The sequence below is a fragment of the Castor canadensis genome, chromosome 12 (genome assembly GCF_047511655.1).
Source record: "Castor canadensis chromosome 12, mCasCan1.hap1v2, whole genome shotgun sequence".
NCBI lineage: Eukaryota > Metazoa > Chordata > Mammalia > Rodentia > Castoridae > Castor > Castor canadensis.
In genome coordinates, this window is record NC_133397.1 from 49830767 (window position 1) to 49902855 (window position 72089).

The window sequence follows — 72089 nt, forward strand, 5'->3', positions numbered from 1 at the left end:
AGTCAATGCAGATATTGAATGGCGAGCCCCAGGTGGACTATACTGGATATGTGGGAAAACAACCTAAGTTGTACTTCTCCAAACTAGTCAGAATCTTATGTGTTGGCATCAATCTGTCCATCCTTCTTCCTGCTCCCACTTGCTAGGAGGGAACTCTTAGGAGTTCCAGTATACAAAAGCTGAGAAGCCCAGAGAAAACTGTGTGCCTTACTAATTGGCAACTGGAAGGATGATGAGTGGCCCTCTGAGCATATAATCCATTATTATGGCCCAACCACTTGGGCATAGGATGGGTCTTGAGGGACTGTACACCCATCTATATGTTGAACTGTATCATCAGGTTACAGGCTGTTGTTGAAATTATAACTAATGAGACTGCAAGTGCCCTCAATCTAACTGGTTAAGCAAAGTACTAAAATGAGTAATGCCATCTATAAGAACCACTTTGCCTTAGACTTTGCTTGCTTCTGAGGGAGGAGTTTGTGGAAAACAACCTAAGCAACTGTTGCTTACAGATAGATGATGAAGGAAAGGTCATAGAAGAAATCACAGACTTAATGAGAAAAATTGCTGACGTCCCAGTCCAGACTTGGAAAGGTTGGAACCCTGGAGAATTATTTGGAGAATGGTTTTCAACTTTGGGGGGATTCAAAACCCTCAAAAGTATTATGCTTTTTATTTCAGGGGGTTTCCTGGTTTTGACCTGCCTCACCCCCCTGATTGTAAGGTCTGTCTCCAGCCTCACCGAGGCCACAGTTGAAAGAAAAACAGCCTCCCATGTAATGATGCTAAGGAAATATAAATCCCTAAGTCAAGATGGTGCTCTTTGACCCTAGGTGGGTCTGAGCATTAAAGGGGGAATAATGTAACAGGGAGGAGGACAAGAAGTGAAACAAACAGGCCTGTGTTCTGATAAAGTAGCAGGGGGGAAAGGGATTGCATAGGAGAGGATAAAACCTAAAGAATCCAAATGTGAGGAAGGTCATATATCACTAGGGGTAGAGAGGCATTTAGCACTAGGGTGAACTAGCCTATGGAATTGAATATAACCATACATAGATTAAACCTTGTTTTTCTTAAATTTTATTGCCTCTGTAACCTGCTTACAAGGGTACATAAGTGAGACCCCTTTGTTCATGGGGGCTCAGCCTTTGGATACAAGTCCACTGAGTCTGTGCCAGCACAATAAAATGTTGCTTCCTTGCCCTAGAGTCCCATGTATCTGTTCAAGTTTCCCATAACAATGTCTTAAAGAGCATTCTGAAATTGCAAATCTCAGGGATTCTGATTCCCTCTCCTATCTGCCATCTTAGATCCTCCTCCCTTAAATTTTGTGAGTCTACTAAAAATCTTACAGGAATCCAGGATATAAGACAAAAGCCTCACCCATAAATCATTCTATGATAAACCCTTGATTAGCTTGGGATTCCATAAACTTACTATAACCCCTATTGTTTAAGTGAATTATTCTCTGAAGAGTTATATTTGATCTATCTGAAGTGTCAAGAAAGGATTTTACAGACACATTCTTAGCTTCACATTTAGGTCACATTTTCTGAGAAGTACCCTAGATTTGATATTTGCCTGAAATCCATTTCTTAATTTTAGGAATGTTTGCAGACAGGAGAAACTGGAGCTTTCTGAAAGCATCAATTCCTGGATCTTTTCTTTACCTTACTTATCTCCTCTCAGATCTTAGTATAAGTAACAGGAAAACAGAAAATAACAACACTGAAACATTGTCTGGAAATCTACTTAGCCAGATTATCAAGTCTATCCAGTACATTTTCTATTTTGTACATCATCACAGATGACAGTGTTACTAGACTTTCTGCCACTATCTAACAAAGATGCTCTCATTTCAGGTTCTGATAGAATTTTTATGACTCTCCAAGGCCATTGTACTTCTACTAAGAATCTGTTTAAGGCATTTTAGGTTTTCAATTCTATCCTCAAAGTCATTCCAAATTCTGCCTGCTCATCTGATACAAAGGCTTTCTCACTTTGTTAGATATTTATTTGGAAGTATTCCTACTTTGAGGTATAAATATATTACTAGTTATCTGTAGCTGTGCTACAAATTATCTGAAAATTTAGCAGGCTAAAATAAAAATAGACATTTATTATCTTACACCAATTCATGGTAACAGGAATTGACAGCAGTTAAGCTGGGTCTTCTTGACTTGGCTGTGTCCCATGAGGTTGCAGTTAAAATGTCATCCAGGTGTTCTCCTATCACCTGAAAAACTGATTGGTACTTGATACACTGCCAAATGACTGGCAAATTGTCCCTGGCTGTTGACAAGGGGCCTCAATTTCTTGCCTGAGAGATTTTTGCATAGTGCCCTTTGAGTGTCCTTTTGATATGGATGCTGTCTTTCCTCAGGAAAAAAATATTCAGGAGAGTAAGGTAGAAGCAATGCTGTCTTTTACCACCCATCATTAACCCCTTGTCATTTCTATAATATCTCACTGGTAACATCACTCAGGACTAGTTAATGTGGGAGGTGCCCAACACAAACACATAAGAAGAATAGGAAGTTTTTTTTTACTTAGCTTGGTTATAAGCTGACTTCAAATTTTCTGAATGTAGCAAATACCTGGACCCAACTCTTTCTATCAGAAGATACTTCAGTAAGGCCGGGCATCACTGGCTCATACCTGTAATCCTAGCTACTCAGAAGGCAGAGATTAGGAAGTTTTGAAGCCAGTCCTAGGGAAATAGTTCATGAGACCCTATCTCAAAACACACCATCACAAAAATGGGCTGATAGAGTGGCTCAAAGTGTAGGTCCTGAGTTCAAACACTTGTGCTACAAAAAAAAAAAAAAAAGAAGAAGAAAAAGAAGATACTTTGGTGACTTATTTGGATAGCCAACTGCTAGCCAACTCCCTAATCATAAAGGATCTTTAGCTCTTTATTTACTTCTGGATGCGTCTCTATTCTGAAAGGTCAGTTCCTGTATAACTCCAAGTACTCTAGCCATATTTTCATAATTTACCTGTTGAAGATTTTTCTCCCTTGCAGATAGCCTTTTTCTAAAAGAAATGAGTCTCCACTGCTGCTTTTTTGTACTCCCTACCCAAATTTGGCCCAGATAAACTCTTTAAATTTAGGTCAATCCCATCACAGCTTCCTTTCCTTTGAAAGTCTGTTAATATCTAACCAATCCAAGTCTTTCCCTTTAGCTTTCTCAGGTAAGATTGAGATGCCAATTTATAGTGTTTACTTAGCCACAGGAGTGAGCCATCAAACTGGCAGTCCTGATGAAAGTTGTCTCTTGTGAATGAGAAAAATAAAAAGGCTTCATCTCTCTCCCTTGGGAGAAATAACACTTTCATTGGAGAATCTGAATAACCATTAGATGGCCTATAGAATCAGAATCAGGATGTATATCCCAAGCACATTTTTATTTTCAAGACCTATTTTCTGTTGTTTTTCAAACATTTACATTTTGCCAATTAAAATTATGACTCAATGGTTTATTTAAAGGTAATATAAAACATAAATTTTTTCTATTCTAACTTAAGATATTTTAAAATGTAAATATCTCATTTAAATATATCTTCCTTTTGATATTTGCAAATCTGTTGCTTGTTACTCTTCCCACATAACACTTTTATTGCTAATTTTAAAGACCTATTCATTCATAATTCTGTTAGTGTCTTTCAAGTTGTAAGAAACAGAGAAATACCTTGGTTATATTAAGCCACATAAAAGCACATAGAAATATTTAAAAAATGTATGCCACAAACTGGTGCACAAAGCATTACAAAGCTGGAATAATGATGGCTTCTTATTATGGCACAATAGTCACTCTCTTGATGTAAGAGCAGAGCTGAAGATCTGGCCAGCATACCACTCAACAAGATGTCAGTATTTGATGTTGGCCATATTACTCCTGTAATTCTCCCCTCTTTTTTTGCCTCTCTCTCCCTCCTTCTGGGTATATATAGCACTTTACTTCTTCCATTGCAGATTTTTCCTCTATTCATGGCTCTAAAATTCTCTTTGTGCCTCTATGTATTTGTGCACATATGTGTGAGTATATGTGTATTTATAACATTACCTTTAAATTCCCCCAAAGACAGATTACTCTTACTGAGAGATTTAAAATAAGGTCACCACTCTTAGCCTCCTAGTGTTAGTCGTATAGATATTAGGTGATTCTTTTACCTAGTGGAACAATCTTGTGCTCAGGCAAATAGGTAGGCATGACCCAAATAGGGTTTCATTCCTGCATTGCATCTGACACATTCCTGTGCCAATCTATGGCTACACTTAAGCTAAAATTGCAGCATTTTAAATATTGAATATACCTCAAGTCTGATATCATAAGCTTGGAATAAGAGTTCTTTTGTGTGTGTGTGTGTGTGTGTGTGCATGTGTGTGTGGTACCGGGGCTTGAACTCAGGGCCTACACCTTGAGCCACTCTACCAGCCCTTTTTGTGAAGGGTTTTTTCAAGATAGGGTCTTGTGAACTATTTGCCTGAGCTGACTTCAACCTGCAATCTCCCTGATCTCTGCCTCCTGAGTAGCTAGCATTACAGGCGTGAGTCACTGGCGCCTGGCTTGGAATAGAGTTCTTAATATCCACAGGAGATTGGTTCCAGTACCCATTGCAGATACCAAATTCCTCACATCCTCAAGTTCCTTATATAAAGTAGCTATTTGTATATAACCCACACATCTTCCCAGATTCTTTAAATCATCTCTAGAGTACCTATAATATTTCATAAAATGTAAATGCGTTGTAACTAGATGTTATAATGTATGTTTTAGCCCAGAAATTTTACAGTTTCAGGTCTAACATTTAAGGCTTTAACCTATTTTTGGTTGATTTTTATATGGCATGAAATAAAGGCTCGATATCATCCTTCTGCATATGGATATGCAGTTTACCCAAGACCTTTTTTTGAAGAGCCTGTCCTCACCATAGGCTTGAAACTTTTGTTAAAAAAATCAACTTATTATAAATGCAGAAGTTCTTAGGTTCTCTGTTTGTTTCATTGGTAGATTGGTCATTTTTATGGCAGTACATTACTATTTTAATTAATACAGCTTTGTTATATAATTTGAAGTAGATAATGTTATACTTCTGGATTTGCTTTTAGCTCAAAATCGCTTTGGCTGTTAAGGTCTTTTGTGGTACTATTTAAATACATTTTTTTATTTCTATGAAAAAACGAACCTATAACTGGCTTGGGGTGATGTGGCTATTATAACAATATTAATCCTTCCAAACCATAATCATGGAATGTCCTTCATTTATTTGTGTCTTCTTCACTTTCTTTTATCAAAGTTTGGTAATTTGAAATGTACAAATCTTTTACCTCCTTTGCTAAACTTATTCTAAATATTTTATTTTTTGTAGCAATTACAAATGTGATTGTTTTCCTCATTTCTTTTTCAATAGTTTGTCAGTGTATAGAAACAGTATTTACTTTTTATGCTGATTTTCTGTCCTGCAATTTTATTGTGGTTGTTTACTTGTTCTAACAGTTTTCAGTGGAGCTTTTGTAGGATTTTCTATGTATAAGATCATACAGTAAATGTTGAAAATTTCATATCTTCCTTTCCTATGTGGATACCTTTCTATTTTATCTTTTGCTTATTTTGCCTTTAATTGCCCTGAAAAGGACTTCTACTACTATATGAAAATACTGAATTATATCAGAAGTGGTGACAACATTTAGGCAACAAAAATAAAAATAGACAAGTGGGATTACATCAAACTGAAAAGCATTGGCACAGCAAAGGAAATAATTAATGAATAATTAATAAAGAGACAACTGACAGAATGGGAGAAAATATTTGCAAGTCATACATCCGATGAGTGGCTAATGTCAAAAAATATATAAGGTACTCAATTGACTCCATAGCAAGAAAACAATTCATATGAGCAAATAACTTAAATACACATGTCTCAAAAGAAGACATATGGATGGCTAACAGATCCATGGGAAAATTCTAAATATCACTAGTGTGCAAGGAATATAAATTAAAACCACAATGAGATATAATTTCATACATGTTAGAGTGAGTATTAACAAAAAAATGAAAGACAACAAATATTGGTAACAAGATGGAAAAAGGAAAACCCCACACAATGTTGGTGAGACTTCAAATTAATACACAAATTATGGGGAAAAGTATGGAGATTTCTGCCTCCCTAAAAACAGGAGTGCCATAATATCCAGAAATACTACTTCTGGGTATGGATCCAAAGGATTTAAAATCAGTATATAGGGGATACCTGCACTGCCATGTTTATTGCACCAGTATTCACTAGTCGAGGCATTAAACCAACCTACATGTACATGATGAATACAAGTCATGTAGTGTGTATGCACAACAGAATATTCTTCATCCTTAACAATGAGGAAAATTATTCCATTTGAAAAAACAAATGAACCAGGAGAACACTAAACTAAGTGAAATGAGCCAGATATAGAAGAAAAATACTGCACACTTATATGGGAAATTTAAAAATACCAAACACATAGAAGCAGAGAGCAGAATGGTGGTTATTAGAGGTTGAGAAGTGGAGGGAATGGAGAGATGTGGTTCTAAAGCTACAATGTGTCAGCAAAATAAGAGGAATAAATGATAAATATTGAGGTGGTGGATGTTAGTTGATTTGATTCAATCATTCCACATTGTAAAGGATCTCAGCATCCCTTTGTACCCATGAATATAATTACAACTTGTCAAATTCCCCCAAATTTTACAAAGATGTTTATGAATAGGGTGGAGAAAATTGAATCTACTGTACAAGTAGAGGGTAGCTTTTATAAAGAGTTGAGATTAAATAAAAATAATTTCAAAGACACAAGTTCTCAAGAATGTTATCTCCTTTGCATGCATTCAAAGGAAATTGCTGAAGGATGTACTCCACAAAGATGGGATATAAACTAAGAAAGAGGAAGACATGAGATAAATGGAAACAGGAAATCAAACTTAGGACCATAGTGAAGGGAGTACCTGAATATAAGTGAAGGGAGAGCCCACCATGACAGCCATGCACCAAACGTAGTGGACAACCAGATCACATAAGAAAAGGGACCACTTCAGAAAGATGAAATGGGCAGAATATGTGTAATAAGTAAATGTCATTAGAGAAGATACCAGAAAGTGGAAAGAGCTAGTTACTGGTGAACACATGAAAATTATTAGCTCCCAGGAAGATAAAAAAACTCCAGGAAAAAAAATACAATTATAGTTTATTACCTATAAACAATATAAGCATTATCAAACATGAATAGTCATCTTACAATATTTTCCATCTAAGGATATTGGGAGGATGGGGAATAGGAGAACAAAAGGATCTAATTTCTTGTTCAAAAGGGGAAAGTCAGCTAGTGATCAAGGCTGAAAAATCAAGATGCTAAAATGTAAGCATTTAATTTAGAAATTAAGATCAATAGATAAGAAAGTGCTTGTCTCTGAAGTACAGACAGAGAAGTTTGCTTTCCCCCAGTAACTAGTCCAGAATTATTTTACCCAGTATGTTCATACATAACTGTGGCAAGAAGAAAAGTGAAGAACAGTACACATGGCTCACTTGAAATAAATGGCAAGAAATTCACTGAAGCTAGAGGAAGAATGTGTGAAGTGATGGTTAAGGCAAAAAAGAAGAAAAGTAAGCATTGCAAATGTTGAACTAAGGAATTTTTACTTTATTCACGAGTATTAAAAGAGTCATTGAAAGTAACAAGGTAAAAATTAAATAATATTTGTGCAAGGATGATTCTAATATCAGCATAGATTATAGTTTGATGATTGTAAAATATCAGGCACAGAAATTGTCAAAAATATTGAAATATTTTAAGTAAAAGACAACAGGGTCTGAGGATATCTGTCTCCTTGTTGGCTATGCATATATGTTGCACCCCCATCTCTCTTACCTTTGCCTTTTTCTCTTTTCATCTCTCGTAAAACTCAATAATAGAAATGAAGTGTGTCTGTGTGTTACTATGAGTTATGCACAATAGTTTTTTCCCTAAAAATAAATACATTAATTTAGCTTCTGTTTTATTTAAAAGGTGCATTATAGAAAATCCTGTAATGTAATAAAAAATAAATAAATTGTATTTTACAAGGTGAATGTTTATATTTATCTAAGGGTCAGTGGTCATTTATATAAAATATATTGCCTAACATGTTTTCTAAGACCTAAACTAGGGCTTTAGGGAAAAAAATAAGAAAGATTATTACTGCTTTAAAGATTTGCCTCTGATCCTGTATGCCTACCTTGACAACCTTTAGAGGGGCCTAAAATGGAATAGTTAATACCCAGCCTCTTGTTACTCCTCCAATATAAAATCCAGCTGGAAGAATTAGCCATCTGAATCTGACCAGTCATGAGTAGGGCCATTCCTTTATGCTATTTATCACCACTTGTATGATGCCCCAAGTCTTCCTCTTGGAAATTCTTTCATTAACTGTTCATTTAGTTCTCTCTGCTTCTGACATGATCATTTTTATTCCCTGCATTGCTACTATTCTATTTCCTATTCCTAGTCTCCCCCTCTTCCATCTCTCTCTCTCTCTCCCCTTCTCTCTTTTCTTCTCTTTTTCTAGAAAGCGTCAGTTTCATGTTTCTACACCTCACTAATTTTTCTGTTGTCAATTACATATTCTGGCTTCTATGGATATGGGTCTATGCACCTGTTATCTCTGCCTCCATTTACCTTGTTTTTCTGTTTTCTGCATTTCTTTACTTAAAAAAAAACTGTCTTCTTAATCCTCTTTCTGCCTCAGTAAAGCAAAGCAGATAGTCAAACTGAACACTGATGACAAGCTAAAAAATGTGATTCTATTTCCAGGAGTTATTTGAATTCTGGATTAAGTTGAAGTATTTTTCATTCAGCAAATATTTTAAACCTGCTATAATGTGGAAAGCTACTCTCTTATAAGATCATGTGTTAAAGTAGTAAAAAAAATAAATCATGACTTGGCCAATGTGACTATCTGAACCTGCTTTAACACACAGATACACTGGCCACTGAATGTAAAAGTGGCCACAATGGACATGGCCCAGACTTCCTAGGTGCTCTTGGTAAGTGGATCAAGAGGAGAAGCAATCAGAGCAGAGATTTTTTATATGAGATGAATTTTTTTTTCCTCAAGGAAGGTATAATAGACTGCCCATGAGTGAGAGTAACCAAAGGTTGTAGCAGTAAAGAGCTAGGGTTGAAGCATCAACTCACACAGGATTAATTTTGGTTCTGCTTCTTCATACCTTTGTAAAGGTGATTGAGTTACTGAGACTGCACCCACAAAGTATTAATCACCATTATGGCATATAGCTAGCACTCAGTAAATGTGAGCTGTTAATACCCAATTAATAAATAATATATTCCTTGAAATCTCCAAGAAAATATACGAAAATGTATTTTATATGCCTGTTGATAATGGTATAAGTTTAAACTCAATCTCATATGTAGTCAGGTAAAAAAAATGTAATAAGAATTAAGGAATTGATTATAGAAGAATGAATTGTCCAAAACAAATGGAAAACAGAAAGCAGAAATTGTTCAGGAATTCCTAGGTACCATCTCCCATTTCTCATTCCAGATGAAGATACAGTTATGTTTATTTGACACTATAAACTGGAAAGATCAATATAAAAATGACTTCAAACAGAAGATCATAGCATCTTTGAGTTTTGTTTTTTAATTTCTGTGGAAACAATAAGTATAATGGGGACAAAGAAGAACTGCCTTTCCAAATCTAGGAGGATTCTTGGATCAGTGCCACCAGATGTTTGAATCCCTTTTGAAATAAAAGGGTAAGCAAAAACAATTCTGAGATACTAAAGATCTGCTCCTGCTTTTAAATAAATGAGTGAAAGTTCACATTGTTCATCTGATGTGAAATTAATGCAAGTCCACTAAAGCAATTTAAATATGGGTGGGCAGAGAATCAAGAAATTGAAGAGAAAAACCCTGAAGTAAAGACAGTTAAGGGAAGACTGAATAACTTCAGAGCATGAAAATATTTGGTAGTTTCTCCTAATGAGAAAACCACACTGCAGTGGTTTGAATGTGCATCCTCCAAAATTTAGATATTCCCAATGTGATAGTGTTAAGAAGTAATACTTTTGGAAGGCAATCAGGTCATGAGGGTGCTTCTCCTCATGAATGGGACTAAATTCCTTATAAAAAAAGGCTTCATGTAGTGTTCCACTCACTTGGCCTTCATCAATCCTTCATGTGAAGAAATAGCATTCCTATTTAATGGAGGATGCAGCTGTCAACAGACAAGTAGATTTCACAAAGACTTAATCATGGATTTCTAGCTTCCGGAAATGTGGGAAAATAAAGTTCTATTCTTAATTACATAGTCTTAAGTATTCTGTTATCACATCATAAGCAGACTAACATCAATAAATAATAACCATCAGTAATGTAAAAAATAAATTTAAATTAAAAAAACAGACTAAGACACATGCCAAAGGGCTTCATCTCTGAAAGTTCAACCCAATGGACTATTGGAACTAGGTCAATCCAAATTTTTATAACCTGGATTTTCCTACCTGAGTTAGCTAAGACAAAGCTAACTGAGAATCTTGAAAGGCAGTTGAAAATACAAGAAATTAGAAGAGGCACTGAGAACTTCCTCAAAGCTCCTTTAGTCTGTCAAGAGGTAACTTTTGGCAGAACTTGAATGGGTATAGAAATATGAAAGCAGAGTGCTGACATGTTGCTGGAAAAAGACTGGAGGAGATGAGAGAGGGTTGGTAGGGAACTATAAAACAAGAAAATTGAAATATATACTAAGGTTTTTAGCTTCTCTTAAAGAGTGGTCCAAGAGAAGACTTTCCAACATAAAATAGTTATTAGTTGCACTCTCCCAATAAACATTGGCCTAAGCTTTCTTCTAGAAGAAAATTTTTTTCTTAATATATTCCAATTTATACAAATATATTGGTAACAAAACTTACTGTTCAAAGAGTTCATATTTTGATTGAATTTTTATTGATAAAAACACATACACACCTTTTAAATTTTCTTCTTGAAGCAACAATATGAATAAGAATTTGTCCAAAAGTACTTGGCTAAAAGAGTGAATATTCTAAACTCTAAGTTTTATCATTTCAAAAGTGAACCCAAATTATTACATAACTATGAGGCTTTGAACTGGATTCCATTTATCAAAAAAGAATACCCTACTGGCTGAAGCCAAGTGAGATAAAGGGGATAGCAGAGAATATACCTGATTTTTCTAAAGCTACAAACTTAGAAAGCTATTTCTCCCTTCAGTTTGGTTCATTTTAGAGGTTTCTAGAAGGAAATACCAATTTACAGTAGGAGACAATTGGTACAAATACAGGAAATCAAAAATTTTAGTATGATACTGACGTTAAGAAAAGTTGAAAGAGAAAATTGAGGACCAGTCCCTGAGTGAGTGCTCATGTCTTGAAGAACTCTGGCAACACTTAGGACTGGTGTTTAGAAGATGAGTGTGAGTATAGCTCTTTGTACTCATAGATGGAGCCAGGAATTATCAGGGTAAGGAGCATGTCCCTATACTCTTCTCTGAAAGTAATCACAGTGCCCCAGAGTAGGCCTTTCTAATCTGAAAAAGACAACAGCAACAACAAAAAAGGTAGATAGATGGCATTCAAACAAAGCCCTAGCAACAAGTAGATTCTCTCATTTGTTGGAAATTAAATAAGGGCCAGACAGTCAGGAAAGAGATTCTAGGCTTAGATACAGGATGTCTGGAGAATACTGGATCTCTGATGAGGAATGCCTGCTGACTTCTTACCCAAACTGATAGATGGAAGAGTTTGTGTTTCCTGGACTTCTCAACTGAGGAGGTAGTAGGCTTTTAAAGAAAAGACAGCAGCAGAGGCTATTGATGGGATGGTACAAAGGTCCAGTATAATTGAAGCAGTTTAGATCTTTCAGATAGTACTGGCAGGCTCTTCTGGAGACATTATTCAGCTAGCTTAAAAGAATGAATTATTGTCAATTAGAAAAAAGACAACCCATTAGAAAAATTAGCAAAAGATGACAGTAGGCATTTCACAAAGCAGGAAGTATAAATAAGCAAAAATTCATTTGAAAAGCTCACTGGGAGAATGAAAATGAAGACCACAATAAGGTAATGTTTAACTTCTATCTAAGTGTTGAAGATTAAAGTGTAATGCCTAACACTATCAAAGAGGTGGAGTAATGTGTAACCTTCCACAGTGTTTACAAGAATGCAAGCTAGTACAATGTTTTAAAACCAATTTGAAATATTTCTGGTAAATTTTAAAAGAAATATGTCATAAGACCCAGGAATATAGCCTAAGGAAACTTGTATTTTTTGTATCAGAAGTCAAATATTAGATTTTTTTTATTGTGGCAGTGTCATTTGCAAGATAGCAAAATGGGAATTGTCTAAGTGTTCCTTATTTTAACATATAAATTATGATGTATTCAAATAATGATAACATATAATAGTGGTGTTATGGTTTAGATTTTAAATAGCCTCACAAAACTTACTGTGTTAAAACTTTGGTTCGCAATGCAACAGTGTTCAGAGGTGGGGCCCTTGAGACATGATTGGATCATGAGGTATCTGACCTCATGAATGGATTCATTCATTTATGAATTCATCACTTAATGTGTTTTGTAGTAGAAACTTTGTTACAAAAGCAGACTTTCTCATTCTTTTTTGTTTCCTTACCACAAGAAGCTCTACCCTACACTTCCACCATGATGTGCTATCTTGCTACAGGGCTAAAAGCAAATGGTCCAAATGACCATGGACTGAAACCTCTGAAACCAACATGATCAAAAATAAATCCTTCTTCCTTTTAAGTTGTTTTTCCATAGCAGAGACACAAGAAGAATTACTCAATATAAGCACAGAAATCAATATTATGATAACTATTATAATTTTAAAAATTGAGCCATATAAGGACAACACAATATCAATTATCAGAAGGTTAAAACATGAAAAATTACATAATATATTTTTAGAGAAAAGACATTTTAAAGTTATGAGAGAATAAAGACAAGGTAATAACAAGTATGCTAGATCAGTACTGTGGTGAAAGGAGGTAGATACAGATTGGGATAGCTCAAGGAAGCATCAATGACCTGGGTAATGGTTCTTTGTTGAGGTTGTATCCACACAGTTGTTTATGATCTTGATAAATTGTGTATTCTTAAACATAGTTTTATATTCATGAGGTGTTTTGATAAAATATATTTTCAAAAATGGATTCTCAATGGTGTTACTCACTACATAGACCCAAGGAGGAAATTATAACCTGGGTTGCAATTTATATTTTGGTGAAATCACAACATATGTTAGGGAATTATTGTACCTCAAGTAGGCTCAATAGGCACTTTAGACATATATGCTTTAGTATGCTAATACATAATAGTTATATTTAAGTCTTTGTTAAAATAAAAAGTAGAAATTTTAGATGAAAAAGCTCTGATAATAGAGAAAAGTACAGATAAATTTAGTAAAGAAGAAAACTGAAATAAACTTTTTGTGGAATAGGGTATTTTTCTTAATACTTCTGAGATTTAAATTTCCCTTTTTCTGCTGTCACCTTTCTCTACTCCAAATTTCCCTTGAAACACTATAATTTACAACACTAGTTTCAACACAGAATCGAGTTTTTAAAATTAGCCTCCACTATGGAGAATAAGGTTAGTGATACTTTTGGTGTCACTGAGTCCACATTTAGTGGAAGAGAACACAAGATTGTCCCAGAAGAGATTACTGTAGTTGGAAAGCAAGAATAATTTTTAAAGATGTATGAAAAAAAATCCAGGTGTAGTGGCTCATGCCTGTAATCCCAGCATTTGGGCAACTGAGACAGTAGCACTGCAAGTTCAAGACCAGCATAAACTACATAGTGAGAATCTGCCTCAAAATAAACAAAGAAAAAAAGTATGTGAAATGTGCTACAAGAACAAATTTGGAGGGGCTCTTATGGGTAAAACTATGACAATTGGACAATCAAAAGAGAAATAAAGATTGCTTTATAGTAGAAACATTGAATCAATAACAGATCTTAATTTCATCATGTCATCCAAAAGGCATAATTAATACAAAAGATGTTATGCAGCAAAGCAACAACTACCAATGAGTGTCAAAATGTTACCTAAATACAGAAACCATGATCCATAGTGAAGTGCAGATAAATGGACTTGAGACAACCATCCTTGGATTAAATTCAGAGTCAAATCCACCTACATAAATGGGCCTGCAATCAGTGGGGATATGGACTTCAGAGAAATGTTAGACAAAAAATATTTCTTCTTTGCTGACACCAAATTTAGTTCAAAAATGCAAAATCCCTGAGACTTGAAAATCTTTGTCAAATGTAAGGTATATTCTTCTTGACTGATTTATAAGAACATTTAAGAACTGTGAAATTCAATAATTGAGTTTTCTGGATCACAAGAAATCTTTTCTTTCACTGGCAATTTTATCCACAAGTATGGGCCCTTGTCAGGGACTCAGGGCCCAAGAGAACTTCTACCTCACTTTATCCTGCAATCCTTATCACCATTTTATTCATAAAATATTATATCCTTTGAAATTTGAAACATGAACATTAACCTTCAGAATATAAGTGTGTGTGTACATATTCGCATGTATATGTGATTTCCTCTCACTAGTACATAAACCATCCAGAAGTCTGCAAAAAATATAGTCAGCAGAGGACATGACTGTACTTCAGCTGCCCATGCTACAGTGCCCCCATGTTCAGAGGAAATTGAGGTACAGTTGTGAGGCTCTATTACTCACTGAACTGAATCCTTCACCTATGTCTTCTCTCTCACTCTGCCTTTCCATTGCAGTCCAACAAACCAAGCCCCACTTTCTCCTCAGCATATGAACCAAGAGACAGCAATATCTGAAAGCATGTTGTTTGTGGGCTGAGGAAAGCAAAATTTCACAACTTCTAAGCTCAAAATATGGTCCTCTGACCTCTGCCTAAAATGAGGACCAACACAGAACGGTCTAACACAGTTCTCTTGCCCAGAGAGATCTTTCCAGTAGGTATAAGTCCATATGACCCTGTCCAGATATCCATAGCGTGGCTAAAACTCAGTTTATTTATCCATAAAACCAGGTGACGGAGAATAGGCAAATAAACATATTTTAAATGAATTAGTATTCAATCTGGAAAGAGTCATGGTAAGTTTCATGATGCTGAAGAAAAATACTCCTGTCTTTCATACTGTATGAACTGTGAGTATTGATCTCCTTTCAGGAAAGCATACTAAGGCCCAAAATATTAAGGTGATATTCTAACTTAATATGCATATGTTCAGTAGCAAAATCACAGTTTTAATTGTGTTCTAAAACAACAACAAAAATATCCCCAGGGTAACATTCAGCAGAATTCAGAAAGTGTTTAACTTTAGCTGAAGAAATGAAACTTCTTGGAGTGGACACTGTGTTGAGAGAATTTGGAGTCAGTGGACAGTCTTCCGTAACAGCCAGAAATAAATTTACTTCCTAGAGGATTTGCTCTGCTATCCATAAGATTGCTGCTGAATTCTATGCATAGGGTGTGAACATTTTCATTTCATTTACAAACATTTCAGAAAAACTTATAATTTATTATTTTAAAAAATATTTCAGGATTACAAAAATATATACAAAGAGATGTTGGCTAGAAGAGAAAGAATTTAAATATGTGCATGTGATAGTCAGAATAATGCCACACCTGGAACATCTAACATAACAAAGAGGATTTTACAGATGTGATTAAGGATCTTGAGATAGCAAGATTATCCTAGATTATATTAAAGGGTCCAAAATAGTCACAAGAGTCCTTATTTAAAAAAAAGGCAGCAGACTCAGAATCATAAGATGTGAGAATAGAGTAGAAGAGAGGGAGAGAAAAGGAAGGGAGTAGAAATTTGAAGATGCTATCCTCTGGCTTTAAAGATGGAGGAATGGGCCATGAGCCAAGGACCACAGGCAGCTTCTAGAAGCTGGACAAGGGAAAGAAATGGATTCACTCCTACAGACTGCAGAAGAAGCACAACCCTGCTGACACATTCTTTTAGGACTTCTGACTCATAATTTATAAGATTAAAAGTGTGTGCTGTTTTAAGCCACTAAATTTGCTAAATTTGCTAGAGCAGCAATAGGAAATAAATATAATGAATCAAAGGCAAACTTTAAAGAAAAATACCATTCACTTCTCCTAATTGTGAATAATAAAAAGGCAATATTGTTCAGGTTTGAGGCTCTAAGTGTAAACTTGGTCAATCAGAATCTGCTGGCCATGACCGTGCCCAATACAGAAAAATATACATGCAAGATGTATATGTTACATGTATATTAATTTAAAAATTATGGAAAAGATAGCCAGACTGTGGTGGCTCAAGCCTAAAATGTTAGCTACACAGGAGACTGAAATCTAGAGGATTATGGTTTTAGGCCAGCCTGGAAGAGAATCTTTGCTAGTTATTCATCAAACAAGGGACTAATAACAAGAATATACAGGGAGCTCAAAAAACTAAATTCCAAAAAAAGTAAGAACCCAATAAGGAAGTGGTCAACTGAATAGAACAGAACTTTTTCAAAGGAAGAAGTCCAAATGGGTTAAAAACACATGAAAAAATGCTCACCATCCCTGGCCATAAAGAAAATGCAAATCAAAGCCAAACTAAGATTCCATTTCACTTTTGTTAGAATAGCTACCATCAAGAACATCACCAACAACAAATGTTGGCTAGGATATGGTAAAAAGGAACTCTCATACACTGCTGGTGGGAATGTAAGCTAGTACATACACTATGGAAAACAATATGGAGGCTTCTGAAGAAACTAAACATAGATCTGCCATACAATACAGCAATCCCACTCCTAGGGATATACCCAAAAGAATGCGACTCAGGTTATCCCAAAGGCAACTGCACACCCATGTTTATTGCAGCACTATTCACAATAGCCAAGCTATGGACACAACCAAGATCCCCAACCACTGACAAATGGATTAAGAAAATGTGGTATTTATACACAATGGAATTTTACTCAGCCATAAAGAAGAATCAAATTTTGTCATTCGCAGGTAAATATTTGGTTACTGGAGAATATCATTTTAAGTGAAGTTAGTCAGGCTCAGAAGGCCAAAAGTCATATGGTCTCCCTCATTTGTGGATTATAGTCCTCAAACAAATGCAGCAATATTATTGGTCACAGGTCACACTAAGGGGAGGCCATGCATGGGAGGGATAGGGCAAGGGAAAGAAACTTGAAACTTGAATGTGATTGATATGCTGACTGAAACTTGAATGTGATTGATATGCTGACTGTATAGAAACAAATATAGTAACCTTAAACTGGTTGAGGCCACTATGGGAAAGGAACTAGGGAGTAGTAAAGAGGACTGGTGTAGATGAACCAATTGGGATTGTAACACATATATGCATGGAACCAACACAAGTAATCTCCCAATGTAAGCTATCTTTATCTCAAAGTAGCAAAAATGTCATGTTTCTTTTATTATCTTTTATGGTTTTTTCTTCTACAAAATCAGAGAGCAGGAGGACAGAACAGGTTCTGCCCAGAAGGGCAGTGGGTTTGGCACTTGTGGAAGGGGGAGGTAGCACGGGAAAGGGGTAGGAGGATGAATAAGGTGCAAATAATGTATACACATGTCTGTAAATTCAAAAATAAAACTGTTCCAGGAATTGGGGGAGAAGGGATGAAAGAGAGCAGAGGAGTGGTGAATTCAAGTATGATATATATGATACATTGTAAGAGCCTTTGTAAATGCTGCAATGTACACTCGCCCAGCAAAACAATAATAAAAAAGATGTATATGCTGCTTGTATACTAGTTTAAAAATTACGGAAGAATAGCCAGACTGGTGGCTGAAGCCTAAAATGCTAGCTACTTAGAAGGCTGAGATCTAGAGGATTATAGCTTGAGGCCAGCTTGGGTGAAAATTTTGCAAGACCCCAACTTAACCAACAGCTGGGTGCAGTGTTGCATACCTGTCATCCCAGCTGTTGCTGGAATGGTTAAATAGGAGGAGTACAGTCCAGATCAACCCGAGAAAAAAAGTGAGACCTTATCTCCAAAACAACCAAAACAAAAAGGGCTGTAGGTGTAGCTCAGACATTCAAGCTGCAAAGCACCTGCCTGGCCAGCACAAAGCCCTGAGTTCAAACCCTAGTACTGAAAAAAAAATATATATATGGAAGAAAGAATGCAACCATAAAAAATTGTAGTATATATATGGCGTTTAAACAAAGAAAAACGTCACAGCAGAAGCTGTGAGAGAAGATACATTATCAACTCAAAGAATTTGGTGTCCTCTAGATCTGATGGCCTTGCCCAGCATTTTAATGAATAAATCTGCAATTTCTAAAGGTACAGAGAGAAGTAATGCCATGTGATTTTGGATATTTCTATTTCACTTTCCCTTCTGTTTTGCACAAACCAAACATATCCTACTTAGGAACTGCACAAATAGTTGAAGGTGGCATGAAGGTTGTAGCAAACATATTTTCTAGGAGAAATACATTTTTGCATTTGAAATTAGTCATAGCTTAGCAACGCCAGCTTCCAAAACATTTGCACCAGCTGAAGTGCTGCATATGCTGTTGTGCTCGATGTACCAAAACAGCACCAAGCAGGGGCACCCAACAGGGTGGGGAAGAGAGAATCTCAAAACATCGTTATTTTCTTGTTTTTGCTGCTGTTTAAATTTGTTATTTTCAGTTGAGGGCATCACATTTGTATCATTAGTTCAATATTGTAGAAAGCATATGTTCCTTAAGTTTAACTGTGAGATGGTGCCTAAAATTATGGAGATCTTTATTATGGTTGCTAAAGATTGGCTACAAAAATTGAAGAATCAGGAGTTCCATGTTCATGTCCTGACATCAGTGCAACTTATCCTCTAACGTAGTCAGTGCAGACACACATTTTCTCTGTTTCCTTCTTGAATTTTTGGAATGACAGGGCAGAGTTTCAGTCTTCAAGTCAGTTTAGGCAGGGAACACTTTCTGTGCAATCATTTCTCTTCTGGTAATCTAAGAAAAGTATTTAACCTATTTTTGTCCTCCCTTGAGTGCTTTTTGCTGCTGACTTCCAGACATTTTCTTCACCTCACTAGAGATGACTAGGTTTATTAAAAATCATATGCAGGTAAGCTGGGGAAATATTTGGTTTAATTTCCAAACAAATTATAATGAACAAGGGTAGCACCTAACATCCATTGTGGCACAGTCTTATCTGAAAGCCAAAGAATTGCTTTGTCTTCCTACAGAGGGGTCTACACTGCTCTGGAGTCAAAGGTGGAGAACATGACAACATCCCACATGCTTTCATGGGCGCATTTTAATACCTCCTTTCTGCCTTCTCCTGCTGTTCTCCAAGGAGCTTTGAAGGCAAGATAGAGAGCTTGTGGAGAATTAAGAACAGGGACTTTAGAACAAAACACATCTCGGTTCAAATCACTCCTGCTATTTGTTTTTTAGGTGTGACACCTTGGATATAACAGATGCTTTCTCTGAGGACTGCTTTACTGTCAAAGTAACATGACATAGCTTGTATCATTGTTGTAGGGTGACTAAAAGAAACTCCTAAAATCATCTTTCCCATTCCAGAAAGAGTAGTGGATACTAAAATTTACAGATATTTGTATACTTCTGAAGGCTGCATCAGACTTTCAGGCTCTACCTTTACTGTTTAATATTTTCAAAAACTCAGACATTTTCTTTAACTCAGATTAAAAAAAAAAATAGCCTTCTCAGTTACAAAGGATGCTGCTACCAGATCTGATCCATCCAGCACACTGAGCTCTGGTTAGTAGGGGAGGATTTTCTTCTTGTTATATGGAGAAATTTCAAACTTATTAATTTGGAATGGTCATGAAAACAGGTCAGATCACCTGCCTGGCATAAGAAACTGCAGGCCTTGACTGGTAATGCTGGCTTTGGAATGCTGACTTGTCCTCCTACTCCTGCGCTGGAGACCACATTCCACATTTCCCTGATAACCTAACACTGACTCCATTACAAAACCCTGATTTAACTGCTTTGTTTGGCCCAACTCAAGGTGTGGCTGCCCTCTGGTGGCAGCTCCCTTCCCTACACCCAAATGTAACAATTTTTCTACTGTCCCTCTGCAGGATGCAGAGGACGATGACTAGTTAGTTTATTTGCTGTTTCTTAGGCTGCAGCAACCTGTGCAGCCCAATAGTGAGCACCGACTTTGAGCTGATTTTTTTCTTCTTAGTTTTCCATCTTCTGAAACCCTACCAACATTTAAGACATTTGTCATTTTTTTTCCTTTTTTGCGTTATTTTTTCCAGACTAAGGATCTCTCAGGTAAGGCAGAATCAAGGTTCCTCGTCACCTCATTGTCTTCAAGGGGTTTCCATGTCTCTTCTACACAATAACAAAAAGAACTGACTATTCAATCTAGCTGCCATCTAAACAGGGCTAAGCCGTGCTGAGATGCTACTTCCCAGGATCGGGCTTATAACTCACACATATGCATGCCTGAGGAACTTCCCTCCACTGTCCAAAATATTTCCTCTCCCTTGCCATTCATTCTGTCAACTGGGCATTTCTCACCTGGATGGCCTCTATGCACTTCAAATCCCCTAATATAAAACCAAACCATCCCCACCCCTGCTTCTCTTCCTTTGTGTCCACTGCTTTGGATGAAAACCTCATAATCCACTCAATACTAAATCTATATAAAAAAAAAAAGACTTTCCCTGGTTCTAACCAAATTATTTCTATTTTCAACTGCACTGCTCTATTCAATCATAGCAGGTGTGTTGCCTCAGCTCTACAGTGGTTCCCTCTGACTGAATCACTATCACCCTAATCATACCTGGTACACACACCTGACAGTTCTAATCCCTTCCTTAAAATATATTTCACAGGCTAAGTATTAAGTCACTCTGTGCCCTTTACTATCTGCACGACCCAATCTGCCTTCCCACGCTCATTGCCTTACATTGTATGAACCATCCTCAGTAATAAAGGAGATGTCTTTCCCTCCATGTATTTATCATTCTGGTGAAATTCTAGCTATTTAGTTCAAATGAGATATGAAAACATTCCAGTTTCTTCTCCAACTCAGCAAAGTTAGTGATTCTCATCTCTGGACTCACATACTATTTGGTTGACGCTGTGCTTATAGGACATACTGTCCTGTGTCAAAGGTTGTACAAATCCTCTCAGCCCTGTGGGACTCAGTGTTCCTTGGAACTGAGACCTCATCTTTAGTAAAATTTAAGTCCAGAACCAAGATTATTGCTAGATATATATTGGGTGCTTAAGAATCCTCATGAATGACTGGAGGCATGGCTCAAGTGGTAGAGCACCTGCCTAGCAGCTTGAGGCCCTGAGTTCAAACCCCAGTCCCACCAAAAAATAATTCAAAATGAATTGTTAATTAAATCTAAATATCAGCAAAATTTTAAATTATACGAACTTTTTCAAATGTTGCACTTACATTTGTGGTCAACTAAAATTTTCATCTATTATGTTTTCACCTACTAAAACTTTTAGTTGCAAAGTTTAATAGGGATAATCCATGAAAAACATTGAACACTATGCCTAGCACATAGTAAGAGTTCTGTAAATGACAGCTGTGGTAATAGCTGTCATTATACTTCCATGTATATGTGCATACTTACACACCAAAGTCTATAAGAAAAATAATAGGAATTATAGTGTGTAAATTTCTTGATGAGAAGTAAATTCCATTGAGAATCTTGATTTTACGAGTGTTGTTAATTTGGCTTACTTCACTGTAAATACTAAGTGCTGTCTACTTCCCTGTGAAGAAACCCTTACACAATGCCCACATTTGTTAATAACTATATATTGTAGAACCTTGTACAACTGCATTATGGGAACTAAATCCCCGGGAGTCATATTGCAGCTTGGTAAATAATTTCCTCAGCTGGAATGCACTGTTGAAAAGAAATTAGAAAACTGATATTCCCAGATTGACAATAGGGTACTCTGTTGTTCATCTTGCCTAGGTAGATACTATAACTTTTTCATGTAGAAACATACCACTGGTATGCTCTTAACAGCTCTGTGCCTCAGGTTCCTTATGTGTATAATGGGAATCAAAAATGACAGTAGCTAGTACATAGATATACTTTTAAGATTAAATGAGTTTAATACATTTGAATTGATTAGAACAAGTGACTAGTCTACAGAAAGTTTACATAAGTATTAGCTATTTTTTAATAAATGCAGAGATAAAAATTTTATTTAGGAAATCCAGAGCAGATAAATATAAATATATGGAGTAAAATAAAAGCACATGACTAAAGAAATAAAAATCATAAAGCTTAAAACCTTTCCACTTGAGCCCCTGAAATCATTTGCCACAGTTATGACAGCATTAGATCTAGCTGACCAACTATGCCTGGTAGGTCAAAATTTATAAAAAGAATAAAAGTTTAGTTTATAAGGAGTATTCAAGTGCTGCTTTGAATCAATTTTGAGGTTTCTTCTCAGTGTGAAAAATACCAACAATAATTTTCAGGAAAAATACATTTGTTCTCCTGATTATTCAATAATTTACTAAAGTGTAGTGAGTACCCAGCACTGATTAGTCAAAGTAAAGAGGCAAAATGTATTCAAAATGTATGTTCACACAGACAGTGGCTAGTATTTTTCTCTGTGAATCAAATCACCCAGAGAATAGAATCCTAATAGATTTTCCTTTGCTTCTTGGAAGTCATTCTGAATTTGCTGATGGGAAACTTCTAGGATGCTTACTAACACTTAAGTCCCACGAAATGTACTGTATCAGAACCCCTCAGCATGCCTCCTAGGAATCAGAAATACACATATCTAGACCCTTGTCATTCTGGCTACTATTAAATTGGATAGCATTCACTTACATGCCTGGTAAAAAATTTTGGCACACAAAAGGCATTCTCTAGGTTGAAAGTAATTTCAAGTTTGAAATTCAAAAGTCTTGTTTCAGTTTTGGGCTTCCCTGTTTGGTGGGTGATTTTGGACAAGTTACATAATATCTTTAAAATCATCAGTTTTCTTGACTATAAAGAGGGGTTAATCATAACAAACATGAATTACATGGTTGCTGTAGAGATTACTTGAAATCAAAGTGCACAGCAGTGCCTGCCACATAATACATGATTTGTAAGTGATATTTTATTGAAAAATATAATTGGAATAGATGACATATTACTTAATTAAATGACCTTTGAAAATAGCCTTAAATATCATTCTCCTTGTTCATAGTGACTCTTTAAGGAGACATCATAGAAGACTTCTGCCTTTTTCCCCACCCTTGTTGGTACGAACAACCAACGGTGTGCATTTTTTATTACTTATTGCTAGGAGAGACTTGTCTTCCTTGTGCAGACAATGGAACTAGGACACTGGTATTCTGACAACATTTTTAGAAGTAATCCTTTAAAATAAATCTCAAATCAAAGCAATTGTAGTAATACTGACATAAGTACTTAAAAATTTTTATCTAAGATTAGATAATATCTTAGATGTCTAATCTTTTCCTAGGAAAAGGGAAATAGAAGGTGTTAATGTTTGAGGTTCCTGTTCACCTTATTCTTTTTTGTTTTTTATGATACTGGGGCTTGAACTAGGGGCCTACATCTTGAGCCATTCCATCAGCCCCTTTTTGTAAGGGTTTTTTCGAGATAGGGTCTGAAGAGCTATTTGCCTGGGTTGACTTTGAACCGCGATCCTCCTGATCTCTGCCTCCTGAGTAGCTAGGATTACAGGCATAAGCCACCAGCACCCAGCTACATTTATTCATTTGTTTTCTGACTGATCCCTAGTCATTTTGTGTTAAGCCTTTAAAAATGTCCCAGGCACAATTTTTAACATGTGGTAAGTCCTAAGAAAATATGAGCTTCTCAGTCATAAGAGTGCACCTTGTTTATCAATTTCCCATTGTTTAGTTCTCTCTGAAACCTACAATGCCAGAGAATATTGATCCTGTCATATTAAGCAGAAGAGGCTAGTTTATATAATGAAAGTTGGCTATTTTATTTTGACACCAGATTAAATCACCAGTTAAAGCATCAAATAAGCTCTCCAGATACACTCCTTATCATTAAATAGTAGCATTTCAATAGCATTAAATTTCTGATTTTATAATTGTGTTAGTGAAATAAAATAAAAAGCAGATGTAATCTCATCTTTTAATTTAGTATTGAAGGAGGCAGGTATCTATAAGTATCCTATAGCCTTCCAAACTGAACAGTCAGATATCTACATCAGAAACAAAGAGGTTGACTGGAGATAATAAGCAGGAAGTATGGGCTTGGTCAGCTGAGTTCCAATTCAGTCTGTGCCAGCTGCTACCACATTTTGCCTATCAAAAAAATTTATGTCATGGAATCATTGCAAAGTTTAAATAATATAAAAAATACAATCCTTTTGAATGAGTGCTTACCACACAATAAATATGCAACAAATAATAGTCATCATTGGCCCAAACTAGATGTTAACATAGAGAATAACTCTCTTTAGTATAACTGGAGATTAAATTTACTTAAACAAATATGACATGCCCTGTACTTTTAAGTCTCCACAGGAAAAGCTATTATTGTGTATTTACTTAATTTATGGAAATAAATCACTACCCTTCAATTGTACATAAAAATTTAGGTAGATTGCATATTTCTGTTAAAAGAGCTCTTTACTGTCATACTGTTAAATTTTACCTATATATCAGTACAGTTTTTGAATACAAACATAGCTCCTGACCTTGTATTGTTTAAGTCCAGTGATGAATGCAAATTATGATACTAGCTAAATATAAATGCCATAATTATAAATCAAGTGCTTCCGCAATGTCTCCCTCTACAGCACATGTAGAAACTTTAAGATTCAAAATCCCATGACTATGTTGACTTTGATCTCAGCTCTTTCTTCTAGAATCATGGGTACTGGATCATGGTCTTCAACACATTCTTACTAAATTAATATTAAATTTAATCTTAGAAAATAAATTTCCAATTTTCAAAACTTAAAGAATTAGTGTTTCAGTGAAGTACATTTAATATTTATCAATTAGATTTCAAGTACATGATATGTAATTTCTAAAGACAATAGCCATATTTTCTCAGAAAAATAGGTAAATGTGAGAAACTAAATCTTAATCAAGTACTCATCACAATTGGTTGTCTGGTTTCACTTTAGTGGCAATAGTAATGTGACTACCTCACAGTTTCCTGACTATACTTTTTTTTAAGAGAAATCTGCACAATAAATTCAATGTGAAGAGTATTCTTAGCAAAAGGGAATTATGATTATGTAAAGAGGGATATGGTTTAGATCACATGTAGTCATGAAGGGCTCTCTGAGAAAATGGTATTACCCTGTGTTTATTCTAAGTGTTTTATAGTATCATGCTTTACATTTAAGTCCATCATCCAATTTGAGTTAATTTTTCTATAAGATGTAAGACTTAGCTGAAGGTTGGTTTAAGTATAAAGAATGTCAAATTGCTCAAGCATTGTATGTTGAGAATACTATCTGTCATGTATTGACTTGTATTTACACATTTTTCAAAATCAGTTGGGTGGCTTTTTGTACACCTATTTCTGAGTTCTTTATGTGGTTCTTTAATAAATGTCTGTCCCAAGGAATTCCAAGATGGCGGCTAGAGGGAGAAAACAGAAAGCCTGCCTCCTAAAGTAAAATCTTGGAGAGACACTGGAGATACACCTTACAGGAAAACCACCAAGAAGAGGCAAAACTTTGACTCTGCCACACCTCCAGCCTGCACAGAGCATCTCCACTTCATGTTAAATGGATAAACCAGGAGGGCTCCCATGCCACCACCAGATGCCAGCGTCCAGACAGCTTGGGAAGACACAGACCACAAGGTGAGCTAAGTGGTACATGGTACTCCCACAGACAACTCTGGGCCAGATCAACATAGCCCCCTGGACAGACCCACCTCCACCCAGGGAAAAAAGAAAAACTGAATAATAAGCAATAACAAAAAAGACACGTAGCAAAGAGGGTCGGGTGCCCTGAGTGCCGAATACGGGGGAGGGGAATCCCACACACAACTGTAAATAAACAAGCCAGGCCAGAGAAGGCAGGAGCGGCGGCACACACCCAGCAATCAGGAGCAGGAAAGCTTGTAAAAGTGGCAGGGGGAGGAAAACTCCACAGGAGAGAGGGGAAGACCACTTCCCACTTAAGCTGTAAATAAACACGCTGGCCTGAGAAAGTGGGTGTAGTGTCACCTCCCTCAGTGTGCTTGGAAAGGGGAAAGCTTGTAGCAGTGGCTCATGCACAGGAGAACTCTGAGTAAACAAAGCCTGCGGGGCCAGGTGACTGTTAAGCTCACTCCTGAGATCTGCATAAATAAAGCCTCCAGCAACAGCAGGCTGACAGCAGTGGCCAGGCGAGCCACAGCCGCAGATACCCATTCAAAGAACTGTCTCAAGACTCTTTTTTTTTCTCTCTCTCTCTCCGTACCTTTGATGAGAAAACAACCGAACTACACCTGCATGCTGAAAAACTTACTGAAACTGTATTGCATTTGAACTTGGGACACTTGTGGGGTTTTTTTGTTTTTTGTTTTTGTGCAATTTTGTTCTGCTTTATGCATCCCCTTTGATGAGACAACTACAGAACAAAATCTGAGGCACCATCTCCAGGATTGGAGACTGAGACGGACACCAAAATTATTAAGACTGAAACTTCATTGCATTTGAAATTGGAGGGGTTTTTTTATTATTGTTTTTATTTTTTATTTTCTATTCTTCATTTTGTTTTATTATATATATATATATATATATATATATATATTACATTCATTTACTTATTTTTTATTTTTATTCTTATCTTTATTCTTTTGATTTTTTATTTTCAATCCTCTCTCCGTCTCTCTAAGGCCTGTTCAGCTTACTGTCAATTAGTACACTAACTCTCCCTGTTTATACTTTTGAAACTTTCTTGTTTTGCTTTTTCCTACCTGTCTTTTTGTTTTTCCCTTTTCTTTAACTTCGTGCTTTCCATCTCCTCTCATCCTTCCATTCTAAATATTACCATTGTTATTATTACAAGCTAGAAAATACTTAATTGCACACAGTACAGGGACAGAAACAACACCAAGGACAATGACAGGAAGACAGAAAAAAAAGGGAAATCAGTTTCCCCACAGCAAAAAATTAGTATAGGAACCAGAGGGGAATGAAGAAAACAGATACTCATATCCAGACTCCAACAAAATGAAGATAAACTATGCCAAAGAACCCAATGAAGCCCACAAGGATAATTTAAAAGAAGACATACTACAGGTACTCAATGAGAATTTTATAGAGATGATACTGGATAGGGTCAACCAAAATGTACAGGAAATACTCAAGAAATTCCAAGACAACAAAAATAGAGACTTTAAAAAAGGAAAAGAAGAAATAAAGGAAACCATAGAAGCACTATATAAACACCAAAGTGAAACAGAGAACATGATGAATAAACAGATAAATGAACTCAGGACAAAAATAGACAACATTAAAGAGGAAACCACCCAGGATATGGAAAACCTCAGAAAAAAGAACAAAACAGAACTGCAAAACAAAACGGAAGGCCAATCCAGCAGAATAGAACAAACAGAAGACAGAATCTCAGAACTTGAAGATGAAATGGTAATTACAGGAAAAACCGAAGAACTAAAATTAAACAACTCAAGACCTGTGAAAAGAAAATGCAAGAACTCACCGACTCCATAAAAATACCAAACTTGAGAATCATGGGCATTGAAGAAGGAGAAGAGGTGCAAGCGAAGGGAATGAATAATATATTCAACAAAATAATAACGGAATATTTCCCAAATCTAGAGAAAGATATTCCCATACAGATGCAAGAGGCCTCCAGGACAATAAACAGACCAGATCAAAATAGAACTACCCCACAACATATCATCATTAAAACAACAAGTTCAGAAACTAGGGAAAGAATATTGAAGGCTGTAAGAGAGAAAAAGCAAGTAACATACAAAGGTAAACCCATCAAAATCACAGCAGACTTCTCAACAGAAACATTAAAAGCAAGAAGAACTTGGGGTGAGATCTTCCAGGCACTGAATGAAAATAACTTCAACCCTAGGATACTCTACCCAACAAAACTACCATTCAAAATAGATGGAGAAATAAAAGTCTTCCATGATAAGCAGAAACTAAAACAATATGTGACCACAAAGCCACCACTACAAAAGATTCTTCAAGGGATTCTGCACACAGAAAGTGAAGCCCAAAATAACCATGAAAAGACAGGCAGCAGCAAACTACAGGAAAAGAAAAAGCAAGAAAGTAGAGAGTAACCTCTACTTAGGTACACACAATCAAACCTTCAAACAACTAAGACAACTAAATGACAGGAATCACCACATACCTATCAGTACTAACACTTAATGTTAATAGACTTAATTAACCCATCAAAAGGCACCGCTTGACAAAATGGATTAAAAAGGAAGATCCAACAATTTGTTGCTTACAGAAGACCCATCTCACAGACAGAAATAAGTATAGGCTTAGGATTAAAGGCTGGAAGAAGATTTACCAAGCCAATGGCCCCTGAAAACAGGCAGGAGTAGCAATACTTATCTCTGACAAAGTAGACTTCAAACCTACATTGATAAGACGAGATAAAGAAGGACATTCTATACTAATAAAAGGGGAAATAGACCAAAAGGAAATAGTAATCATCAATCTGTATGCACCCAATGTCAATGCACCCAATTTCATCAAACATACCCTGAAAGACCTAAAAGCATATATAAACAGCAACACAGTGGTTGTGGGAGACTTTAACACCCCATTATCATCAATAGATAGGTCATCCAAACAAAAAAATCAATAAAGATATTCAAGATCTAAAATATACAATAGATCAAATGGACCTACTTGATGTCTACAGAACATTTCATCCAACTTCTACACAATATACATTCTTCTCAGCAGCCCATGGAACCTTCTCCAAAATAGATCATATCCTAGGGCACAAAGCAAGCCTCAGCAGATATAAGAAAATAGAAATTATACCATGCATACTATCTGATCACAAGGCAATAAAACTAGAACTCAACAACAAAAGTAAAGACAAAAAACATGCAAACAACTGGAAGCTGAATAACTCATTACTTAATGAACAATGGGTCATTGATAAATAAAAGAGGAAAAGAAAAAGTTCCTGAAAGTCAATGAAAATGAAAACACAAGCTACCAAAATCTATGGGACACAGCAAAGGCAATCCTGAGAGGAAAGTTTATAGCCATATATGCATATATTGAAAAGACTGAAAGATCCCAAATCAATGACCTAATGATATGTCTCAAACTCCTAGAAAAACAAGAACAAGCAAATCCCAAAACAAATAGGAGAGAAATAATAAAAATAAGAGTTGAAATCAATGAAATAGAAACCAAAAAAAAAAAACCATACAAAGAATTAATGAAACAAAAAGTTGGTTCTTTGAAAAAATAAACAAGATTGACAGACCCATGGCAAACATTCTAAAATGAGAAGAAAAAAATACCCAAATTAGTGGAATCAGGAATGCAAAAGGGGAGATAACAACAAACACCATCAAAGTCCAGAAAATCATCAGACACTACTTCCAGAACCTATATTCAGATAAATTTGAAAATCTTAAACAAATAGACAGATTTCTAGATACATATGATCATCCAAAACTGAACCAAGAGGATAGTAATCACCTGAATAGATCTATAACACAAAATGAAATTGAAGCAGTATTCAAGAGTCTCCCCAAAAAGAAAAGTCCAGGACCTGATGGATTCTCTGCTGAATTCTATCAAACCTTTAAAGAAAAACTGATACCAACCCTCCTTAAACTGTTCCATGAAATAGGGAAGGAAAACTGCCTAATAGATTTTATGAAGCCACTTTTACACTTATCCCAAAATCAGGCAAAGACACCTCAAAAAGGAGAACTATAGGCAAATCTCCTTAATGAACATTGATGCAAAAATCCTCAACAAAATAATGGCAAACTGAATTCAGCAACACATCAAAAAGATTATTCCCCACAACCAACTAGGCTTCACCCAGGAATGCAGGGGTGGTAAAACATATGAAAATCAATAAATGTAATAACCACATTAACAGAAGCAAAGACAAAAACCACGTGATCATCTCAATAGATGCAGAAAAAGACTTTGATAAGATCCAACATCATTTCATGATAAAAGCTCTAAGAAAACTAGGAATAGAAGGAAAGTACCTCAACATTATAAAAGCTATATATGACAAACCTACAGCCAGCATTATACTTAACGGAGAAAAACTGAAACCACTCCCTCTAAGATCAGGAACCAGACAAGGATGCCCACTATCTCCACTCCTATTCAACATAGTATTGGAATTCCTAGCCAGAGCAATTAGGCAAGAAGAAGGAATAAAAGGAATACAAATAGGTAAAGAAACTGTCAAAATATCCCTATTTGCAGACGACATGATCCTACACCTTAAAGACCCAAAAAACTCTACTCAGAAGCTTCTAGACATCATCAATAGCTATAGCAAGGTAGCAGGATATAAAATCAACATAGAAAAATCATTAGCATTTCTATACACTAACAATGAGCAAACTGAAAAAGAATGTATGAAAACAATTCCATTTACAATAAAAAAAAAAATCAAATACCTAGGTGTAAACCTAACAAAAAATGTGAAAGACCTCTACAAGGAAACCTATACACTTCTGAAGAAAGAGAATGAGGGAGACTATAGAAAGTGGAGAGATCTCCCATGCTCATGGATTGGTAGAATCAACATAGTAAAAATGTCTATACTCCCAAAAGTAATCTACATGTTTAATGCAATTCCCATCAAAATTCCAATGACATTCATTAAAGAGATTGAAAAATCTACCCTTAAATTTATATGGAAATACCAGAGGCCACAAATAGCCAAGGCAATACTCAGTCAAAAGAACAATGCTGGAGGTATCACAATACCTGACTTCAAACTGTATTACAAAGCAATAACAATTAAAACAGCATGGTACTGGCACAAAAACAGACATGAAGACCAGTGGAACAGAATAGAGGACCCACATATGAAGCCACAAAACTATAACCAACTTGTCTTTGACAAAGGGGCTAAAAATATACGATGGAGAAATAGCAGCCTCTTCAACAAAAACTGCTGGGAAAACTGGTTAGCAGTCTGCAAAAAACTGAAACTAGATCCATGTATATCACCCTATAGCAAGATTAACTCAAAATGGATCAAGGATCTTAATATCAGACCCCAAACTCTAAAGTTGATACAGGAAAGAGTAGGAAATACTCTGGAATTAGTAGGTATAGGTAAGAACTTTCTCAACGAAACCCCAGCCGCACAGCAACTGAGATAGCATAGATAAATGGGACTTCATAAAACTAAAAAGCTTCTGTTCATCAAAAGAAATGGTCTCTAAACTGAAGAGAACACCCACAGAGTAAGAGAAAATATTTGGAGGCTACTTAAAAAGCTAGACATTGATCTACCATTTGATCCAGCAATACCACTCTTGGGTATATACCCAAAAGACTGTGACACAGGTTACTCCAGAGGCACCTGCACACCCATGTTTATTGCAGCACTATTCACAATTGCCAAGTTATGGAAACAGCCAAGATGCCCCACCACTGACGAATGGATTAAGAAAATGTGGTATCTATACACAATGGAATTTTATGCAGCCATGAAGAAGAACAAAATGTTATCATTTGCTGGTAAATGGATGGAATTGGAGAACATCATTCTGAGTGAGGTTAGCCTGGCCCAAAAGACCAAAAATCCTATGTTCTCCCTCATATGTGGACATTAGATCAAGGGCAAACACAACAATGGGATTGGACTTTGAGCACATGATGAAAGCGAGAGCACAGAAGGGAGAGCTGAGGATAGGTAAGACACCTAAAAAATTAGCTAGCATTTGTTGCCCTTAACACAGAGAAACTAAAGCAGATACCTTAAAAGAAACAGAAGCCAATAGGAAAAGGGGACCAGGAACTAGAGAAAAGGTTATATCAAAAAGAATTAACCTAGAAGGTAACACACATGCACAGGAAATTAATGTGAGTCAATTCCCTGTATAGCTATCCTTATCTCAACCAGCAAAAACCCTTGTTCCTTCCTATTATTGCTTATACTCTCTCTTTAACAAAACTAGAGATAAGGGCAAAATAGTTTCTGCCAGATATTGAGGGGGTGGGGGGGAGAGGAGGGGGCGGGGTGAGTGGTAAGGGAGGGGTGGGGGGAGGGGGGAGAAATGACCCAAACATTGTATGCACATATGAATAAAATAAATAAATTAATAAATGTCTGTCCCTCTCCTAATCAGTGAAGATCAATTTGAGAATAATTGACATCATTAATACACTGATTCTTCTAATCCATGAGCATGATATGCCTCTTGGTTAATCTAGATAATTTTTTATTTATTTCATCACCATTTGTAGTTTTCACATTGTACTGTATGATTTTTATAAGCTTTATCCCTAAGTATTTCATTTTAAGCAATTGTAATTTTCAGGATCCACATGTTCATTGCCAGCATATAAAAACACAATTAATTTCTGTGTACTGATTTTGTATCTGGCAAACTTACTGAACTCATTATTTCGAGGAAATTTTATTGTGAATTCTTTGAGATTTTCAATTTAGACAACATATTCTTCAAATAAGAGACAGTTATTTCTATATTTTTGATATGTGTCTCTTACTTGTTTTTCTTGCCTATTGTTCTGTTCTAGGCTTCCAACACTTTATTGATAAGGATGAGATTAGGCATATTTTCTTTGTTCCTGGCTTTAGGGGAAAACACAGTTTTTCACCCTTGAGTATGATGTCACCTACGGTTCTTTTTGTTTTTTTTTTTTTTTTTTGAGTATCCTGCTGCAGAAGTCCCCTCTCCTTCTGTTTTTCAGATATTTTAAATCATGTTTAATTTTGCAAAATGCTTTCTCTAAATCAATTAATATGATCAATGATTTTTCTTGTTTAATATTAGTATAGTGGATTGCATTGATGTTGAATATCAAACCAACCTTGTATCCCTTAAAGAAACTATATTTATTTTTGTACACTATTTGTGGTTTAATATTAAGGTACTACTAGCTTTACATTATAAACTGCAAAGTGATACTTGATCTTCTATTTTATGGAAGAAACTATAAAATTGTTAACTTTTCTATAAATGTTTTCCATAATTCTCCAGTGAAATCATCTGAGCCTGGAGATTTGGGGTGGGGAATTTCTTAAATTACAATTTTAATCCCTTCAGTAATTATACACTTTATTAATATTATTTACTTCATATTTTGTGAATGTATAAAATATGTACTTTGTGTTTTTTCAAGAACCGGTACATTTCATCAAAATTGTCAAATTTTTGCATGCTGAGTTGTATAATTCCCTTATTGTTTTTAATGACTAGAGGACTGCTGAGTTTTCTGTTTAATTTCTAATATTGATAATTTGTGTCTTTTCTTTCTTCTGTCAGTATTATAGAGATTTCTCAATTTTATTTATCCTTTCTAACCATCAACTTTTTATTTTCCCTTTCTTCTATTGTCTTTTGATTTTTAATTTCATTGATTTATAGATTTTTCTTTATTCTTTATTCTCTTCTTCTAATCACTCTGGATTTATTTTGCTCTTTCTTTTCTAAGTTCTTGAGATAGGTGTTTAGAACATTGCTGTGTCTTTTCTTCTTTTCTAATATATGTATTTAGGGGTATAATATCCAATCCCCCAGCACAGCTTTAGCTCTGTACCTTAAATTGTAATATTACTTTTCATTTCATGTAGTTCAATGTATTATTTGCTTTGCTTCTTCTTATTAGGCCTCCAGTGGTTCATAGAGATATTAAGTGATTTGCTCAAAACCACATAGGTAGCAAGCAACACATTTTGGATTGGAAGTCAGATAATTCAAAGCCTTGGCTTTTAAAATCTTTTCTTTCTGCTTGCCTTGAGCTCTGTGGCCAGCCCCCATGCCCCTGATATGGTAGAAGTGTCTTACCTGCTTGTTGATTACTGCTTCACACATGGTTTCTTCCCTGGAATTGGGAGGGGTGATTTCATTTAAGCATTAATTAAAGTCCTGTATTTGCTTTAGATAGACGTCCTCTCACATGACCCCAGCAGAGTAAGTAGAGAACACCTAATTACTGCTGAGCAGTGCACTGCCTAGTTGGCCTTCCCTACCATCATTCTATGGAGAGTTGGGTTGCTTCATCATGGTCTGATGGGGGTGGAAGTCTAGGTTCTCCACATGGCATGGCTGGAGTGTGATACCTGGCTGAGGTAAAGAAGTCATTTTCTACTTCTTGGGTAAGATGTCAGATTAGAAGTTTTTTCCATAGGACTGAGTCAGAAGACTTAGGGTAGTAGGGAAGAAACTATATTCTGAATATAGAAAGAAAAGTAGAACACTAGGACTCAAGAAAGAGGTGATAGGGAAGCTAACTAGAATGGAAAAAGAGAGTGATAATGCAGAGAAAAGCAGGAAGAAGCAATGTGCAGCTTCAACTCTAGCTCAAGAAGTGCAAGTGGGGTACCAGAAGTTATAACCACAAGGGAAGCCTAGAAAGTGTAGGCTATCCTTATGAGAAGTCTTTGTCTAAAAGTGTTCTGCTTTGCTGTTCTGTACCTTCCTCCTGGTACTTTGACTACAGTCTGTGAGCTTGCAGGGAAGGAGTTCTTTGTTAGTGCTCACTGGTATTTACAAGTTGCTGGTTCCTCTGCTTAAAGTCTGGGATGTATAAGACAAAAAGAAAACTTAGGGAACTCCCACTGTTATTCCTCAGATTTTAAGATCAATAGCCTTTTCACTTCCTCTTTTACTCTTACAAAAACCTTCTCATGTTTGTTTTGCACTGGAAAAGGCAATGTATTTTGCAGTCTTTTGAAACCTGTATGATCACATAAGAAAGGGTCACGATCCAGAAATATTTCTTCAGAAAGTAATAAATAACTCTCATAGCCCATGCTGGGTATATTTCTTTGTTTGAGAATATCTTTCCCTGTCAGTGACTTGAAGAATACTCCTTTGTTTTGCCTAAATGTATGTGTCACATAACAGACAACTGACCAACCCCACTGCTATATCTATTCCAGGCAGGGAGGGAACAGGGTTCTTTCCCTATAGTACAGGTATGTGCAGACCATTACCCTAAAATTGCTCCTGGATGAGCTCAACTGGCCATAGTTTACTGACACCTATTATTTAAGCAGATGTTACCATGTCTCTTCACTAAATGAGTAAACCATTGTTCCATCTTTGGCCTATAGGAGTCATGTCTTTTCTGCTATCTTGATCAGTTTGTTCTGCATGACAAAATACTATAGAGTGTGTTGTTTAAATAACAAACATTTGTTTTTTATAATTATGGAAACTGGAAATCAGAAATCAGGGTGGAAGCATGGTTGGGTTCTTGGTAAGAGCCCTTTTCTTGGTTCACGGGTGGCTGCCTTCTCACTGCAGGAAGTAGGGATGAACTTTGGTCCATTTTTCTTATAATGGCCCTAATGGCAGCATGAGACTCACCTTCATGACATCATCAAAATGAAATTACCCTCTAGAGGCCCCACTTCCGAACAGGGCTTCACCATATGACTTTGGTGATTCACCATATGACTTTGGTGATAATACAAACATTCAGTTCCTAGCACTTAATGAGCCTAGCTCCTAAAAATCATGCAGTGGTAGACATACTAGGACCACTGCTCTAAGTGGGAGGCAACTGTTGTCACTTACTCAACAGTTTCTATATGATATCCAAGGTTTCTTATCTGTAGGATATGTATATATATATATATATATATATATATGTTTATATGTATATATGTTTTATGTATATATGTACATATATTTTTATATCCTTCATCTCCTTGGAAGGAGTCCATTTTTAAAAGTTTTTTCTTTCTGCTTTTTTGAGAGCTTTTTTGCTTGTTACTTTTGTTTGAGACAGACTCTTGCTATGTGTCCTAGGCTGTCCTCAAACTTGCAATCTTCCTACTTTACCCTCTTGAGTGCTGAGATTACAGTGTACACTATCACACCTGACAATTAAAGAAATAATGAATAAAAATATCTTTGTTTACTTTGTTACCATTTAGAATAAACACTTTTGAGCAGAACATGTTCTCTTATATTGCAATAGAAACAACATTTTCCTGATTCTCTGTCACCCAAATTGGTATTTAAGGTTCTTGTCAATCACATTTCAGTAAGAGGAAGCATTTTGTTGCAAATGTGTCACCTGGACTTTTTCTCTCATTTCAGGATATTAAATAACAAAGAATTTCACTTAAGAAAACACTTGATATGAAGCAAATTATAGAGGGCCTATTTGAACAGCGACTTAGACTTATGGAATTAGGACATTCTAGCTGTAAAGTACCAGACCCATTTCATCAGACCCACACAGTAAAGTGAAAATGCATCATGCCATGTCCTCAGAATAGCTGTTTGTGAGATTCAGACTGGTTTAGATGCAAACATTCATTTGATGGCAGAATTGTAGCTGCTTTAAAGCAGTTGATGGTTTCCACTGTTAAGTGCCATTATCACAAAATGATGCAACACTTATCACAGCAGCTGCTGCCAACATTCCCCTTCTCTCTCATCCCATCCTCTGTGAATTCCAGGTGATGAATATCAGATTGTTTGCTGCGAAAAGTGGATGAAATATTATGACAGGAAACATATCTCCTTGTTCCTTGACTAATGTAAAGGGTCTCCAAATTCAATATGAGTGAATGGCTGATGGGAAATTCCAGTTACAATACAAGGATTATTTAATTCATTGTGTATGCAGCCATTAATCCCTACTCCAATTTCAACAGCAGACACTGTAAATCAATCACTTCACATTTCTTCTGGTGCCCCCATCAGTAGAATGGCTAGCTAGAACACAGAAAAGTACAGGACAGCCAGTTAAATTTGAATCCAAAGAGAAGAAAATATTTTTAGTATAAGCATATTTCAAATATCACACAAGAAAAACATATACAAAAATGTGTTGTTGTTTATCTGAAACTTAAATAAAACTGAGCATCTAGTATTTTATCAGGCAACTCTAAATCAGAGACCTTTACACTGCCCTTCAGGCTACTCCTGCTATTTTGTTGGAATTCCCTTTTTACATAAACCACACAAGGCATCTGAAGCATACGTAAGAGAGCACAAGAGGAAGTTTTAGAGCAGTGACATGAAATTTATGTTTGAAAAACATAAAGTGATGGTGGTATCTTCTCTGTAAGAATAAAGAAAAATAATATCCATATTTCCTACACGATATGGCAAAAGCATGTCAATTACATGCTGAATATTTGAACATTGTTACTAAAGACAAAGCCCTTTTTATGACATTAATCTTTTTTTTCTAAAATATGCAACTTCAATGTATAATCCGTTGACCAGCCAGCATTGTCAGTGAACTTGTTAGAAACACAAATTATCAGATTCCAGGCTACAGCTCCTAAACTAGAAACTCTTAAGGAGAGTGCCCAGGAATCTAGGCTTAACACATCTAAGAAATTCTGATGCACTCTCAAGTTTGAGAATCACTATCATTTCAGCCCAGCAAGAACTACAGTTGCCCTACTAAGAAATCACACAATTTAAAGACTTATCATTTTTCTGGCTATCCAACTTTCTCCAAGTTTAGATGGAAATATATCAACCATCTTAAAGCTGGTTCTTAATTTTAGCCAGATACAAACTCATTTAGCACCTTTCTACAGAGAAGCTCTCCATCCTAAGCAAACAGGATGTAGGTGGCTATGTTTTCCTCAGTGCCTAAGCAGTGGTAAAGCCTGGTTATCATAACCTTCCCAAGTGTAAGTCATTTTTTTTAATATGGGGGTTCTCTTTAGTTGACTTAACAAAAGTTTAAAGTGTTCTTATTATATAAATCTGACAAACAGTGTTGCTAATATCTTGCCTAAACTGACCTTGGTACAAACTTCCTAGGAAAAAATGAATAGAAAACAAGAACACTGATTTCATCTTCATTCCCTATAGTTAAAAAGCACGCACCTTATATAGGTATTGTTATTTTAAGTCACATGATCACAGGAGAGCCTGGATTTCTTATCTCCACATGGGTAAGAATGAAGATTCAGAGTAGTATTTACCTGAGGTCATATCGTTAAGAAACAGCACAGGACAACTCAAAGCCAGGTTTTTAAGCTCCAGGTTCTTTTGTACTGTTTAATATGACATTTATCTTCCTAATAAAAGCTCTTCATGGATAAAGTGCTCAAGTGCACTGAAATAATTGAAGATTCAGTAACTTACAAGAAATATTTACCCTAAGTCACCTGATTGTCTATTAGAAGATGTAAAGCTATGTTCTCCATATCCTCCTCTGTCTTTAATTTGCATTTTCTGGGAAGCCTGCATCTGGGTCATCACAGTGATCTTTCAATCTTTACAAAAGGTACTGTGTGCTTTCTTTCTTTTGTAATTTAATTACATGCTAGCTCCAAACAGTTATTTAATAATTTCAGGTTTGTTTTCACTCAATGACAAAATGCTTTAGTCAGTGCTTTGTCTTCCAGTTCTCTGGCAACAAAATGAATACCTGGTGTAATTTCTCACACAGAGAAATTAGTGGTTTAGAATATCTCTCTGTTCCAGGGGTTTCAGTGTACTTTGGTATAGTGTTTGGTTTTAAGTCATGAAGAAGCTTATTAATCAATTGAGGGAGTCCTAGGGATGCAAATACGTCTCTAAAGAGTCACTGTTCAGTATAGAGAGCCATGGCAGAAAACATGTCAGTGCAGTTCTATTGCTCTGTACAATACAGACATTTTTCTTCCTAATGTAAGTCTCCATGATGAAGTACTTACTAATGTACTGGCCATTAGAGGTATGAGACAAGTTACTAAGTCTTCATGTAAGAGTTAGAAAAGCTGAGGAGCAGGTAGCTCACACCTGTGATCCTAGCTACCCAGGACACAGAGATCAGGAGGATCATAGTTCAAAGCCACCCATACCAAATAGTTCATGAGAACCTATCTTAACAATACTAAAAAAAAACAGGGCTGGTGGAGTGGCTCAGGTACCTAGCAAGCATGAATCCCTAAGCTCAACTCTGTCCCCCCAAAAAAGAAAAAGAAAAACTTGTACACACTAGATCTTAGGATATCACTAGAAAACTAAAAAAAAAAAAAAATTGTCAAGACATATGAGGAATAAAATTCTAGGCAGAGGAATCTCATCTACAATATGTACAAAGACAGAGGACAGGCTTAGGGATCATGTGCAGTTCAGTATTATCAAACCATATAAAGGGAAGTGCAGTGGGTTGCATTATGTCACCCAACAAAGATACGCAGCAAATTTTATTATTTTCTTAGGATGCATTCACAGACTGAATAAAAATTCATAGAGATAATATGACTTTTTAATTTTTGTATATTGCTATCTTGTTCCCTAAAATGTTTTTTTCTTTTTTTCAGTGTAAGCATCTACCAGCCACATGTGAGAGAAGATATTGATTTATTCTCACCATGAGTGTTGGCATCCTTTAACTAAGGATGGCACACAATTCTGATACACCAGGAATGACATCAAATTGTTGTTATGTTTACATTTTCATATTATCAGTAGGCTCTGCACTGTCATATGAGCTGTATAATGTCATTTGCACATCTTTCTTTCTGGGTACATTATATCATCTACCTATTTTTACCTATTTTAAGAATCCAGTGATTCTTAAGAGATTTATTACATTTAAGTATTGTGATTCTTTGTCAATAATTCTTGCAGATATTTACTCATTTTTTTCATTTTTACAAAGTTTGTGTTCTCTGTTGATCCACAAAGTATTCTTTTTTTAATAGTGCAATCTATCAAAATTTTCCTCTATGGACTATGTCTCATGTCTTATTTAGAAAAGATTCTTTGCTCCAGCAATTTTATTATTTAATTATTTTTTCTTCTAGTGCTTCTACTTATACATAAATAAAATTTTGTGTAGCTAAACATCTTTATTTGGAAAAAACTCTGAAGTCAGAATTCTATATTCACTACTTCTATTATATATTAGCTATTGAATTACTATAGTTGAAGCCACACAGTTCTGAATAATGCTTAAAGTTACCAACCAGAAGGAAAATGTCTGTGTCTTGTGAACATAATTCTCAGTACATTAGGTAGTTAGATTGAGTAGCTGTGAATGAAAGCTTGATTCAAGGGGATTCTCAACAATCTGTAGGACGGTTTGGAGACAAGAAATGTGAACAACTCTCTTGAGGAAGTTTACTGTCACTGTAGCAGAGAAATATGGTAACAGCTGGAAGGCATGTGGCAAGATGCTCTCCCATCTTCTCTTTTTCTGGGAATAGATGAGTGATTCTAAACGTGAGTTGTGAATACACATTGGAAAACAGTAGCTCTTGCCATCATGTCGTCTCCTTTTCTCCCCGAGATTTTACAGTAAAGACTGCAAAAATATATAGAATAAGTATGAAAATATATAGCAGTGCTAAAAAAATGGAACTATGCCATTTTTCAGGTTAGATGTTTTAACAAATTTTTGGAAGACAGGCTGCAGATGCCTTGATGGCATAAGCAAAGCATGCATAATCACTACACCAAACAAACGCTTTGCTTCACATGTGGCTATGATCAGAAAATGACCATAAGTGGCTTTAAGCAGGAGAATTATTCAGTCAGAAATTGAGGTGCATAAGAAAATGAATGCCCGCGGGTATGGCTAATGATTCCAACTCTATTCCCTAATCATTGAGGCAGATTTATCTAAGTGGCTCTGTGTAATGATGGAATGTATGGCTGGAATGAAGAGATGGGCAGGCACAGGCTGAGCTCCCACACATACCTGGTTAACAGGGCTAGCAGATAAAACAACAAAATGCAGGCTGGTGATGTGGTTCAAGTGGTAGAACACCTGCCAGGCAAGTGCAAAGCCCTGAGTCCAAGACCTAGTACTGCCAAAAAAGAGAATCAGCCAGCACCTGAACCAAGTGTGTATGGTATTTAAATTTGGGCTAGTGTGCTCAAGTGGTAGAGCACCTGCCTTGTAAACACAAAGTCCTGAGTTTAAACCCCACTACTGCCAAAAACAAATGAATAAAATAAAATACCAAAATAGTGGATAAGGAAACTCCATATATCCCAAAAGAAAATTTTAGAATAAGTATTTCCCAAATATTATATAGAACATACTCATTCTAAAATACTGTTTATCTGAATTTCACATTTAAGCAGGCACATATTTTTTGTGGCTAAATACAACAACACTGCATAGTAAGCAAGGTTAACTTGTCAAATTTATAAATCTCATTCTCTTTTCTTAGAGGAAAGCTAGCTTGATGACAAAGGTATGCATTTACTAAAAATACTCACTTATCCTTCATATTTGAAGGTAAGAAGTTGTAGTCAAGAAAGCTATGCATATGAGAGAAAATACAAGTTGATCAGTCTTTCATTAATAAATACAAATGATCAAACAGGAATCATTGACATTTGAAGAAAGAGAAAATAGATCCACAATAACTACTAAAATAAGAATCGTCCTTACTAATGTGGGCAGCAAAAGAAAATGTAAAAAGGAATTCTAGCTAATATTTTCCTAGATGTTCTGAAGAAGAGTGCAACCATAAACCAAAAGAGGAGATAATGTGGAGTGGGCAATTACAAAACAAGAAAGAATACAAAGAAATAAAACTTTTGAATACAAAACATATAGTGATACCTTAAAGAAAATCGGCATAATTGAACACAGAATTGGGAATGTGAAAGTTCAAGTTAAGGAACTATTCCAAAATGTAGACAAAACAGAGAGGAGGGGAGAAAGGAAGAAAGGAAGGAAGGGTGGGTTAAGAGATAGATACATAGAAGTTCAATCCAGAAAATCCATCACTTATCCAATGAATAGAATGAGGAAGCAATAAAAGGAAAGAAGGAAACAGCTATGAATGTAGAGTCCAACAGCAAAAAAAAAAAAATTAGGAAAGGAGAAAGGCAGTAGCCGAGAAATGACTATAAATTTTACCAACCTTTCAGAAAAAGTGATTGTTCATTGGAATATGAGAAGAAAGATATATGTGGAAGAAAGCAAAAACCAAAAAACAAATCCTGATTTTTCAAATCTAGTTTTAAAATTTTAAGTATTCTTTACCAAGTAAAGCAAGAGCAAATACCTAAAATTGAAACAAATAAATTGAAAAAATTTTAAGTGAACTAAAAAATCTTATCTGAGATGTAGAAAAAGAAGACTTTCAAAAATTTGCCTGCTCATTAAGTTCTTAATATGATACCTGAAAAGGGTTAGGATGGTTGAATTTAGGAATTGTTTTGAAAGCAATCTCCCTAGTGAACTTTGCATTCATTTTCAATGTAAGACACAATGATTAACTAAATGTTGAGTTTACATATTTATTCTTAAATTTCCTTGGGCATGAATAATTGTTTCCCTCTATGAAATAATATGACTTTTACTTCTTGTATTTATGCCTTGATTTTAGTAAGCACAAACACACACACACACACACACACACACATATAATTTCCATTAGGTGGGAAGGCACTATTTAGTACTGAAACCTTACATAAAATATGCTAAAATGTCATATTAATGTGCTGTTTTTCAAAAGAAATACTAGTTACACAACATGAATATTGTTAGAGAATAAATATTTCAGTGTTATTGAGAGAATTCTTTAAATGCCATAGCTTAATTTATGTTTAGTTAAGCAACAAAATACAAAGAAAATTTTGCATTTCTCTGTCATTTCCTCTGTTGCAATATAAGCTTCATTGCTTTCTTTCAGTCACTAGTATTAACAAAGTACACAAAACAGTACAAGGACATAGCAGGACCCTTAATAAATATTTATTCAGTGAATGAATAACTATTCAAGAATATTTCTTTGGTTAATAACATTTGAAGAAAACACTTGAATAAGAATATCAATTGTTGAAGAGTATCAATTTTTCAATGAGATAAGACCACATTGATGAGCCACAGTGACCTTATTCAGTCACTCTGTTTATGGTCCCAACTGATGTCTCTGTTTTCCTTATTGCTCTTTGTTAACCCTGCTTGAGATCTAGTTCTCTTTTTTACTAATAGGTAAGGTTTTAGATAAATCATCTAAGTTTGTTGTCATGAGATTTTTTTTCAATTTCCTAGATGCCTCCTTGGCTTGAAAATAGAAACAGGCAAAATCTAGAGAAAAGTGAGTTGAATAAAATTATAAATAGTTCATTCTTCTAACAGGTTAATGGTTGCTAAGCACCTGGAGTCCAGAGCTCAATTCTATAGTACTTGGAGCTCTTGGCTGTTGCAATTCCAGAGAGAGGGTAGAGAGCAGTATACGGTATTAATTTTTTAAAATAGCATATTGTGCGTTTTATATTTTTTCAAACTGGAAAGTAGTATGCATTCTTGCAAAATATAGAGAATCAGAAATAAGAATATAAAAATTTATAAAGTATATCTTCCATTTTATATTAACGATTTTAAATATATAATGTCTTTCCAAGCTTTCTTTCCATGGAAAATATTATTTTAACAAAAGGTTACTTTTTTTCTAGCCAATGAAGTGCTATGGATAGATTTTTTTGCTCTTCCCCAAGGTAAGACTTTATGAGTTCTGGTGTAATGTAGACTGGTTATTCTATTTACTGGAATGCTCACAGAGAGGAATCATTCTTGAACTGTATTATTTACACAAATGCAGAGGATGTGTTTCCTATAAATAATTGAATAAGAAAAAAGTGACATGGAGATTTTTTTCTTCCCTGTTTCCACACCTCCCTTTGTCTTCCAGCCTTCTTTGCAAATGATTTATGGGTAATTAGGATATGCTAAGGAATTGTGGGCAAAAGCAATATTTTGCCCTAATTCACTATTTTATTACTTTTGTCTTACAATATACAAAATTTTCAGGTTGATATTCATCAATGTGGAGGGATAAACTAAAGGTTTCCTCTTCTTTAGTTTCAAAATGGCTTCAGAAATCTTATTTTTAAAACAAAATTCAAATGCTTAAAGAGGAGAAGAAAGGAGAGCAAACTGAAAAATGTTAGATCCTTCTGATTACATCATGATCCAAATTCTTTTATTGCTTTGAAAATACTGCCATCTAGTGGATACAAGGTATCATTGCTAATAGATTGTGAGTGTCCGAATTGCTGCAAAGGCAAAAAAAGAAAAAAATCTAATTATATAGACATAAAAATCACCAGAATTTTATAGCAATTGAAATTCACAGACCACTATCAGAAATCTATTCATCTGTCAGTAACATTCCAGAAAGAAAGTGACTTTAACTTTGAAAAGCAGATTAATAGAACTGGTATCAATTTACCCTTGAGAAAGGTTAAACAGGATTCAGAGTCTGAGGCTGTCTATCAAAATTGTGCCACGTTTGTATTAGAGGAACAGTTCATGTGGAACATTTTCTACCCCTATACACATTAAATTATTTGCCAAAAAGTAAGTTATTTTTCTACACTTGTTTTTCACTTGATTCCCAATATTCATCTAAAACATATTTATATATTTTCATTGGTTTAAAGTAATGGTATGAATCAGTGATTTTTTAGCTCACATTATAATTCTTCATAAAGTCTTCATATGGATGAAGGATATGTTTAACACTGCAGTTTACAACGTGTTTTTATGTATACAATTACTGAAATCTCATCAATACATATTATTTCCACTTTGTAGCTAAGTAAAGCAGGCAGAACTTTTCCTAAGCACCCTGTTCCCTTCAAGAGAATCCAGGACAAAGTAACAAATGTTAAAATGTTGGCTTCCTACATAAAAAATACAATAAATATTTAGATAGCATAATAGCAATGAGAATTATAACAATAACAATTACCATCACCACCAGGCATAGAGGGCCTACTATTTGGCAAACTAAAAGAAATTGTTATTTTTAGTGATAGAAATAGTGTAGGGTCTGAGGTACAGAGAGGTTAAAGACCCCAATAGGTAGTGAGTCTGGGAAAAATTTGGAGGTTAAGAGTTGCAAGCCCCAGGAGTCTAAAGTGGAATTGCAAATAGCATTTTCTGTCTATGTGCTGTGCTAGAGTTCTGGCTCAGAGTTTCGCAGGTGCTGGGCGGATGCTCTGACACTGAGCTAACTCCATCATAAAAAACAGATCAAAGTAAAATATACTCACAGCAGGGATACATCTAGAAACCCCTTTAAAAATTGACATTGGAATTGATAATGAAAGACAGGACTGTAAAACACGTACAGTGGAGGATACTTCTGGAAGGGGGTAGGATGAATGGAGGAAATGAAGATGAGGGACTATGGTTAATGGGTTTCATCTACATATATGAATTAGAATGATGAAACCTCTTGCAAGTGTTTTTAATGGGGCAGGGAGGGGGTCAAGGTGGGGAGAGGATAGAGGCAATCTAAACAATGCATAATGTAAGTCTATTTGAAATTGTCAGAATGAATCCCCCGTACAATGAATATATACTAATAAAAACGAAAAAAGAAAAGAAAGTACTGGAGGAGAGGAAGCAAGCCATGCTCCTTCTCAGCTATGAAGAAATACTGATTTATTTTCTTTCTTTCTTTTTTTCTTTAAATCCTGTTTGTGGTTATTATTTTTGTTGTGCTTTTATCTCTTTCCTGAATGTTTTTTTCTCTATATATATTTTACTGTGTTTTCTCTCAAAATATTTCTAATACTCCCACAGCATATACTTTTCTCCTTCTCTGTATCTTTTCTTCTCTTTCTATTCTCCCACCCCCCCTTCTTTTGTTAATTAATAATACCTACACCTTTAAAACTTTTTGACTCTTAGATTATCATATAAGTCCCTTTATAACCTTACTAGAGAAGTAGTTGATGTTTATCATTATTTTTTACTACATTTAAATATAGAGTTTGTTCTTGAATTGTTAATTTCATTATTGATATCTGTTTCTTCTCCTCTGAGTTGAATGAAAGATATTCAACCTAGCAGATGCACAAATTGCAACATAGATGCACAGGAAATAAAGTCTATATGACTCTTCCTAGAATTTACAACACCTCAATAACTGAATCCCATGATACTGAAATGGAGGAAGTGAGTTTGAACCTGATTACTGACTTCATCAAAGAATATTCAAACATGCAGCTGAATGAAGCAAGGAAACCAATTCAAAACCTGGACAAGGAAGTCAGCAACATGGGTGGAAAAAATCCACAAAGAAACTGAGATTCTAGAAAAAAAAAGATGGATATATGGAAATGAAAAGCTCAATAAATCAAATAAAAATACAGCTGAAATCATTATCAGTAGACAAGACCAAGCAGAAGAAAGAATATCACAGATGGAAGATAAGATTGAGGAAATATTAAACTCAGAAAGCTATTAAGAAAAAAATAAACAAGGATGACCACAACTTTCAAGAACTCTGGGACACAGTCTAGAGATCAAACTTAAGAATCTATGGGATAAAAGAAGGAGCTAAGATACAAAGTAAAGCCATAGAAAATCAATTCAATGAAGTTACAGCAGAACAACTTCCTAAATCTAGGGAAAGATACAGATATCCACCTACAGGAGTCATTTAGAATCCCAAGTAGACAGGACAAGAAAAGAATCTCTCTACTCATATTATACTAAAAATTTTAGCTCTAGAAGACAAATATTGAAAGTTGAAAGAGAAAAATGCTAATCCATTTGTGAAGCTAAGTATCAGAATTATCTCAGACCATTCATAGAAACCCTAAAAAAAAACCAGGAAAACATAAAATGATATTATTTCAAGCTTAAATAAATAATTGCTTACAAAAATATCTATATCCCAAAAAATTATCATTCAAGATGGATAGACAAATTAAGACCTTCCATGATAAGGATAAGCTAACAGAATTCATGACCACTAAGCCAGTTGAAGACTTAAAAGAATACTACATACAGAAGAGGAAGAAAGACAGTTACAAAAATGATAGTGCAAGAAAAAAATACTTTTCAGGAGAGAAATGGAGGAACACATGAAAATTAGAAAAGAATCAAACATGTTCAACTTGGCAAATCAAAAAAAAAAAAATCCTAAGATTAACAAGGGTGAAAGAAAACAACAAACAGTAATCAAATCAACCAGGAAAATGGCAAATAAAATTACAGGAACTGCAAATATACTCAATAATAACCCTAAATGTAAATAGTCTTAATTGCACAATAAAAAGACATACACTTGCTAATTAAATTAACAAATAACATTCATTTTTTTTCTTTGTAAGAAACACACACACGGAGAGATCCAAGATGGCAACAGAGACAGAGCTGCAGATCTCATGAGCTCCTGACCCAGGGACCCTGCCGAGAAGCTGGAGACATGCCTGGGGAGGTAAAGCACCAGGGAGAGCCAAAAACACGGTGTCTAAACACTTAGATCGTGGAAGCCTTCTCCACACCACGATCTAATAAAAGAACAGCCGGCCTGTCAAATCCCCGCCCCATAGGTCTGCAGAGCCCTGCTCAATTCTGCTCTGCTCTCCACCCCTCTGGCTGCACCAGGCCACATCCCTGCGCCAGACCCACGCAGGGCGGGATCCCTGCCCCTCAGCCACGCCACTGGATCCATGACCACCGGGATCCCAGCCACTCATCCACGCCAGACCCCAACCTGGAGCCGGTCCCACAGCTCACTGGGATACCCGCCTACACCCCAGCCCACCTCACTTCAGGACCTGCTGAGTCCCAGCTGTGCTTGGGATGAACAAACTCTCACCCCTCAGGCTCTCCCCTATCAGGCCCTGCTGGGCTCCAGCTCCATGTGGAATGATTGGAGCCGCACCCTGCTAGGAGAGGCACCAGGCTGGCATGAGACAGCCACATCCACCAGCCTGCCAGGAGCCCTGCCCCACGAGCGGAGCCAGCTCCTGCTCTACAAGCTTCCTAACCTCACCACCAGGCTCCCACTCTGGCCACCACTAGAGGGCTCCAAGCGTCCCTAAGAGACACACACAGACTGGACTGGACACTAAAGAAGCAAACACAACTAAGCCTGCAATCCTACTGTTCCAGAAGTGGTGGTTTTCTTTTCTTTTTCTCCCTTCTTTAAGGGTTTGGCAGCCTGGTTTGCTGTTTGATCACCCACTGTCTCTCCCATTTTTTTTTCTTTCTTTTTTTCCTCTCTTCTCTCTTCTTTTGATCTTTCCTTCTCTTTCTCTTTTTTATCCTTCTCTCACGATTTTGTTAGTATTAATATTGTATCCCACCTAATACCAAATTACACATAGTCAAGGGTCAGAAAAGGTACCTAGTGGAAATATGGAAATGAGAAAAAGTGATGGAACCATTCTCCCCCCAAAAATAAAACAGTACAGGATTCAGAGTGAAATGAAGAAAACAGATACACAGATCCAGATTCCAACAAAACAAAGATAAACTATACCAAGGAACCCAATGAGGACCACAAGAACACAGTGAAAGAAGAAATTCTACAAGTAATTAATGAGAATTTCATAGAGATGCTACCAGACATGGTCAACCAAAATGTACAGGAGGCACTCAAGAAATTCCAAGACAACAAAACTAAAGAATATGAGAAAACACAGAAACAAATAAATAAAATCATAGGAGTCTTAAACAAACACCAAACTGAAACAAAGATCACCATAAGCAGAGAGATAAATGAATTAAGGGAAAAATTAACAATATTAAAGAAGAAATAACCCATGATATGGAAAACCTCAGAAAAAAGAATGAAACAGAAATACAAAACAAAATGGAAGGCCATTCCAGCAAAATAGAACAAACAAAAGACAGAATCTCAGAACTTGAAGATGAAATGGCAATTAAAGGAAAAACTGAAAATTTAAACAACTCAAGACCTGTGAAAAGAAAATGAGGAACTCACTAACTCCATTCAAAGACGAAATCTGAGAATCATGGGCATTTAAGAAGCAGAAGAGGTGCAAGCAAAAGGAATGTGTAATATATTCAACAAAATAATAACAGAAAATTTCCCAAATCTAGAGAAAACTATGCCCATTCAGATACAGGAAGCCTCCAGAACATCGAACAGACCTGACCAAAATATAACTACCCCATGACATATTATCATTAAAACAACAAGTACAGAGACTAGAGAAAGAATATTAAAGGCTGTAAGAGAGAAACAACAAATAACATACAAAGGCAAACCCATAAAAACCAAAGCAGACTTCTCCACAGAAACATGAAAAGTAAGAAGAGCATGGGGTGAGATCCTCCAAGCACTGAATAAAAATAACTTCAATCCTAGGATACTTTACCCAACAAAACTATCATTCAAAATAGATGAAACAATAAAAGTTTTCCAGGATAAGCAGAAATTAAAACAATATATGATCACCAAGCCACCACCACAAAAGATTCTCCAAGGAATTCTGCACACAGATAATGAAAGTAAACAAACCATGAAAGGGAGGGCAATAACAAACCACAGGAGAAGAAAAGGCAAGAAAGTAAAGAGTAATACTGATTCAGCTACATATAATCAAACTCTTAATCAACAAAGACAACTACATGACAGGGATAACCATGTACCTATCAATACTAACACTGAATGTTAATGGACTAAATTACCCCATCAAAAGACATCGACTGGCAAACTGGATTAAAAAGGAAGATCCAACATTCTGCTGCCTACAGGAGACCAACCTCATTGACAGAAATGAGCACTGGCAGAAAGTGAAAGGATGGAAGAAGATTTACCAAGCCAATAGGCCCTGAAAAGACAGGAGTAGCAATACTGATCTCAGACAAAGTAGACTTCAAACTTACAATGATCAAACAAGATAAAGAAGGATACTCCATACTAATAAAAGGAGAAATACACCAAAAGGAAACAATTATCAACCTATATGCACCCAACGTCAATGCACCCAATTTCATCAAAAATATTCTGAAGGACCTAAAATCATATATAAACTCCAACACAGTGATAGTGGGAGACCTTAATACCCCCCATCACCAATAGATAGTTCATCCAAACAAAAAATTAATAAAGAAATCCTAGAAATAAATCACACCATAAATAAAATGGACCTAACTGATGTCTACAGAATATTTCATCCAACTTCTACACAATATACATTCTTCTCAGCAGCCCATGGAACCTTCTCCAAAATTAATCATATCTTAGGGCACAAGGCAAGCCTTAGCAAATATAAAAAAATAGAAATAATCACATGCAATCTATCTGACCACAATACATTAAAAGTAGAAATCAACAACAAAAACAGCAGTAAAAAACATGCAAACAATTGGAAGCTGGACAACACATTGCTCAATGATGAATGGGTCATTGATGAAATAAAAGAGGAAATTAAAAGGTTCCTGGAAGTTAAAGAAAATGAAAACATGACCTACCAGAACCTATAGGACCCAGCAAAGGCAGTCCTAAGAGGAAAGTTTATAGCCATGAGTGCATATATTAAAAGGACAGAAAGATATCAAATCAATGACCCAATACTACAGCTCAAACTCCTAGAAAAACAAGAACAAGCAAATTCCAAAACAAGCAGGAGGAAAGAAATAATTAAAATAAGGGCTGAAATCAATGAAATAGAAACCAAAAAAACTATACAAAGAATCAATGAAACAAAAAGCTGTTTCTTTGAAAAAATAAGTAAGATTGACAGACCCCTGGCAAACCTGACTAAAATGAGGAGAGAAAAACCCCAAATCAGTAAAATCAGAAATGCAAAAGGGGAGATAACAACAAACACCAGGAAATCATCAGAGACTACTTTGAGAGCCTATACTCTTAAGAAATTTGAAAATCTTGAAGAAATGGACAAATTTCTAGATACTTACGACCATGAAAAACTGAACCAAGAGGATATTAATCACCTGAATAGATCTGTAACACAAAATGAAATTGAAGCAGCAATTAAGAGTCTCCCAAAAAAGAAAAGTCCAGGACCCAATGGATTCACTGCTAGATTCTATCAGATGTTTAAAGAACTAATACGAACTCTCCTTAAACTGGTCCATGAAATAGAAAGGAAAGGAACACTACCTAACTCATTCTATAAAGCCAATAGTACTCTCATCCCAAAACCAGACAAAGACACCCCCAAAAAGGAAAATAACAGGCCAATTTCCTTAATGAATATTGATGCAAAAATCCTTAATAAAATAATGGCAAACCAAATCCAACAGCACATCAGAAAGATCATACACCATGACAAGTCGGCTTCATCCTGGAGATGCAGAGATGGTTTAACCTATGCAAATCTATAAATGTAATACAGTACATCAATAGAATCAAAGACAAAAACCACTCAATCATCTCAATAGATGCAGAAAAAGACTTTGACAAGATCCAACACCATTTCATGATAAAAGCTTTAAGAAAACTAGGAATAGAAGGAATGTACCTCAACAATGTAAAGGCTACTTATGACAAACCTACAGCCAACATCATACTTAATGGTGAAAAACTAAAAACATTCCCCCTAAAATCAGGAATGAGACAAGGGTGCCCACTATCCCCACTCCTTTTCAACACAGTACTGGAATTTCTAGCTGGAACAATTAGGCAAGAAAAAAAATAAAAGGAATACAAACAGGTAAAGAAACTGTCAAAATATCCTTATTTGCAGATGATATGATTCTATACCTTAAAGTCCCAAAAAACTCTACCCAAAAACAGCTATAGCAAAGTGGCAGGATACAAAATCAACTTACAAAAATCATTAGCTTTTCTATACACTAACAACAAACAAACTGAGAAGGAATATATGGAAACAATTCCATTTACAATAGCCTCAAAAAAAATCAAATACCTAGGAGTAAATTTAACAAAAGATGTGAATGAACTCTATAAGGAAAATTATAAACTCCTGAAGAAAGAGATCAAGGAAGACTACAGAAGATGGAAAGATCTCCCGTGCTCATGGATTGGTAGAATCAACATAGTAAAAATGGCTATACTACTGAAAGCAATCTACATGTTTAATGAAATTCCTGTCAAAATCCCAATGACTTTTATCACAGAGATTGAAAAATCTACTCTAAAGTTCATTTGGAAACACAAGAGACCGCGAATAGCCAAGGCAATACTCAGCAAAAATAGCAATGCTGGAGGTATCACAATACCCGACTTCAAACTATATTACAAAGCAATAGCAATAAAAACAGCATGGTACTGGCATAAAAACAGACATGAAGACCAGTGGAACAGAATAGAAGATCCAGATATGAATCCATACAACTATACCCACCTCATTTTTGACAAAGGTGCCAAAAACATACGCCGGAGAAAAGACAGCCTTTTCAACAAATGTTGCTGGGAAAAGTGGTTCTCCATCTGAAAGAATCTGAAATTAGATCCATGTCTATCACCCTGTACTAGTATCAACTCAAAATGGATCAAGGACCTTAATATCAGACCTGAAACTCGGAAGTTAGTACAGGAAGAAGGAGGAAACACTCTGGAACTAATAGGTTTAGGCAAGGACTTCCTTAATAGAACCCCAGAAGCCCAGCAACTAAGAGAAAGGATGGACAAATGGGACTTCATAAAATTAAAAAGCTTCTGCACAACAAAAAAATGGTCTCTAAACTGAAGAGACCACCCACGGAGTGGGAGAAAATATTCGCTAGCTATACACCAGACAAGGGACTGATAACCAGAATATACAGGGAACTTAAGAAACTAAACTCTCCTAAAATCAATGAACCAATTAATAATTGGGCAACTGGACTTAATAGAACTTTCTCAAAAAAAAGAAATTCAAATGACAAAAAAGCACATGAAAAACTGCTCACCATCTCTAACCATAAAGGAAATGCAAATCGAAATCATACTAAGATTCTACCTCACCCCTATTAGAATAGCCATCATCAAAAATACCACAACAACATGTGTTGGTGAGGATGTGGGGAAAAAGGAACCCTAATCCACTGCTGGTGGGAATGCAAGCTGGTGCAACCACTCTGGAGAAAAATTTGGAGGCTTCTTAAAAATCTAAACATAGATCTGCCATATGATCGAGCAATCCACTCCTGGGGATATACCCAAAGGAATGCAATACAGGTTATTCCAGTGGCACCTGCCACCCATGTTTATTGCAATGCTATTCACAATAGCTGAGTTATGGAAATAACCAAGATGCCCCACTATTGATGAAGGGGTCAAGAAAATGTGATACTTGTATACAATGGAATTTTACTCAGCCATGAAGAAGAATGAAATCTTATCATTTGCAGGTAAATGGATGGAACTAGAGAGCATCATTCTGAGTGAGGTTAGCCATACTCAGAAGACCAAAAAATCATATGTTCTCCCTCATATGCAGACTTTAGATCTAGGACAAATGCAGCAATGTGGTTGGACTGGAATAACATGACAAGGGGAGAGCATATATGGGTGATATAGAAATAGGTAGAAAACCCAAAACATGAAAGCATTTGATGTCCCCACTCCAGAGGAGCTAATACAGAAACCTTAAAGGTTATCATGAGAAGGGGATCAGTAACCAGGGTAAAGAACAGTTAGAGATGAATCAACATGGATCATAACAAATGTACATGAAAGCAATGCTAGGAATATTTCTGGATAGCTATCCTTAACTCAACTAGCAAAAACACTTTGTCTTCCTTATTATTCTTGCCTATTTTCTTCAACAAAACTAGTGATAAAAGCAGAACAGGACCTGCCTGGAACTAAGGGGAGAAAGGGGAATAGTGTGGGAGTTGGGGCAGGGAGAGAAATGACCCAAACAATGTATGCACATGTGAATAAATGAATAATAATAAAATTAATAAAAAAAGAAAAAAAAAGAAACACACACACTAAAATTGAAAGACTAGAAATGATTTACCAAGCAAGCAGAAGTTAGGAGCAAACAGGACTTAGTTATACTTATATCTGACAAAGTAGATTTCACACAAAAATTAGGCAGAAGAGAGAAGTATACTACATATTAATAAAGGTAATAATCCATTAAGAAGAATCAAGGATTAAAAATATGAATGTCAGCATATCTAATTTCATAAAACAAACAACTACTGGACATAAAGTGACAAATACATCCAGATACAATAATTGTGGGGGATTTTAAGACCTCATTCTCATCAATAGATCATCCAGACAAAAAAAATCAATACAGCTTGAGACCTAAAATAAACCATAGATCAAATGGAGCTCACAGTTATTGATAGAGTAATCCATTCAACCAACAGCTATGGAATACACATTTTTCTCAGCAGCCCATGAAACATTTTAGGACATAAAGCTAGTCTTAACAAATACAAACAAATCAACATCATTTCCTGTACCTTCATAGATCATAATGGAATAAACTTAAAAGTAAATAGCGGGAATAATACAGAAACTATACTGAGATTAAACAACATGCTTTGGGGTAACCAGTGAGTCATTGAAGATATTATGAAGGAAATTTTAATTTCCAAAACAAAATGAAAATCAAAACATAGTTAGAAACTTTGTGACACAGAAAAAGCAATGCTAGGAGGAAATGTTATTGCTATGAGTGCATATCAAATAAACAGCCTAATGATGCAATACAAAGTCTCAGAAAAATAAAACAAGCCAGCACAAAAATCAGGAGATGGAAAGAAATAATAGAGATCAGGGAAAAAATTAATGAAATAGAGGATAAACTAACAATACAAAAAAAATCAATAAATCAAGAGTTGGTTCTTGAAAATATAAAAAGATTGACAAACAGCTAAACTAACTAAAAAAAGAGGAATAAGACTCAAATTAATAAAATTAGAGATAGAAAGGGGGACCTTAAAACAGATATCAATGAAACTCAGAGGGAATATGTTGAAAAAGTCTGTAGAATAACTAGAAAATCTAGAAGAAATGAGTAACTTTCCAGATAAATATGAGTGACCAAAAATTGAAGCATGAGGACATAAACCACTAAAGTAGATCTATAATGAACAGTGGGATTGAAACAGTAATAAGGAGTCTTCCCACAAAGAAAATTCCTGGATTTAGTGATTCGTCACAGAATTCTACCAGACCATTAAAGAAGAATTAAAACCAATGCTTCTCAAACTCTTCCATAAAAGAGAAAGAAAGGAACATTACCAAATTCATTCTCTTGAGTCAGTACCTCCCTAATACAAGATAAAAACTCTGCAAAAAAGGAAAACTATAAACCAATTTCCTTTATAAACACAGATGCAAAAAATCTCAATGAAATGATTCCAAACTAAATTCAACAACACATTAAAAGGACCATAAATCATGATTAAGTTGGTTTCATTCCAGAGATTTAGGGCTGGTTCAGCATATGGAAATCAATAAACATAATACAGCACATAACTAGAACTAGGGACAAAAATCACATTATCATATCGATGGATGCAGAAAATGCTTTCTACAAAACTCAGCATTCCTTCATAATAAAAGCTTGAAGAAACTAGGCATAGAAGGAACTTACCTCAATGTAATAAATATATGTGAAACCCTAGAGTCAACATTATACTACAATGGGAAAAACTGAAAACATTTCTGCTGAAATCAGGAACAAGACCACTCTCTTCACTCTAATACTGCTTGAATTCCCATAAAGAGAAATAATGCAAGAAATAAAATGGAAAGGATACAAGTAAGAAAGGAAGAACTAAAATTATCCCTGTTTGCAAATGATATGTGCTTATACTTAAAAGACTCCACCAAGAAAAAAAAAAGAAAAAACTGCTTAGACCTAATAAAAATTTTCAGCAAAGTAGGAGGATACAAAATCAACATACAAAAATCAGTAGCTTTTCTATATACCAGTAACAAGTATGCTGAAAAATAAATCAGGAAAACAATCCCATTCACAATATTTTCAAAAAATACCTAAGAATAAACTGAACAAAGGAGGTGAAAGCGCTACAATGAAACCTATAAAATATTGAAGAAAGAAATAGAAAACACTGCAAGATGGAAAAACCTTCCATGTTTGTGAATCAGCATGGTATTATAAAATTACTGTAAGCAATGTGCAGGTTCAATGCAATGCCCATCAATATTCTAATGATATTTGTCATATAAAAAGAAAAATCAATCCTAAAATTTATATGGAAGCAAAAAAGACTTCAAATAACCAAAGAAACTGTGAGCAAGAGGAGCAATGCTGGAGGTATCACAATACCTGGTTTCAAATTATACTACAAAGCCATAGTAACAAAAACACCAGGGAACTGGCACAAAAACAGAACATAGACTAATGGAATTTATTAGGAGCCCATAATATAAACCCACACATCTATAACCATCTGATCTTCAAAAAGGTTTCAAATACATACCTTGGAGAAAAGGTAGCTCTTCAATAAATGGTGTTGAGAAAACTGGATTTCCACATGTAGAAGACTGAAACTAGACTTCTACCTCTACCCCTGCACAAAAAACAATTCAAAATGGGTCAAAGACTATAATGTAAGAACTAAAACTTTGATACTATAGGAAAACATGGGGAAACAATTGAAAATAGAGGGACAGGCAATGACTTTCTGAAAAGGATTCCAATAGTTTAGGGAATAAGGGCAAGAACTGACAAATGGGATTACATCAAAGTAAAAGGCTTCTTTCTGCACATCAAAGGAAACAATCACCAGAATGAAGACATAGCCAACAGAAATGGAGGAAATTTTTGCCAGCTACTCATCTGACAAGGGATTGATATCTAGGCTATATGAAGAAATCAAAACAATTTCAACACTAAAAGAACAAATAATCCAATTAAAAATGAACAAATTAATTGAATCAGCAATTTTCAAATGAAGTACTAATGACCAATAAACACATGAAGAAGTGTTCAACATTCCTATATGTCTGCATTTCCTTCATATCAAAAGTACATTGTGACTCTGTGCACAATGGTTATGCAGACAGAATGGTTATCATCAAGGGAAGAAACAATAGCTAATGCTGGCAAGGATGTGGGGAAAAGAGAATCTGCATACACCATTGGTGGGAAGACAAATTAGTGCAGCCACTATAAAAACAGTGTGGTGGTTCCTCAAAAAACTAAAAATGCAACTACTGTATGATCCTGTTATAGCACTCCTGGGCATATATCCAAAAGAATGTAAGAAAATATAACAGTAGAGACACCTGCAAACCCATGATTTTGCAGCACTTTTCACAACAGCTATGCAATGGAATAAGTCCAGGTGCCCATCAACTGATGAATGGATAAAGAAAAAGTGGTATAAATACACAATGGATTATCATGAAGTCATAAAGGATAAAATTATATCATTTGCAAGAAAATGGATGGAGCTGTAGGTCATCATATTAAGTAAAATAAACCAGACTCAGAAAGACAAATATCATATGTTTTCTCTCATATATGGAGTCTAGACATATATAATGAATATGACATGAATGTAAGGGGGTCTGCTTAGGCAGAATCAGTGAGATGGGGGAGGGGGAAAGGGGAGAATGATGGGGAAGGTGAATGTGATCTATACTTGAAGTAGATTATATGTGTGTATGGAAATAGCATGAAGCTAGCTATTAAAATTATAACAAAGAGGGGGAGAGAGGGAGGGGAATAAGACAGTAATCAAAGGAATGAAAATGATTAAAATACATTATCTGCATGTATGGATATATCACAGTGAAACTCTATTCTATAACTATTGTATGTAATTAAAAATAAAAAGCATTTCAAGCTACCTATAAGCCTTAGTAAAAATAACATCAGGAATATCAAAGTATTTTGAAAATGCAAAGTACTATGCTAATTTAAAATATTATTATAATAATGATATATTCATAAGAGTAATTAGCTAGTTCTCTTTTTTGAGAGAAGGTCAAATTATGACCTATGTAAAATAAGATTTTATTGAGTCTTTCAAATTACTATTATAGAATCCTAGAGAGAAGGTCAAATTTTGTCAAGAAATTAAGCAAGAGGAAACTCCTAGAATTCAAAAAGTTTGAGATCAGTAGACACAGATATTTATATCTGTGCCAAGACACACAGCACCAAATAAAGTGGCTGGTAGAAAATAGACAATGTAGCCTCTATTTAGAGAAGTGCCTTTACTTTCATAATAGAACTAAATTCTGTAACTGCTTTAATAACAACATTATGTAGAAAATACCACTAATCACTACTAGATCCATTAAGCTGAATTGATTGTTCGGTATCTGATAAGTTCCTTATACCACATACATCAGATAGACATAAGTTTTCATGTGCTTAATTTCATCCAAAGAGAAAACTTCTGTCTTTTAAAAATGCCTTATGTATGGTCTAAAGACGGGATATAAATTCATTTGTATTTATTGGGTAGTACAATATCTACAACATTATGGGAATGACATAGTGCAAATGAGGGATGGACCAGGTCACCAAAATAGCAATGAATTAACAATATCATTGACTGCAATAGTCTTGCATACATTATCCACTAACAAATATTTTTAAATTACTTAATATTAATTTTAGTTATTACATTAATAATGTCCTTTATTTCTTATATATCATTCTGGATGTTAATTGGAAAATTACAGCACAATCAAATTCAGAAGTCTGAGGATTATTTAAAAAGAGACAATTTGCAAATATTCAACAGACCAAATATTGTAGCTAGGAAGAGCAGGGTGCCTTTTAGCTCTTTAGCAAGAATTAGGAGAAGGACCAGGAACTGGAATATGGAGATGGACAGAAAGACAAAGAAAGAGAACAGAGAAAGTAGTGCAATCTATCTGGTAGGACATAGTCAAAGGACTCAGTCAGAAGTAATCCTATAGGGAAGACAATGGGAATGCAAGCCTAATTTCAATGTGTGCCTTTCCTCTTGACCCCCAAACATTGGGCACCACTATATGAGAGAAGTCATAAGTCAGAGAGTAATGATTGGACAAGGTGGTTACTTTTGTTTGTAAACTTGACTCAATTAAATGATACTCAGACTGCTGCTAAAACATTGTTTCCGGATGTCTTTTTTTTTACAGTAATTTTCGCAGAGATTAGTACTTGAATTAATAAAGTAAAGAAGACATACCCTAACCAATATGGGCAGGGATCATCTAATCCATTGAGGAACCAGATAGAACGAAATGTCAAAGAAAGGCATCTCTCTCTCTCTCTCCTTTATCTCTCTCTCTCCCCTCCCCTTCTCCCTCTCCCTGCCCTGCCTCCCCCTCTTCTACTCCTGCTGTCCTTCTCCTCCTCTCTTCCCCCTTCCCCTCCCACTCTCCCTGTCCCTCCTTCTCTCCCTGTCCCTCCCTCTCTCCCTCACTCACCCTCCCTCTGCCCTCCCACTCTCCATCTGTCCTCTCCCTCCCCCTCTCCTTCTCCTCCCTCCTCCTCTCCCTCTCTCCTTCTCCCCCTTCTTCCTCTCCCTCTACTCCACTCTTTCTCCCTCTTTAAACAGGTACATCCTTTTTCTCTTGCTCTCAGCCATAGGAGCTCCTGATTATCCTGGTCATCAAGTTTTCCCGCACACTTCTCAGACCTTAGCACTTGGCCCAAATTATACCACCTGGCTCTCTAGTTTGTAGAAAGCAGATTTTGGGTTCCCTGCCTCCATAATCTTATGAAGCAATTCCTATAATTAGTCTCCTCTTACATATGTCCTACTCACTCTGTTTCTCTGGAGAAGCCTGACTAATACAAAGTCTATTAGTGTAATTCAAAAAAGTCTACTTTCAGAACAGTGTGGGGAAAGAAGAAAAGTGGATCTGGAAGGAAAAAGTGAACACAGGAGGAGCTAGAGCCAGCTCTTACTAACTTGGCATCATACACATCTCTTTCCAAATCCACTTTCAGGCACTTCACATTCCTAACTTGACATCAGTCATGGTGGAAGTACTTACAACATATAAATCAACATGTAGAATATGGGACAAATCTAGCTTGTCCCATATTTTTCTGGTGGAATACTATCCATTAAAAACTGACAAGAACATTTCTTGCTATCCTTATTATAGCATGCAAATACATATTTGCTGCAAATGTTCTGCTACAACATGATTTTTTAATGTAGAAAAAGCATTTGATAAAAAATGCAATAACTCTTAAATATATATCTTTTTCAACATTTTTAACTTTAAACAGTATGAAAAGGAGTCTATGACATCTATAGCAAGTAATTATAACCAGAACAAACATCTAGTAAAAGAATTCCAAATAATTAAACTGTCATATGTGCACATGGTGGACTACTGAGCAGCCCTAAAATTATTATATAATGAATAATATTATATTATTACATAAATTATATATACACTATGAAAAGATATTTAAGATGTATTGATGCATTATAAATTGAAGGTGGCAGAAGAGTGAATTATAAATATAATTATATAGCCAATGTATATTGGTAATGGTGGAATATAAGTATAAGCACAAACTTATTATATTTACCAAAAGAAGCAGTGGAAGGATAAGACAACTAACAAAAATAAGCACCACCAAGATTCAGCTGGATGGCAGCCTAGTGATGCCCACCAATCACTAGCATCTCTGGAGAAATAGTCAGAACAGCTGTAGAGTAGCTACTCTTCAAGTTGAGTGAAGGCAAGATGACACTGGCATTTCAGTGGCAAAAGACAGACATTATAAAAGAGAAAAAGTAAAAGCAGAACATTCAGAAAGCATAACATAGGAAGAGGAGAAGAGCTCCAGAGGCAGTGGCATAGAAGAAGATGAGGGCTGAGGTGAAACAAAAGAAAAGAGATCCAAAAAACACAACTAACAATGGACTCAGTACCTAGAAGAATTGTATTCTAGCCAGACAGGGGTCCTAGAGTCTGCAGAGCATATAGGAACTGAGAAAGTTCTCTCTACTTCTGGGATTCAGTTATGAGGCAGAGGAGGGAAGCTATTTTAAGTGGCATCTGAGTCTGCAGCTTTAGGAGTCATGGTGTTTGCATTGTTCTGGCTCCAAGAACTCCTAGCAAGGGCCAAGTTCTGTTGCATTGAGTACTGACTTGGGGAACTGGTCTAGAAATAAGGGAAAGATTTTGAATATGAGAGGCTGAAAGCTTCAGCAATGGGAATCCACTCAGTGACACGTGGAAGACCAGAGGATACTTACTGATTGGGGCCATTAACTAGGGAAGCTCTGGGAGTTGTGGAAAGGATAAACAGTGGTCACAAGTGATTATATTCAGGTGCTAAATTGTGGAAAGTCAGAGATCCAGAGGATAGAGTGTGTGAGTATTCTGCCACCGCCACTCCTTGGTGAGGATTACTGTATCACCATAGGTGGATACACACTCCAGCCAGTGGTCAGTTTGCAGAACTTTCCACCCCATCCTCATTAGCAGGGAAGCTGAGAATTAGTACAACTGGCTTAGTCCATAAACCATACACTCTGGTTGCTATGCACAATCATAAAGGGAAATAGAGGAAGCCAAGTAATATGTAGAATGCTCTCACCAGGTGGTATATAGCCAAAGTGACTACAGAAAGAAGAGCTAGTTGGAATCAGTCAAGACCTTTCACTGATGTCATACATGGGAGCTCCAAAGAGGACCGGACACCTGCACTGATATGTTTACTTGCTTATTTGCTTGCTCATTTGTTGTTTGTTTTGACAATGTTTTGCTTTGAACTCAGGGCCTCATGCTTACTATGCAAGCACTCTACCACTTGAACTATGTTTCCAGTCTACTGTACTTTAGTTAATTTTTGAATAAGGTCTCACACTTTTGCCCTGGCCATACTGGACTGTAATCTTCCTATTTATGCTGCCTTTTTTGCTAGGTGACAAGTGTATATCACCACACCCAGTTTATTGGTTAGCTGGGGTCTCATGAACTTTTTCTCTGGTCTGGCCTTCAATAATGGTCCTCTTTATCTATGCCTTACAAGTAGCTGAGATTATTGATAGCATCCACTGTGCTTGGCCTACTTTGTTTCGCTATATCAAATTATCTGATCAGATCTGATCTGTTTAAATATAAATTTTTTTTCTACTTTTATATATGATTTTCCTCTTGCTTTTCATATATATTTTCATCTGCTTTCAATGTCTAATTTCCTTGTCTTATTTTGCCTCTTTCCATAATCTCTTTCTCAAGACCCACTCTCAGCATAAGGTCAAGGCTGATCTCAGATTTGTATTCTTCCTGCCTTGGCCTCCAAGTTCTGGGATGGTGTGCATGGGTTACAACACCCAGATGTTCATATTAATTTTTAATCTTTTCTCCTCCCTTCCATTTTTAAATTCTTTTCCTCCTGCAATTGGATCATTTTTTTTCTGTCTTGTTTCTTCTTTCTTGTCTTTCCCCTTTTTAAAACAGAGAAAATATTTTCTATATTTCACTGTTTTGTTTGTTTATTGATTGTTTTCTTTTTGTTTAATTTATATTCAATCAGATCTTCCTTATCTCTGCTCCTCTTCTTTCTCACTCTCCCACCTATTTATTATTTCCTCTTCTCTTGATATTTTCCTCTTTTTTCTAGTACTACTCCCTAATATTATTTTCTTACTGTCTTTTCTATTCTTATTCATATCAACAATTGTCTTCTTAGTTCATTCAAGGTTATCCTTATTCTTTTTCCTCTTAGGTTATTGGAGGTAGGGTGGTAATTGCTTTTAGTTGGTTATTAGTGTATTTCTTTATATAGTTTGTCTACATGCTGTGGTTGCTACTACAAGTACTTTGCTTCTTACAGAGTGCTATTTGGGACCAGACCATGTATCTACAGCACTTTGGGAGGATGTTTAGGTACTGAGTACACCCTAGTTCTATTGTGAGAAACCATGCACCTCAACCATGCCATTACTTTTTCCTACCTGAACCTTAGGGAATACATCATCTGAAAGAATAAGGGAGATTAAAACCATGCCAATCTCATTACAGAAACAGTAAAAATATGAAAAAATAAGAACAACATTAGTTCTGAAAATTAGCAATTCCACAGTAACAAAGTCTAATGATAAAAAACAGTGGATGAAACTCCAGACAAAGAATCCAAAAAAATGATTATAAGAATTATCAATCAATTCCTAAAGGACACAAATGAACACCTGAAGGATAACAAAGAAGATAGAAATAAACATCTGATGAAATAAGGAAGAACATACAGGGTATAAACAAGGATTTCAATGAAAAGATACAGATTATGAAAAAAATTGAAATTTTGGAAATGAAAATGTCAATGTTCCAACAAACAGCTTTAGAATACATATTGTGATCAGTAGCCCATGTAAACTTCTCTCAAATAGAAAATATTTAAAACATAATACAAATCTTAACAAAATCTTAACAGAAATGACTTATTATATTTTATTACAGATCTTAATGGTGTACAACCACAAATCAACAGCAAGAGAAACTACATAAAATATACAAAACTCATGGAGATGGAACAATGCACTTTGAACAATAAGTGGGTCATCAAAGAAATAAGGAGGAAATTAAAAATGTCATAAAATCAAGTTAAAATACAAATAAAACATACAATAACATGTGGCATACAGTGAAAGTAGCTCTAAGAGGAAAGTTTATAAATGCCTACATTAAAAATTGAAGAGCTCTCAAAGATAACCTAATGATGCAGCTCAAGGTAGTAGGAAAACAAGAACAAGTCAATCCCAAAATTAATAGCAGGTCAGAAATAATAAAGATCAGAGCTAAAATGAATTAAATGGAAACTGAAGGAAAAATACAAAGGATTAATGAAATAAAAAATTGGTTCTTTGGAAGAATAAACAAGATTAGCCAACCCTTATCCAAACTGAAATAAGTAGGCTGGTGAAATGGCTTAAGTGGTAGAATGCCTGGCTAGCAAGTGTAAGGCCTGGAGTTTGAACCCTAATACTGCCAATAAATAAATAACCAGACCAAAACATGTACTGGAGGTGTGGTTCAAGCAATAGATTGCACTGTGCACAGCCCAGAGACCCCAGTACCAACAAATCAACAACAAAAACTAAAAAAAGAAAAATAATACACAAATTAATAAAATTAGTGATGAAAAATGGATATTACAACAGATACCACTAAAGTACAAAAGATTACTTGGTAATATTTGAAAATATACATTTTAATGAATTAGAAAGTCTAGAAGAGATGGATGAATTTGCAGATACAAACAGCTGACCAAAACTGAACTAACAGTATAAAAAGACTAAACAGATCAATGATAAGCAATGAGATTGAAGCAATAATAAAAAGTTCACGAAAAATTAAAGCCCAGGACTCAATGCATTGAGTGCAGAATTCTACCAGATCATTAAAAAAAAGCCTATTATTAATGCTTCTATGTTATTTCATAAAATTGAATAGAAAACAACACTTCCAACCTCATTATATGTAGCCAGTATTACCCTAATACCAAAACAGATAAGGACAAAACAAGAAATGGAAACTATAGAGCAATTCTCTTGATGAACCTAGATGTGAAAATTCTCAATAAAGTCTTTGCAAACCAAATTAAACAGCAAATAAAAAAGATTCCACACTATGATCAAGTTGATTTCATGCAAGGAATGCAAGAGTGGCTAAGCATATGCAAATAAACAAATACAGTACAGTGTATAAATAAAATCAATAATAGATTTTAATAGATGCAGAAAAAGCCTTTGACAAAATTCAACATCAGTTCATGATAAAAGCGATGAAGCTAGAAATAGAAGGATCATACCTAAACATAATAGAGGTATATATGGGAAACATAGCAACATTACAGTCAATGGGTTAAAAAGTGAAAGTATCTCCTCTAAAATCAGGACTGAGACTAGGTTAATTACTATCACTGCTATTATTTAATGTAGCATTGCACTTTTAACCAGAGCAGTAAAGCAAGAGAAAGAAAGAAAACAGGAAAGAAACAAACAGGAAAGGAAGAATTCCAGGTAACCCTATTCACAGATAATATTATCCCATACTTAAAGTAAAGTAAGGATGGGAGGGATCAAAGATGGTGACTGGGACACAGTCTCAGCTCGCATGAGCTCTGTGAACCAGGGACTTTGCTGAGATACTGGAGACACCCTTAGCTGAGTAGAGCACTAGGAAGAGTTGAAACATCAGCACTCTGAACCCCTACTCATGGAAGACTTCTCCACGCCATGACTTACTAAAAGAACAGTCAGCACTGCACACCAAGTCCTGCCCTGTAAGCCCGTGGAGCCACTGCTCCACAGGCTGGGGGATCTCTGATCCTTGGGCCCACTACTCAGCCCTGTCAGGGCTGTGCTCCCCAAACTCCCACCCCTCAGACCCACCTGAGTTCTGCCAGACCATGTCCCTAAGGCCTGACTTTACACAGACCTACATGATCTCCACTCCACCTGCCCATGCCCCTAAGGCCTGCCAAGCCAGCAGTCAACAGGCAGTTATGATCTCCACAAGGCCAAGCCTCTCAGGCCTGCACAGGCCTGCACAAGCCTACACGATCTCTGCTGGGCCACACCCCTAAGGCCTGTCAAGCTGGCAATCCACAGACATTCACTATCTCTGCTGGGACTGGGCCTCTAAGGCCTGCCAAGCCAGCGATCCATAGGCACACACTATTTCCACTCCGCCAGGCCCATGCTCCAAAGGCCTGCTAGATTGCCTCAAGGATAGGCCTCCAACCACAGCCCCATAGGACCCCATCCACCTGCCACCCACACAGAAGTGCTCCAAAACTGCCTAGGAGACACAAGTCTAGCTGCTAAAGGAGTAACAGCAGAACTACTAAGACTGAAATTCCACTGTTCCCGAACAGGTGAATTTTTTAATTTTTATTTTTTCTATTTTTTTATATATGTATATTTATTGTTTGTTTGTTTGCCAATCTTTAAAAGTTTGGCTGTCTGATTTGCTCTTTGACCATCCACCATCTCTCCCTGCTGTTTTCCTTGGTACTGTTTTTTAAAATATTTTTCTTTTTTTCTTCTACTTCTCTTTCTTTCCCTATATTCTCCTTCTTCCTTGATCTTGTTAGTTTCACTATTGTAACTCAGCTAACACTAAATTACACATAGTCTATGGACAGAAACAGTACCAACTGGGAATATGGGAAGATGAAAAAGGGATGGAAACCATTCTCCCCCCAAAATAAATTAGTACAGGATCCAGAGGGAAATGAAGAAAACAGATGCCCAGATCCAGACTCCAACAAAACAAAGATAAACTATGCCAAAAACCCAAGGAAAACACAAGAACATCTGAAAGAAGAAATCCTGCAAGTAATCACTGAGAATTTCATGGATATATTACTAGAAATGGTCAACTAAAAAATGCAAGAGGCAGTGAAGAAAATTCCAGAGGACAAAACTAAAGAATATGAGAAAACACAGAAACAATTAAATGAAATCATAGGAACCCTAAATAAATATTAAACTGAAATAGAAATCACCATAAAGAGAGAGATAAACTAATTAAGGGCAAAAATTGACAATATTAAAGAGGAAGTAACCCATGATATGGAAAACCTCAAAAAAAGAATGGAACAGAAATACAAAACAAAATGGAAGGCCATTCCAGCAGAATAGAACAAACAGAAGACAGAATCTCAGAACTTGAAGATGAAATGGCAATTAAAGGAAAAACTTTTCACAACTCAACTTGTGAAAAGAAAATGCAAAAATTCACTGACTCCATCAAAAGACCAAACCTGAGAATCATGGGCATTGAAGAAGGAGAAGAGATACAAGCAAAAAGGAATGTGTAATATATTCAAAAAATAATAACAGAAAATTTCCCAAATCTAGAGAAAACTATGCCCATTCAGGTACAGGAAGCCTCCAGATCACTGAACATACCTGACCAAAATAGAACTACCCACAACATATTATCATTAAAACAACAAGTGCAGAGACTAGAGAAAGAATATTGAAGGCTGTAAGAGAGAAAAAACAAATAACATACAAAGGAAAACCCATCAATATCACAGCAGACTTCTCAACAGAAACATTAAAAGCAAAAAGAGCTTGAGGTGAGATCTTCTGGGCACTGAATGAAAATAACTTCAACCCCAGGATACTCTATCCAGCAAAACTATCATTCAAAATAGATGGAGCAATAAGTCTTCCATGATAAGCAGAAACTAAAACAATATATGACCACCAAGCCACCATTACAAAAGATACTCCAAGGAATTCTGCACACAGAAAGTGAAAGGAAACAAAACCATGAAAGGACAGGCAACACCAAACCACAGGAAAAGAAAAGGCAAGAAATTAGAGAGTAACATTGACTCAGCTACACACAATCAAACCCTTAAACAACAAAGACAACTAAATGACAGGGATCACCACATACGTATCAATACTAACACTACACATTAATGGACTTAATTCCCCCATGAAAAGACACCAATTAGCAAACTGGATTAAAAAGGAAAATCCAACAATCTGCTGCTTACAGGAGACCCATCTCATGGACAGAAACAAGCACTGGTTGAGAGTGAGAGGCTGGAAGAAGATCTACCAAGCCAATGCCCCCGTAAACAGGCAGGGGTAGCAATACTTATCTCAGATAAAGTGGACTTCAAACTTACATTGATCAATGAGATACAGAAGGACACTCTATACTAACAAAAGGTGAAATACACCAAAAGGAAATAACTATTATCAACCTATATGCACCCAACGTCAGTGCACCCAATTTCATCAAACATACACTGAAGGACCTAAAAACATATATAAACTCCAACCAATCCATCACCAATAGATAGGTCATTCAAACAAAAAATCAATAAAGAAATCCTAGAAATAAATCATACCATAGATCAAATGGACCTAGCTGTCATCTATACAATGTTTCATCCAACATCTGCACAATATACATTCTTCTCAGCAGCCCATGGAACCTTCTCCAAAATTGATATCTTAGGGCACAATGCAAGCCTCAGCAAATATAAGAAAATAGAAATAATCCCATGCATTCTATCTGACCACAATGCATTAAAACTTGAAATCAACAACAAAAACAGCAAAAAATTGGAAGCTGAACAAAACATTGCTCAATGATCAGTGGGTCATTGATGAAATAAAACAGGAAATTAAAAGATTCCTAGAAGTTAATGAAAATGAAGACATGACCTACCAGAACCTATGGGACACAGCAAAGGCAGTCCTGAGAGGAAAGTTTATAGAAAACATCTCAAATCAATGATCTAATACTACAGTTCAAATGCCTAGAAAAACAAGAACAAGAAAACCCCAAAACTAGCAGAAGGAGAGAAATAATTAAAATAAGGGCTGAAATCAATGAAATAGAAACCAAAAACAACCTTAAAAAACAAAAAGCTGGTTCTTTGAAAAAATAAATAAGATTGACAGACCCTGGCAAACCTGACTAAAATGAGGAAAGAAAAAACTCAAATCAGTAAAATCAGGAATGTAAAAGGGGAGATAACAACAAACACCAGGAAATCCAGGAAATCATCAGAGACTACTTTGAGAGCCTATACTCTTAAGAAATTTGAAAATCTTGAAGAAATGGACAGATTTCTAGATACTTACGACCATGAAAAACTGAACCAAGAGGATATTAATCACCTGAATAGATCTATAACACAAAATGAAATTGAAGCAGCAATTAAGAGTCTCCCAAAAGAGAGAAGTCCAGGACCTGATGGACTCACTGCTGAGTTCTATCAGACCTTTAAAGAACTCACACCAATCCTCCTTAAACTGATCCAAATAGGAAGGGAAGGAACACTGCCTAACTTATTCTATGAAGACAACATTACTCTCATCCTAAAACCAGACAAAGACACCTCTAAAAAGGAGAACTATAAGCCAATTTCCTTAATGAATATCAATGCAAAAATCGTCAATAAAAAAATGGCAAACCAAATCCAACAACACATCAGAAAGATCATGCACCATGACCAAGTTGGCTTCATCCCAGGGATGTAGGGGTGGTTCAACATATGCAAATCTATAAATGTAATACAGTACATTAATAGAAGCAAAGACAAAAACCACTTGATCATCTCAATAGATGCAGAAAAATCCTTCGACAAGATCAAACACCACTTCATAATAAAAGCGCTAAGAAAACTGGGAAGAGAAGAAATGTACCTCAACATTGTAAAGGCTATATATGACAAACTTACAGCCAACATCATAACTAGTAGTGAAAAACTGAAACCATTTCTCCTAAAATCAGGAACGAGACAAGGGTGCCCACTATCCCCACTCCTATTCAACATAGTACTGGAATTTCTAGCCAGAGCAATTAGGCAAGAAAAAGAAATAAAAGGAGTACGAATAGGTAAAGAAACTGTCAAAATATCCTTGTTTCCAGATGATATGATCTTATACCTTAAAGACCCAAAAACTCTTAGACACTATAAATAGGTAGAGCAAGATGGCAGGACACAAAATCAACTTACAAAAATCATTACCTTTTCTATACACCCACAACAAACAAACTGAGAAGGAATATATGGAAACAATTCCATTTACTATAGCCTCAAAAAAATCAAATACCTAGGAGTAAATTTAACAAAAGATGTGAATGACCTCTACAAGGAGAATTACAAACCCCTGAAGAAAGAGATCAAGGAAGACTACAGAAGATGGAAAGATCTCCTGTGCTCATGGATTGGAAGAATCAATATAGTAAAAATGGCTATACTACCAAAAGCAATCTACATGTTTAATGCAATTCCCATCAAAATCTCAATGACTTTCATCACAGAGATTGAAAAAATCTACTCTAAAGTTCATTTGGAAACACAAGAAACCACAAATAGCTGAGGCAATGCTCAGCAAAAAGAGCAATGCTGGCAATATCACAATACCCAATTTCAAACTATATTACAAAGCAATAGCAATAAAAACAGCATGGAACTGGCACAAAAACAGACATGAAGACCAGTGGAACAGAATACAGGAGTCAGATATTAATCCACACAACTGTGCCCACCTTATTTTTGACAAAGGGGACAAAAATATGATGGAGGAAAGATAGCCTTTTCAACAAATGCTGCTGGAAAAAGTGGTTATCCATCTGAAAGAATCTGAAACTAGATCTATGTCTATTACCCTGTACTAGTATCAACTCAAAATGGATCAAGGACCTTAATATCAGACCCAAAACTCTGAAGTTAGTACAGGAAGGAGCAGGAAACACTCTGGAACTAATAGGTTTAGGCAAGGACTTCCTCAATAGAACCCCAGAAGTCCAGCAACTAAGAGAAAGAATGGACAAATGGGACTTCATAAAATTAAAAGCTTCTGCACTACAAAAGAAATGGTCTTTAAACTGAAGAGACCACCCACAGAGTGGGAGAAAATATTTGCTAGCTATACATCAGACAAAGGACTGATAACCAGAATATACAGGGAACTTAAGAAACTAAACTCCAAAATTAATTAACCAATTTAGAAATAGGCAACTGAACTAAATAGAATTTTCTCAAAAGAAGAAATTCAAATGGCCTAAAAACACATGAAAAACTGTTCACCATCTCTAGCCATAAAGGAAATGCAAATCAAAATCACACTAAGATTCCACCTCACCCCTGTTAGAACAGCCATCATCAAAAACACCACCACCAACATGTGTTGGCAAGGACGTGGGGAAAAAGGAACCCTCGAACACTGCTGGTGGGAATGTAAGCTGGTGCAACCACTATGGAAAAAAATTGGAGGCTTCTTAAAAATCTAAACATAGATCTGCCATATGATCCAGCAATACCACTCCTGGGGATATACCCAAAGGAATATGATACAGGTTACTCCAAAAGCACCTGCACACCCATGTTTATTGCAGTGCTATTCACAATAGCCAAGTTATGTTAGCAACCAAGATGCCCCACTACTGATGAATGGATCAAGAAAATGTGGTATTTATACACAATGGAATTTTACTCAGCCAAGAAGAAGAATGAAATCTTATCATTCCCAAGTAAATGGATGGAACTGGAAAACATCATTCTGAGTGAGGTTAGCCAGACTCAGAAGACCAAAAATCATATGTTCTCCCTCATATGCAGTCTTTAGGCAAATTCAGCAATGTTGTAGGACTTGGGTTACAGGACAAGGGGAGAACATATACAGTAGGTACAAGGTTAGATAGAAAACCCAAAACATGAAAGCATTTGATGTCCCCACTCCAGAGGAATCAATACAGAAATCTTAAAGCGACAGAGGTCAACACAAGAAGGGGATCAGGAACCACTGTAAAGACCAGTTAGAGATGAATCAACCTGGGTTGTAACACATTTGTGCATGAATGCACTGCTAGGAATCACTCTGAATAGCTGTCCTTATCTCAACTAGCAAAAATGCTATGTCTTTCTTATTATTGATTATTTCTCTCTTCAACAGAACTGGAGAAATGCGCAGAACAGGTTCTGCCTGGAAGGGCGTGGGGAGGGGGAGAGAGTGTGGAGGCAGGGACAGGGAAGAGAAATGACCAAAACAATATATGCAAATGTGAATAAATGAATAATAAAAAAATACAGTAAGGATTCCATTAGAAGACTTTTAGATCAGATAAACACTTTTAGTAAGGTATCAGGATGAAAAATCAACAGACAACAATCAATAGCTTTTCTACACATCAACAACAAATTCACTGAGAAAATAAAACAGTGCAACAATCCCATACACAATGGCCTTGAAGAAAATAATTATAAAATACCTTGGAAAATCCTAACCAATGATGTGAAAGACCACTATAATGAAAACTATAAAACACTGAGGAAAAAATTGTAGATGATACTAGATAGTGAAAAGATACCCCAAGTTCATTATCAGTGAGTTAATATTATCAAAATGGCCATTTTACCAAAATCAACCTATAGATTCAATGCAAACTCCACCAAAATTCTACTGATGATATTCACAGAATTAAAAAAAGCAACCATAATATTCATATGGATGCACAAAAGACCCTAAGTAGCCAAAACCATCTTAAGTAAAAAAGCATTACTGGTGTTATCATGATACCTGACTTCAAATTATACTATGGAGACAAAGCAAGAAAAACAACATGACACTGTCACAAAAACAGACATATAGACAAATGAAGGAGAATTGGGAACCCAGAAATGAACACACACAGCTACAGCCATTTGATTTTTGACAAATGTGCCACAAATACATTTGAGAAAAAGATAAACTCTTCAATAAGTGGTGCTAGACAAACTGGATATTTACATGTAGAAGACTGACAATTGATCCCTACCTTG